This window comes from Pseudoliparis swirei, chromosome 19 (assembly GCF_029220125.1).
Source record: "Pseudoliparis swirei isolate HS2019 ecotype Mariana Trench chromosome 19, NWPU_hadal_v1, whole genome shotgun sequence".
In the NCBI taxonomy this organism is placed as follows: domain Eukaryota; kingdom Metazoa; phylum Chordata; class Actinopteri; order Perciformes; family Liparidae; genus Pseudoliparis; species Pseudoliparis swirei.
This window is the reverse complement of record NC_079406.1, coordinates 21,488,227-21,560,315: the sequence shown is the minus strand read 5'-3', so window position 1 is coordinate 21,560,315 and position 72,089 is coordinate 21,488,227. Positions and strand designations below refer to the sequence as shown.

Sequence of the window (72,089 nt, the reverse complement as noted above, 5' to 3'; positions counted from 1 at the left end):
GAGATCAATACCAATATTAAAACAAACATCTTTTCAAATTTTAACATTTACAGCACATGGCATTTGGCCAACATCTTGCAACAATAATCACGTTGATGTTTAGAGCAAATTGACTGTGATGCAAGAGAAATTCTTCACGAATTTCTACAGCAGGCAATTCAAACCGACCAGAACATCATTGGCGCCCACCCAACGAGCATCCGTGATTTTTGTGAGGAAAGCTGCCTGCGAGGAGCTCAAAGTGCATCAGAAGACAAAAGACAATACCCAGCCGGCCACAGCCTGTTCACCCTTGTTGGGAATACTTCTTTACTTTTATTAAGTCTGAGTACAGGACACTAAATGATGCTCATACTTCTTCCTCGCCCACCTTCATTTTGCCCAACCTTACCAAACAAGTATTGTACGCTGTATACAGTACTTGTTTGGTAAGTTTGGGCAAAATGTGGTCACCAACAGGCGGACCGCGGTGCCGGTTGGGACCCTTGACCGAAAACCGATAGATAATTGAGAATAATTAAATTTTCATGGATTGCATCTATTTAACCGGCGCCGTTTTTCTAGCCTTTATGTCTCTTGTTTAGCGGTCCAGGAAACACACCGACCGATTACACGCGTTGTAAATCATATCACTGATCCGCCTGTTCAGCAATATTAAAAGCAGTGATTTGAAGCGCCACTACGCGACAAAGCACAGATCTTTTGAGCAAACGTACCGACTCATTTCCGAAATGAAGACACAGACAAATAAACCTAACAGCCCAATTTGATCAGAATCCTGACGCATGCATTAACAGCCCAACAATTATATTAACAGAGAGGAGAAATGAGCTGAAACAATTATTTTAATAACCACAGATATAGTCCCTGCAAACACATTACTTGTTTTTGTTAACACAATATCTTGGCTCTTTTGATTGACATCGCTTGACGACCGAATAAACAGAATTTAAAGCTTCAGGAAAATTCTGTGAAATTATGTTTTCTAAAATTAAGTCCATTTATTTTAAGTCACATTTTTCTGTTTTTCCACCCCCCCCTCCCCCCACTCACCCACAACCACTAACCGCCTGTCAGACCACAAGACATGTAACCACGATTTAGACCAAAGCACACGACACAGTTCGTTGGATATCAAGCAGAGGTGAACAGCTGGCAACCAACAACCCAAAGCACCTTTGTGCCAGAACAACTCACAGGCGGCAGAAGGCGCCAGCATGGCGGCCTTGTTGACAAACACACGATTCACAATTAACAATCTAGCAAAGTAGCTCAGGACTTACCTGTATCAGATGGAGTTGTGGTGGATCTTTGTCGGACAGGTAAGAAATGATGCTGTTCTCGCACTCTCAGACAACTCAGGAAAACTCCACATTTTGCAGTAAAGGTGTACAGTTTGAGGCCAACAGCGAAAGTTAATGTGGCCAACTTCCGCAACTACAGCGGTGGTGGGTGAGTGACAGAGGCAACCTGAAGGGGCGGTGGGCAGGTGCCAGGTGAGCTTGATTGTCTCACACAGTAGGACACTTGCGGTGATGAACTCAGTCATTGTAAAAGTATTTTTGTAAAGTTTCCAGTCATCTATTTAGACATGCATGACAATGCGGAGAAGGAGGCTCCCTTCAACAACGATATGAATACAAAGAAAATAGCGCAAGTTAAAAAATTATTTTCTAAAATATATAAATTAAATGTGATATCAATAACATATAAATATGAATATATATTGGTTTTTTATTGTACAATAATTGCAAAATACCTAAACTGAATGTAAACAGCCAATTCCATTATCCAGACCGCTTCTCCTATTGAGGGGCGCTGAAGCCGATCCCAGCTGACATTGGGCGAAGGCATGCCGGGTTGACCCTGGACAGGTCGCCATGTCTTTGGATTGTGGGAGGAAACCCACACTGCCACGGGGAGGACGTGCCAACTCTCCACAGAAGGACCGACTGGGACCGGGGATCGAAGACGGGCCATCTTGCTGCGAGGTGAGAGTGCTCGCGTACAGTAAACATGATTGCAGTAAATGTATATGCATAACAAGTAATAACTATATTTAGTGTTGAAAAAGATGTATAAAAGTGGCTTGAAAAGTTAGTAAAAGTAATATACTTAATGTAACAAAGGTAAAAGCAATCGTCAGGCAAACTAATGTAATTGGATTATAAAGATGAGGTTTATTATACTTAATATAAAGTATTTTATCTGCTGGAAAGCATTTCACCCCGAAGAGCTTCATAATATATATTAAACAATATGTTCTTATTATATTTTGTGTAATTAATCTGAATATGCAAAGTAACTAAAGTTATAGAATACATGTAATGGACTGAAGTAAAAGTATGGAAAAGAAATATTCAGATACCTCAAAGTTGTACTTAGATACTTTCCTCCACTGTTTAACTAATATGAAACAAGGAAAAGAATGTATACACAATGTATAAACTATGAAACTATTAAGATAAATGTGGATAGACCCATATACAAATCTGCCTTGAATGCAAAACTTTCATTACAGATAAATATAATAAGCAATAACATATGTTCAGGCTAATTGTCAATTTGGTATGTTTTGGATGGTCTTAGATGACCTCATGACATCATTAGTTGAGATGTAGAGGGACAAAACAAACAGCGAATTATTTTTATTTGGCCCACATTAGTTATTCTCTTCACTGGCTGATTTGTACATTTCATAACTGGTATTACGCAACTCCATCTTTACAGCAGAATATCCCATCAAATGTAACCTCATGTTTGCACCAACCATGAAAGCCACGAGCGCCAGTGGAGGGACGGAAAAAAGAATACAAGGACCCAATCAGATCTGAGTCCAAAGGCCTTCGTTGAACAGAGAGTCTGACCTCTTGATATCACGTGAAGTGTCACTGAAGATTACCTGAGGACGCCTATAAGCCAGATCCATTTCCTCCTTGGGAATACAGATAGTAACCAAAACAGCTGTGCTCTCAATTCCCGGACTACAATACGATTTAATACGCCAAAAAAATATTTGTTATGTCCTAAATAATACATAGTATGTCAATCATGCAGTATGCAAGCCAGGATGCGTTTCTGCCTATTCTGACCCACAATCGTAAGCGCAGCACATATTCAGAGGGTCAGAGTTCAAGGTACCATGTTATGAGGAAGTAGGATGTCCCAATTGAATATACTTAATGCAACAGTATGTACTTTGTGAAGGCAGCTGCATTATGTACTAAAAGTCTCCCAAAAAAAGAAGCCATTTGGAAGGCGGCTCATGTTTTTATTTCAGACAGATGGTGTTTCATTCAAGTTTTATAGAATATTTCACTCCAAAAATGTGCCATTGCATCACACAACAAAGAACAGATATAGAGGCAATAGAGAAGAAAAGACAGCAGACCAGCACAAGTTATATTGATTTATAATGGTAGACAGGTTTATTAGCTGTGGGTCCAACTTCCTGCAGCTGCCCAGTCTGTGTTTGGAAGAACAGCATTGGGCAGAAGGTGTTATTATTATAGTAGTATCAAACACGGGGGCTTTAATCTTCATTTTAAATAAAACAAATATCGTTAAATAAAAACACATAGCAGTCAGTATTCACTTGGCTCACCAGGGGGCCATATTAGATCTTTAGGGGAGCCACTTCAAGTGTGTGATAATTCCTCCAAGCTGTTATTTCCACTGTTTGTCACACAGTAATTCAGTGTGTTGTGGCTGCTGTTGGCCGAGCATCTCGTGAGTGAAATAAAAAGCATTTATAATCATATGGTGTTGATGTTTTCCAAATTTTTTCCACGCAGATGGGTTTCTTATAGCCACTTGAACATCTGACTCTTCTGTGCAACATCTGGTCTGGGTTCAACCCGACAGGTCTGCTCAAGCCCTCAGGAATTTACTGTGGGAATTAAAACACCTGTACACACTTTTACAAGAGCCTTATATTGCCCTTTAAACTCATGCACAAATGTTTCCTTTTGAGTGGACTAGAGGTGTCCTTCCCATGATTTATTTACGGTAAAGCACTTGTCAATTTCAATTTGATTATTACAATTAATGACAAGTTATTTTCAGTATTGTCCTGCCAAAATAAACAAGGTGTTATACAATTTCAAGTTATTTTAGTTGAGTACAAACCTCGATCCTGATATTTTTAATTAAGACAGCACATTCTCTCGGGTCAAATATTTGTATTTTAATCAACACATAATGTACTTAGATCTGGATATGAAATATAATATGCTTCCACTGCTTTCAGTAGCACCAAATACCCAGATGCAAGACTTGCTTTTAACTTTACTTTTTCTGTTTTTTTTCTTCCTTTTCAAATGGATTTTCCAAAACTGCCGCTATTCTTCTTTTCATACGGATCAAAACGTACTTTTAAAAAGAAAATACTGGCTGATTCAGACCTCTTAGTAAACCTTGGTCTGACTTTGAGAAGAGAGGGAAAGCATAAATCCAGCAAAAGAGAAAGGAGAGAAGATGAGAAAAAAGAAAAAAAATCTAAAAGGCGCACTCACATTCACAAACAGACATGTCGTGTAGATAGTGGTCAGGCTGATTGCATTGAAAAACAATATTTCAGTGTCAGACTCAGAAGTTTCTCCACTAATCTCCTGAGTTGGGGTTCTTTGAGTGGGAAACTAAATATCTGTGTCTGAGAGCTGTCACACAGCGGCGCATCACAGGATGATCAAAATGCTCTTCGGCAAGCTTTCTTGTTGTTGGAGAGATGGGGCTCTTTTGAGAGAAAAAAAGGGGGGGGGGGAGAGAGTTGGGAGCAGGGTTAATCCCATACTGTCATTATCCTCACTTCTTAGCCACAGTCTGCGAGCTTCCCCGTAATGAAGGCCGTTTCCAAGGATTTGCACCTGGCACAGACGCCAAATTCTGCAGTAATTACCGACACGGAGAGATTCTGCTCACCTTTAGCCTTCATGGCGGGGTTAGACATAATCCCTCGTCGTTCTGCAGAACTGTAAACCTGCAGAAAATGCTGCATCCTCAGCGCTTCGGCTGCGAACTGAAAATGATGTTGAAGACGTCTGGACTCGTTGTAGGCTATGTCCTATTTGTTTAATTGTCAATTCGCCTGGGGAGATGAAATCATAAATGCAGACACTGTGTCTACATAAAGTCCACCTGAGCGAAGACAGGGATACGATCGTTGCATGAATGCTACGATTATGTATTTGTTTTCTAAATGCTTGTCAAAGATAAACACGTTAGATCACATGTAGGCTATGTTGACCACGTCAAACGTTTCTGTTTCCCGGTAAAATGTGTGAAAAGAGTTCACTGCACGTTAGCAGTTCCCAGAAGCCCTGATGAATCATTGGGAATCGTTCCCGGTTCCCGGTTCCCGGTTCCCGTGTCGCGCCGCTGTTGCTTTCCCACGACTTCACGTCACCGTGGATGACAGGGCATGACGATCGAGCCCCAAACCTCCTCCCCTTCCCGCTTCATCTGACAAGAAGAAAAAAGACGGGGGAGAAGCTGGGTAACACACATTGTGACACACCGACTGAGGCATAATGCGAACAGTGGGAGGGAGTCATTGAACGTCACACAGCACAGCTCTTTTGTTTTGTTAGTTGCGTCAGTCAAGACGTTGTTTCATCAGTTTGCGTTCAACTAGTTTGGCAGCTTTCTGGAAAAGGACAATGTGATCTTAATAACTTAATCCTTTGACCAACTGATATATTTAATCTGTTAATCGTATTCCTGTGAACTCCTCCCAACCAGCAGTCTGACTGGTGCTTCAGTCTTGAAGACAGCTCTGACTCCTTCTGTGGAGCCACAGTGGAGACTGCCAGGCCCCTTGGCAGCTAATTGTGATTATGCAACCACAACAATGCTTTATTTTTATTTTTTTAAGTGTGTGTTAAGGACACAACATGCATATCAAGCATATCTGCAATGGGTTTATTGCCAAAGTATTTTGACATTTGCAGGTTGAACACAATAAGGATATGACCATATTGTGGTTGTATTGTTTTACATGTTTTCATTCATTAAGGTATGTGGTTCTCTTGTCTTGCAATAAATTAGTGGACACAGAGTGGCTGGCGTGGTGAGCACAGGTGTTCCTGAGCAAGAAACACGGTCTTGAGCAGCTGCAGGTTGTCGTTTCCCAAACAAAGAGACACACGGTTATCTGATCACAAACCCAGAACAAAAGATCTTTCATCCATGGTTTAAAAAAAAGGCGAATTAAATAATATTGATTTAAAAATCTGTTATTACCGTTACAAGTCTGGGAACAGTCACTTCGGAGTTGAACCAATCTCGCCACATGTATTGATGATAACACGACTTGTGTAAATGAACCACAATGTGTTGAGAACAGAAGCCATGTTTGTCATTCTCAATTGTTGCACGATGGTTTCCATGAACTCATTGGGCTAATTCAAAGAAGATGTTATATTCCTGGTATAGAACAGCCACTTTATGTACATCGTTAGGCCTATTTTATGGGGGCTTCATGCCCCCCCCCCCTAAATAATTTGGCTTTTTAAAAAAAAATGTTTTTGTTGTTGTTGACATAATTAAATTAAAAACAACAACAATTAAATGTTTTTCACATGAACACATTATTCAGGCTCTAATATGCTACATATGCGTGCGTTCTGGTTTGTATGTTTTCTCTCCCTTCAAATTACAATCCAATAGCCTATCATCATATGTAACAATATAATCCCAGGCACTAGGTCTAGGACGTTGGGGAGCCCAGCCCCCCCCCCCCCCCCCTTCATTGAGTCCTACAAACGGCCCTGTTCAACAGTAATTCCGAATTAAACAATCTATACAAAGATTGATCAACTTTTGACCTGCTCGACTGACTTTTTCGGGAAATACAGCCTCAGTTTAAAGACCTTTTAAACACGTGGCTGACTGATATGAAAGTTCAACTTGACCTTGAGTTGTTAGACTAAACTCAACTAAAGTTCCATTTGCTCACTTTTTCAGGAGCTTTCAACAGTAACACAATCTTCGTCAGCTAATGGACGTTGCTCAGTTTTCATGGAGACAGAAGTGTTGTGTTTGTTACTAAACAACAAAATTAAATATATTGTAAATTATAATAATTAAATGTAAATAATTCTAAAATCTGAATACATAATGTCCTTTGTGAAATATGTCAGGGAGGAACGAGGCGTTTTCTTGTCACTAATTCTTTCATTATTTTCTGGGGACTGAAACTGGCTCCACCTGTAACTCCCTCTCTTCTTATAAATGTTTCTGTTACAATTGAAAACATGTTCTATAAATCTATTTGAGAAACTGTATGCAACAAAGACAATCATTTAATTTGTAGATGTTTGCTTCTGCAGCTTTCTCTGTGTCGTCTTGACAGTTAGCGATGCGCCATCAGATCATTTTGAGTTGCTATTATTATTTGTGTAATTTGCCATCGTCTTGTATAACCAGCATGCACAATTGCAGTACTGATCCATACGGTGAACCCACTCAAACCAAGTACAGTATATGATAAAAGCTGTTATTGTGACCTGCTGTGTGACACTGGTAGGTGTGTGTTGGGTGATGATTCACAGTGCTTATAATTAAACTCCGGAAACAGGCGATAGAAAATAATAGTCATCGAGTGGAGGAATAACTGTTGTCCCTCCTCAGGTGTTTAGCATGACAAAGAAGCGTAATGTATTGAATATTCATGAAAACAATATAAAATAACCGAATGATTATCACAAGAAATTCTAATTTACGGCTCAAGAAAATTAATTTGGAGAATAATAGCTGAACAATAATATCGTTTGTAGCCTGAAGGTGTAGCAACGCTGTGAATAGAAAACTAATAATAAGAAAGTAGATGGAGAGCAAGAATATGAAGTGGAAAAGCAGTTTAATGTTACACCAGTAAAGCTTGCAGGATTTTAAAAGCTTTTAGTGTCCATGAAAAAATATTTATCAGTGATCTCTTTCTAAATAGAAATATTTGATGCACAAGGTCCTCAATGCGTGTCTCTATTTCTGTGTAAATGTGGTAGACGGCAATAAATTTTGCCTAAATATGATCACAGCTTGGTTTTAATTAGAGGAAGTTGGATATGAATAAGCGATTAACAGCTGTTTAGAATATCCTCTGTAAAGCATTCGAGGAATGCATTAAACTTCTGATTGTGCTAGTCGGCAAAACGTACATTGAACACGCATTTTCAGGTCCTACTGTATTTTTACAGACAGATAACAGCCGTGACACACACAGAGCTGGCATATCGTTTATGGGCCCATAACAATCTGCGTACCCATTTGGATCCTGTTAAGCCTGCCAGAGCCAGATAAAACCTGTTTTTAATACACAGTTTGACACAAACGGCAAAGAAAAATGCCAAGCATGCTGATCACTGCTAGATTTGTCTGTTTGCGTCAGACACTTAATTTGTCTGTAAAGTCATAAAAGTGATTAGTGAGAAGTAGTTTCCAGCACTTCAAAGATGAACTGGCAGTAAATGTGACACCCGTTAAAGCACAGATAAGCTATTTTTGTTTTGCCTCCTGTTTGGAGCTGAGAGGGAAGGAAGTCGCTGAGTTGGCGCTGAGGGTATTTATGGTCTGTGAATATGTACTATTGTCATGTTAATGCAGTCGGACGCTTGTGATGATCCTCAAAGCGGGGTTACATTGTGTGAGCCGGCTCCACGACTTCGCAGAATTTACATTTCTCCGAGAGACACGTGGGCAGAATGTGAGGATTACTAAACCGCATCTACAAAATCGATGTGGGGGTGAAACTCTTGGCCGTATCAGCATTTATACCCTGTGAACAGCAGCCGTAAAGAACATGCGTTTGCAGTCTCTCTACAGGAAAGGTTGTACTTAGGAAGTGAGGTTGACCTTTTTGCTGGAGCACCAAACCTCCGGCTTCTTGTGCACATTGGGCGTACAATGTGTACTGGCCTTTACTTGAATGACCTACACAGCAGAATGTTTTCACAAACATGGGTAAAATCTGAGAGACATCCATATTACATTGGGACACCCTGTGAAGCTTAATGTCAGCATTGGAAGTCGACGATAACTGACTATACACCCAGTTGCAGCTCTCATTTTGTATTCACATGAACATGTCATGAAGGCATGCGTTGGGCCACACCACACACTGGTATCTGACTTTAGTGATGTGCCACTTACTCATCGATACTGTGAAGTCACTCAAACGTTCTCACGCTGACTGTACACACACACAATGTGAATCACAGGAAATTGCGAAAAACAAGACTTTGTACCCATCAGTAAACATGCACTTTCTCTTGGAGCGATATTTGGGAGCCTGCTCGCTCCGGAAGCATTTGAACATCTCTACTTGCAAAAATGCAGCTCAACAGGTGGTGAGATTGTGCAACTTGGACCCTGCGACTACCCACAGATGCACTTGTACTTTGGACAAAGGGGGAGAAGAATGCAAGGGATGAACAACTGGTCTGTCTCTTACATTGATTTCCCCTGAAAGCAGAGGGAAGGGAGGAATCCTGGAGGCTCCCCTGAAAAGCCTTTTTAAACCCAAATCCTGAGAAGGCTCTCTATGGGCTACACATTTGTACAAAGACCAAGTCAGAATGCTTGATTTGAATATTTCGGGCTTCTTGGTTAAATATTCTGAGATACGGTCACAAGAGCTCTCTTTGCAGGATTGCAGTAATTTTCTGCTGTTCTAAAAAAAATACAAAAAATACAAAAACAACAACATAATGACATCTCAGTGTTTTTCTTTTCCTTCTGTCTCTGGTCCCATTTTCTACAGCGCACCCCGCACTCCTCCCCTCGTATCGCCCCCGACCTTATCTCCGGCAAATACCATAACATCACAACAGCGCCAGTCACAGGAGGGGGCGTGGCCCTGCAGACGTCACGTATAGGCGTAGGCTTCAACGTCCGACAGACCAAAAGCACCGGGAGGATAGTCGGGCTCGGAAAGCACAAAGGAGGCGCTCCGGTGAAGTTGTGTTCCGCCGCGTCCGAGGCGACTCTTGTGTGCGCGCGGAAGAGACCCGGAGGGACGGCGCAGCGCGGGATCCTTTTGGAGGAGTCGGAGCGCAGAGCCGCGCGAGATGACATCGGTGTCGAGTCGAGAGGCTTTCAGTTAAAAAAAGGAGGAAAAAAAGGTGAGCTCAAAAAGGTGAGATCAAGCGGCAGACTGAGACTGACATGTTCAACATACACAAGAGCATGACAGGAGAAGACAGAAACATGCGCACTCGTTATCATTTAGTTTATGTCGTCCTTTTTTTTATCTGCCATAGTTGCCACACCTGCGTCTTCCCTGGAGCCCGTGCATATCTCCGTGCTCGGATTCAGTCTTGAACACGTATTATTAACTAAAGTAACTATTTACGTTATTACATCACGTAAAAAAATATATATGTTATGTAATATTTGTATAAAGCAGTCCTTCAGAGATAAACCAAGATGAACTTACTGTACATTTTATTTCATATGAAATACACCGTTTTTCCAGGTGATCTGTGTTTTTATGCTATACATGTATATTGTTATAGTTAAATAAACTACACCGAAACATGTTTGTTTTTCAGGATTATTACTGTATGATACAAAAACAATATAGTTTAAAACGTTGATTATTTATTGTTTTTGACTTGGATACTACTGGGTGGAGTTTAAAGTTTAATCACTTCAATAGATGTTATCATGCATGCTCCTTTGTCCATTTGAGTCATACGACTGTGTTGTTTATACGTGTGGGATGGATTGTGTATTTTCCAGAGGTGTTTTTGTATCTCCTAATCACAGCGCTTTTCCTCCCTTGCAGTTATTGCTGCTGGCAGAGAAGAGGCATTTTTACTTGGGCTTTTCAATTGGACCATTGTGCTCAGGCAGCTGCTTTTCCAATGTGGGATACAGTTTTGGTGCTTTCGCCAGGCTGAAATCCTCCAGGGTCAGGACCTCCCTCATGGCAGCCGTACTCCTCGGGCTGCTGCTCTTTGCGATGCAGTCTCCCCCCGTCCCCTCCAGGCCCACGGCCGACGAGGGGCCACCTCCACCTCCCACCTTGTTGCCCACCGACAACAGGACCGCCGGCCACCCGAACGGCACCTTCCAACAGCTTCCTCAAATCCTAATTATTGGCGTGAGGAAGGGGGGCACGCGGGCTCTGATAGAGATGCTCAGTCTGCACAGTTCAGTGGCGGCGGCTCAGAACGAGGTGCACTTCTTCGACTGGGAGAGTCACTTCCAGAAGGGCTTGCCTTGGTACCTCAGCCAGATGCCCTACGCCTTGCCAGACCAGCTGACGGTGGAGAAGACGCCAGCCTACTTCACCTCCAGCAAAGTCCCCAAGCGCATCCATCAGGTGAACCCTGACATCAAGCTGCTGCTCATCCTCAGAGACCCCACGGAGCGGGTGCTGTCGGACTACACCCAGGTCTTTTACAACCGGCTGCAGAAGCACAAGCGCTACCAGCCCATCGAGTCCGTTCTCGTGAAGGACGGCGAGATCAACCTGGGATACAAGGCGCTCAATCGCAGCCTGTACTGCGTCCATATGCAGAACTGGCTGCAGTACTTCCCACTGGAGAGCATCCACGTGGTGGATGGGGATGAGTTGATCAGGGACCCTTTCCCCGAGATGATAAAGGTGGAGAGATTCTTAAAACTGGAGCCTCAGATAAACGCTTCCAATTTTTACTTCAATAAAACAAAAGGATTCTACTGTTTGAGAGACCACGGGCGAGAACGGTGTTTACACGATTCAAAGGGCAGGGCTCACCCTCATGTGGCGCCGGCCATCCTGCAAAAACTCTACCAGTTCTTTCAGGAACCCAACAAGAAGTTCTTTGAGCTGGTGGGCCGAACGTTCAACTGGAAATGAACGATCGGTTTTCCCAACTAACGGTGTAGATGAAGAGACGAAGCTAATGTACATTTAAACCAAGTCTATTTTTGTACTCGGCCGTTTGTTACAGGAGTATGATCGAGCCAAATATCAGGGCGGATACAGTTCATGACGCGCTCTGCTGGTGCATGTTTTTTTATTTTCATTCTCAAACGAGCCTTTCCTCTGTGTACTCTGACAAACACTCACTACTGCTCAAAGACGTGAAATGACATTCAGACTTTAGACCGTGCCAGTTGATGTCTTGCAGAAAGATAAGTACCAGGCAGTTTCATATTGTCACACCCTCATGTTTCGCTTCACATAATATGACATTATTAGGGTCCAACTGCATCAAGCGCTCTGAAAGACCTTTACCTGCTGCTACGGTTTATTTTCCCTGTCACTTTCAAGCACAAGCCCTGTTTTTTCTTTTTGTTACTCAAATGTTTCTTTGTGTAAGTATTAGATATAAAAAAATGCTCTGCGCACATCATATATTAGCAGATCATTGCGGTGTACTGTAAATACTTTTTTCAAAAAGTGAATTGACACCATAATAAAGATGTATTTTATTTTTAGAATGTCTGATGTTTTCTTCTTCTACTTCTTTTTTGTTTATCTATTTGTATTCATCCATTATGTATAGACCGGCTGTTGCAGTTTGGCTTTGTCTTTAGATCTTAACAAGCAAGCGGGATGACTTGAGTCATGATTTCCGCTCGGTTAACAGGCATGAGCTTGCGTCTGTGTCCGGGCTGCACCCATCTCCCTGTGGATGACTGACTGCATTCACATTTATTGACGGGTTGGTTCTGCTGTCACAGAAATCGATTCTTGAGTTTCCTCTCTCCTCCTCCAACCACAGACGTGTGCTTTAACTGCCAGGGTTTAGTAAACATATTCAGAGTAACCTTTGCAATGATGAATTAGGATAAGAGAATCGAGAGCGGGCAGAGAGGTAGAGTCAGATTCAACCACAATCTGAACCGTGAGAAATCAAAAGAAGAAGTTGTTTATGCCCAAGGGCGCAGCCTTCTTACTCAGTTATTTTTTTGGAGAGGCATGGGATTATTTATTCAAATCTTATTGCTACTTTGAAAACATCAGCAGCACCGTCTCAAAGACATTAAGCTAAAAAAGAAAAAACTACAGAGTAGCTGTTTCATATTAGAATGTGGCCTAGATTAACTCTGGGGCTTACTGGGACTCTGCAGACAGGACGTTAACCTCATTGACCCTTAAAATGCTGACCAAAGCAATATTTCTTTTTCTGTTATTCTTTTTCCCCTTAGAAAGCAGGAATGCTTTCCCCTGATCTGCCCGCAGTTAGAATGTGTTTTTAATAGTGATGGTGTTGAGTAAGACTATCAGCTGCTATCAGCAGAACAGGTTTGGCTGCAGGCGGAGTAAAGAGAGGCCGATCTGTGCTGTACGGTTATCAGCGAGCCGCTCGCACCATTTGATATGTGCAGCGATAGCACACAACTGGCATGTTCTGCTTTCAGTGGAGCTTTGAAGGTGTCAGGGCTCCCGATTAGAGCCGTCACATCTGGAGGAACTCGAGGAATCTCAGTTTTCTTTTCTTCAGATCAACAAAACAGCCAGCAGCGTTCAAGTCGTTTCTCCAGGTCGAACTGACGCAATTTCCAGATAAACCTATTTCAACCTCCACACAACAAACCGCAAGATTGTTTTCTGAAGAGAGAGAGGAAGACTACTTTGGAATAATGTTACGCTTTAGCACTAGTGCTTGAAAGTAACTAAGTATATTTTTACGGTATTTAAAAGGGTTTTGAGCTATTTGTATTTTACTTTATGTTTCTATATTACATCACAGACCAAAATCAATCAGCTTATCATGTTTCTATTATATATGAGTTTTTAGAAGATCCATCAAAGAGACATTTGTGCTCTAAATGTCTATCCCCAAAAGGTAAAATTGTCCAATAATTCACGAAACAAGCTCACATATGAGAAAAGTCCAAAATATGAAAGAAAATTGGTCCAGCAGAACTTTTATAACTTCAGTTTGAGGAACAGATTGATGCTTTTAAAGGCTGCACACACAATTAAACACAGACTGGATGTTAATCTCTAAAAAGATATCACTGCAACAACCTTTTTATCTTTCGTCGCACAGATTGCAGGTTACCGGTAGAAATGAGTAACGAGAAACCAACAGGCGTTCACTGCGCTGACTGGCTGCGTTCAAATGTCACGAGCCAATTCTATATGTAATGAATTCATTTACTTTTGATAATTTAAGTACACATTACCATAACTTCACTTAACTTTAAGTAGGACTTTGAATACATTACATTGACTTGTATTGGTACACTTTAACCTAAGTAAAGGACATGGACACAGGTCTTACAGTCCCAGCTTTTTTGTTTGAAACTTTTTACCAACAAGGAAGAACAAAACAGAAAGAAATGCATTTAAACCAAATAACACAAAACTGCAGAGTCGGGTTGTTTTGTCCCGATGACTGGTCAAATATTGTTGATCCATTGTTAATAGAAAAATATTGATTATATAAAGCTTTGAAATATGTACTGGGGAATAATGTCAAGCTTAAGCGTGTGCAGGTCTTTCCAAATGAAGCGTAAATCCTTTCTGCTGAATTTTCTTTCAGCAAGGACTCTTCTTCTCTGCTCTCTCGGTTTCAATCTCTGGTTTTCTGTCCGGCTCTCTGTGCTGTTCTTACACACACGTCAACATCAGAGCCGCATCTATTAAGAGTTCATGAACGCCCCATTACTCTAGTCAGCTGTGAGGCCCTCGAAAGTTACAGTCGCAGATTTCCCTTAACATCACCTAATTAATCTCAGCCGCATAATTAATTTGCCTCCTCGTCCCACACGCAGTAAGAGCTGTAAACCGAGGCTGCGACCAGAATTAATGGCCTTGCCTTCCTCCCCTCCCCCCCCCCCCACACACACACACACTTCTGTCCTCCTTCTTAGCTGTAGCACTATGTGCTGAGGAACTTTCTGGCCTAATTTGGAGCCAGACTGCCCCCCGTCCACCTCCCCAACCTGCTGCCAGGCCTCACCAGCACTTCCTGAAGGCCCCTGCTTCCCTTCAAACCACAATCAGCCAATCACAGGGTTTTTCAAAGGATGATGTGATCCGATGGAGCACAGGCACTTCTGCAGTCACCAGGGCTGCAACTCGCTTTAATTGGAATGGATTGTTTGTCCACTCAATGTGTGAAGCCCGGCAGAAATAACACATGCATCCACTCTTATTGAATTGAATTGAACTCTCTTCCTTTTCAATGCAAACACTGAAACACACAAATGGGTTTGCAAACACACACACACGCAGTGTTTGCTTGTTAGCCGAGCCTTTATATTTGAGTCACAGAGGTAGCCGTCTAAATTTAGATAAGATATGCAACTGGTTATATTTTAATAAGCCCATACAGCTACTGCTATTCTGAGGGTATTTGTTGAATCCTCAAGGATTCTTCTCAATTGCACAATAAAGACACATTTAACTTAACTTTCACTAACTTGCGTCTCAAGTTGTAGAAAGTAATATTGATACACACTAATGTTCCTTTTTTAATTTTTTCAGACAAATTAGTTTGATTGTGTTTTACAAAAATAAAATATATACTGTATATATATGTAATTTCAAGATACTTGGATTAACATGTTTTATTAACGCTTTCATTTGGTCAGAAGAGTTTTTGAAAAAGAGAGATTTTGGAAAAAACTTCACATCAACCGTCAGGTTTTTTTAAAGATTACAAGATAATTATTTTTAAGAAATTCATGGGGTTATTTTGTCGGCCCTGCAGCAGTAAGCAGGGTTTATAAAAGGAAAACAAACTGGACATCGCCTACAGTGTGTCGACGTTTCCACATTTGTTGAATTGATTAATTACTTTTTCATGGTAAATAATCTCCTTTGTCCTTACATGCTTTCAGTCAAGTATGTCTGGTGGGCATCTGGTTTATCACACCACCAATGCACTGAATGCCACTCAGGTGTCACCCACAGCGATAAAAGAGGAAGCAGACAAGGAGAACAGATCACACCATCATACTGCATTTTGCAGGAAACTTTTCATTCAGTGTTAACATGGAACTCCAACTCAGAGATAACGCAGCTGCTTGACGATGCAGGTAACCTTGAAACAAGGACATAGCAAACCTGTTCATCTTATCTGCAGCTCTGACACGCATCTTTGATTAAACCAGACAAAAGTTTAATCTATCATTAAATCAAAGTGCTCCCATTAAAAGGCAAACTGAATGAATTGATTAGACACCATGGTGACCGGCTGACTTGTTTAGGAACGTGAATCTTGAATTCTTGAATTTAATTATGTTTATTTGTTGAACTGTGTAAACAAATACAATGTTATATTTTATATTTTCCTAATCACATGACATATAATAATGTTGCATTCTTATAGGAGACCTTGCTGTTATGAACCACACTATGTTCCTATATCCTAAATATACATTTAATTGCTCTTGTATAGTTCTAGTTTTACTTTTCTTTGTATGCTAGTTGTAGATCATATACCTATTATATTACTTATCTCTTCATCTGTAGACTACTTATGTCGTTATGCGGCTGCATCACCTGAATATAATCAGTAAAGGTTTATCTTATCAGACAAAGAAGAAAGGATCTTCGAAGGCAGCTAAGTTTAATGGCCGGTCACCGAGTGGACCGCTAAGAGGAAAATTGACAATTCGCGGAGCCTTGTCTCCCGACTGTTGCCATGCCAACTCATTTTTCCATTCTTCCGGCCTTCTTACTTCCCAACCGCTGATAACACTAATTACACTGACGTTTGCTCCTTGAGTTTCCTGAAACTTTACCTCGAAAGCATTTCGTCCGACATCCGTACGGCCCATTCTCGTGAACGTCCACATGGACTCAAAGGTCACAAAAATAGTTTTTGAGTCATAACAGTGACTTCTTTTAAATCTCTTCTTAAAACCCATTTTCATAAAATAGCTTCTGAGTGATGTCATCCTTTTATGCAGTTCTTTGGTTCCCCCAATTTAATTTGTCTTTTGTTTTTTATTTTAGATTTGCATCTTACCATTCTATTTGTTTTGCCTTGATTCTCTGTAGAGCACTTTGTAAACTCTGTTTTTAAAGGTGCTTTATAAATAAAGTTATTAATATTATTATTATAACTAGCAAATGAATGTGCTAATTATGACAATTTCACACACACGTCTCATAGGATAGAATGCTGAAGGAGTAATTCTAGTTGTTGGTGTTTATAACCTGACTAAACTAATATCAGTAATGTTATGCTACTAGTCCACTGGCCTCCAGTAGCCTACAGTCGGTCGTTAGCATGTTAGCCAGACATGCTAACGACTGCAGCTTAGTACAGTATACACACACAGTTAACTCCATTCCTAACACTCCTGTTTTTGTATTTCTGGAGTTAAAAAGGCTAAGAACAAAAACACACAACTCTCCAAATGTATCCATGATCTGTGTGGACTCTTTTTTGTGCAGGTTTTAAATGACTTACTGGAAATATCTACAGCTTTTGTTCTTGAGTATCATCTGCTAAATTACCTCAAGAGTGTTTCCATTGAAAAGAAAAAATCTTTAAGAAACACCCTGGTCCTTCAGCTCGTCAAGAAATAAAACAGACTTGGACAAACAGGCAGCGGATGATGACACTGTGAATACATTGGGTCATCGGAATTAAATACCACAGTATATGACTCAAAGTTATTATTCTTTCTTGGCCGATCGCACAAATCATCAATTTCCCTCGCTGCTTATTATATCTATGAGCCTTTTCATTTTGCTGCTTGACATTGCAACAAATAATGTTTTCACGATATTAGATCAGAAAAATGTGTTTTTACCTCTGAGTGAGCTGCTTCCTCGATCTTGTTTACCCTCTCAGAGCTAATGGAACTTAAACACATTCATTAGACGGGAGGGCCCGAGCTGTACTGTATGATGCATGAACACATATTTCCCATCATTCCTCCATCTCTGCCCAGCTCTACATGTGCTGCTGCTGTGTGAGCTGTGCTCTGTTATCAGTCATTTCCTGGCATGGTCTCCCCTGGCAGAGGAGTAAGCCTCCATGGCCAATGATAACTCCCACTGCTAACAGACACCTCTGCTTGGGTGAAGCATGACTGGGCCCACAGATAGCTCTCACTCCCTCTGTGAGTGTTTGCGTGTGTGTGTGTGTGTGTGTGTGTGTGTGTGTGTGTGTGTGTGTGTGTGTGTGTGTGTGACGTGCACGCTGGGTTCATGACTTACTTGTTGTTTTTCTGTACTTATGTGTGTGCACACATGGAATTCTGCATGTGCCCAAGCACATGCATGTGTGTTGGATTAAGTCTTTTCAAAAGCAGCATATGGATTTTTGATACAGAGCAGAATTCTCAAAACATCGGGCATCAGACCCAGACTCACCCCAAAGAGTGAAACCCAAGAATAGCTCTGAATGGGGATGTTTTTATTTTTTTAAACGGTCTCATTTGACTTCACTGATGAGCTTATTTGGTTTCTTCCAACGCTCAAGTTATAGTGCCGTGTTACTCTGCTCGTAAGAGAACATTGTCTCTTTTGCCAAAAAGACATAAAACATTGGCTTTCCAGGCACGCAACAACTGTTCTCCGTGTATAATCGGCATATGGCTCAAATTAAAGTTGAACGTTGTGAGATCACTGGAGGATCACATCACAACGTAACAGAACTTTGTGTGAGTCTGTGTGTGTTGTATTGATTGAAACGAGTCGAGCTGCTGCATATTGAACCCATGTGTTGGCTCGTCCTCTGGTATAGAGGTTTCATGCTGTTCCAGGTCAATGGAAAATTAAACACATATTAATCATTTTCTAATTAAGTTACTATGGTGGGTATGTGATATAATATTTAGCTTGTTGGTATCAGAGCCTCTGTATGAGATCACTGCTACCATTTCTGGTTGAAAAAGTCAAGCCCATAATGTAGCAAACCAACCTTAAAATTATTTAAAATAACTACAAAGAGACATCAAAAGGGCCACAAAATGACATAGAATTCCAAAGACGCCCTCAATTGCCTCAAAAAATGCAAAATGATTCCAAAAGGACCACAACGTGGCCACAAAGACACATTGGGGTTGAGGGGGCATTTGGCTGTACGCTATTTAGAGTTACAAACATCAGCTATTAATTGTGTTTATTTGTCATTGATGTATTACTCTGAACAAATATTGTAACTAGCAATAATATGCAGTGTATAATTGCTAAGCCAGGGCTTTAAATGTGAGCCTTATTGTGTGAATCTCATTTCCGAATCAAAAGTGTGTTAACCCACGATGGAGTTTTAGTGATCACATGTAATCTGCTCACACTCCAGTAACAGTAATCACAGGAACTGCACAAGTCAAACCACACGGATTTCTATTCTGTTTGTTTGTTTGTTTGTTTTTCACAAACGCATCTCATATCCCCAAATGTCAACCCAAAGAAAATAGAAACATGTGCTTTCTGCGTAAAGACAAAATTACATTCAATCAGTGTGCTCAGGGAGGGAAATGTCCCTCTGCCTTTTGCCAAGTGCTGCAAATAAAGAGAAGAAAATCAATCGGCTGTTCCATGATTGACCAAATCCCTTCACCCGCGAGTCTTAAAATCCAATGACCTGCACGGCTGATATATTGCTGTTCACCTGGAGAATGATAATGCGATCTGTCCACTAATTGAAACACGGCCATTTAAAGTCCCTCCTCATCCTGTTTTGTTCTCTTTTGTTTGGTTAGCAGCGAAGAAGTCAGAGCCACGAATTCACATGTATCTTGTTTTTGTTTGTCTGACATTTTGTTGGTTTTATACCGAAGAGTATTTTACCGGTAAACAAATGTGAGACGCATAACATTGAGCTGTTATATTCAGCATGGGGCTGCTGACAGGAAAACATTTTCAAGGGAATACTTTCTTTTCGGTAGCTGAAATATTTAAGCAACTCTTGAATGGATTGCTTTGCAATTTTGCACAGACATGTCGTATCCCCAGAGGATGAATCGTAATGACTGTAGTGATCCCGATGTCAACATTTCAACTTGTTCAATACTTTTGATTTTGACAAAAATACCTCAGCAGTATAGTTCATACATTAACACATTATAACTCAGATTTTAAATGATAGAACTGTGCTGAAATGTCAGACTGTATAACATATCGTCTCAATATTCAGACAAGATAAAGTGTGTTTTTATCTATTTTTAAAAATGTTCCTCATTCAAACGCTTATTATGAACTTCTTGGTTTCAACATACTCACACAAACGATGTAATACTGTCAAGCACATCTCTTTGCATTTCCCTGCTCACAATTCATTCTGATTTAAGTCGCAAAGATCTTTATTGCGACACCAACCGTAGGCCATAATAACTACAACTGCATAAATCTGACATTTTTTATTTTCTTACATTTTACATCCTCACAGAGCCGCCAGTGTGGCTGTAGAATCTCAGTCTTGTTTCGGGACAAGACTGCAGAGTGTGCACATCAAACAAACTGGAAGCCCGGGATAAACCTCCCGGGCTTCCAGTCAAGTATTGAATAACATGAAGATGTATTTTAGATCAAAACGTTGCTCTGTTAAATTCAATTGTTGCAGTTGATACAGAAAGTTGTATTTTCCTAGATGACCCACATGTGGATGATGCTGTGTCGAAAAACAAGCACAAACCTCGATTCAATTGAAAGAAGAAGCTACGAAACATAAGAATATGATGGTGAGACATAATTGATCACACATCAAACTCCTGTGTGGCTCTTAGCTTCAGGCCTGACAGTTTTTCTCACCACTGCAGACATGAAACAACGACATTATCTTTTGTTGTGCCTGTTGTGCGTCTGACATTTTGACCCGGCATGCTTTTCCCCGTGAGATTCAGAATAGCAAATCAACCAGAGAGATTCAATCAGATATTTCCAACCGCTGACCTTGGTCACAGAACATAAAGGTTAACGGCATGAATACAGAATGTCTCCCAGAGCGAGAGAGACGTAACGCTGCATCGGAACAGAATCTTCCTCTTTCTATCGTTCCCTGTGAAGTCGGAGGGGGGAATATACAGCCGAAACCTTGGTTCGCCATCCCACAATCCCGCAGATCAAACGCTCTCCCCAACAATCCTGAGGAGCCTGGCAGAACACTTTCTCACGTCTGTTGATGTTTGCAGCTGCTCCCCCACAAGAAGAAGTTTGAGCATTAAAAGCCCCCCCGAGAGAGGTGAAACGAGGAAAGAGGGAGCAAGGACATTGATCTGGTTGCGTAACGCGGTGCAGTTTGCCATAGGTCAATGAAATCCCATCAGCTCTTTCCCCTTTTGGTCAATATCCATTTGAAGAGGCTCTGCAGACATTGTCTCCCCTTAGCCCTCAGCCGCTTGCATTCATCTTCAGCCAGATGCTCTCAGTGAGTGGACAGAAGCAGATTGCAGCAGGAAGGATAAAGGAAATAAAAAACACTTGATGAGCACCGACCGCACCACAGAAATGAAACAACAGTGTGTAATTTCTGCTGCACTCTTCTCGGTTTAGAATCATCTCTAATGTTGACGTCTGTATTCAGAAATACCACCATGATCATTTTGATTTCTTAAAGAATAAGTATGCAACAAAGCCCTTTGCCCATGTTGAGGCTGTAAACTGCAGAGGTCACTCACTACTTTGCATTTGTTGATGTATTGTTGCTCCCTCTAGTGGTTTATTGAGTCCCCTTGGACTTAAAGTTAAGCATATATCATTACTTTTCATTTAGCTGATGTTTTTATCCAAAGCGACTTGGAGTCATACACCGTTGACACGGTGACGGGGAGCAATTCAGGGTTAAGCGTCTTGCTCAAGGACACTTCAATGAGGGCAAGCCTGGAATCGAACCACCGATGCTCTGAATGATAGACGGACCTGCTAACCACTGACCCACAGTCGGCCATATCAATGATAATAAAATGACCTTCTTCTAAAAAGTCTTCAGATCATTTACTTTATAAAAGTAAAACAAATACTCAATGTATAGTAGACCATATTAGTGGAGTATTATTACTGATGCTCTGAGTTGGGCAATATGACCAAAGTATTTATACATTGAATATATTTGGTTGCATTTGACCATTGCAACCATTGTTTGAAATTACTACAATAACTGATTTATTTCCATCGATGTGATGACATAATGTACATGTGTTCTTTTTTTTTGTATAGCAACAACAAAATGACGTTTTTTGTTGATTTATCTGCCTATGGTTTCCCACAATTGTAAATTGACAGCATCGCGACATATATATATATATATATATATATATATATATATATTAATATATATATACATATATATATACATCAATATTGATGTCATTTAAATTGTATGAAAATTATATTCATTTGATCCTTTTTAACCTCTCAATACTGATGTAAAAACATTTGTATCATGTTTTCTGCTAAAATGTGATTTTCTCAGCAAAATCTTAATCTTCAAAGTAACTCTAAAAATCTATGAGAGAAAAAGGTCTAACATTTACCTCTAAAAATGAGGAACTATGGGACTAAAGAAGACCGCAAAAGTGTACGTAGGATTTGAGTAAATATAGTTACTTTCTTCCACTGGTGATTTTCAGTTAGTTCGGTAGCTTCCGGTCAATCTGTCAAACTGAGAGCAATAAATCAAACATAATCAGTGTTTGGTTAATTGGATAATTCATACTATCAAGCAAAGGGAAGTAGCAAAGTTGGTTTCAGCCAGCAGGATACGGTTCGATTCAGCAGCCTCTATTTTGAAGGTGGTTCTCATAGTTCAACGCGGAGTCAATGAGACTGTTTTGCATATTACCTTGGCAACTGAAGTTTTTATCATTAGGCCGTTGTTTCCGAATTTCCTTAATAGCAGTTTCATTCTAATCCAGACATTTGGTATGGAAATGCAACTCCTCCCATCTTTGACAAAATGAGGCTCTCAGCAGAGAGGATTTTGTTTCTGACTCAAAAACAAGACCTGCATTTACATATCAAGAAGCTGGAGAAAAGATATTCAAAGCATCTTCCCAGAAGACGTCTGACAATAGATGGCTGGTTTTATAGTTGTTATCTTAATACGATATATTGCTGTGATTATTTTTGTTTGGGGGTGCTTTTGGTGTGTCATAATTTCAGCTTCTTATGTTCATGGCACGAAGTGTAATTATTTGTCTTCCTCATTTCCAGACATACAGAAAAAGCACCACTCAAACACAACCTCATCTCGCAGAGAGCCGGTTGCAGCGCTCTGCCATGTGGCTGCATGCAAAAGACGTTTACACTTCCTCCTCTGCAGGTTGAATTAAACTCAGTGTCGTATTTACGTTAAAGCTGCCAAAGAAGGTCACTGTGTGTATTTCTTTTTATTTCTTTTTATTTTTTTAGGCGCAGACGACAAGAAGTGGAGCTGTGGTGCTGCTGGTGTGTGATAGCAGTGTGTGGGGGGGCTCCAGGGGCTGCATTAGCCGCTGTCTGGCGTCTGAGAGGGAGAAGAGGAAGTGGGAGAGAGGCTTAATGTCGGTCTACTTCTATTTCCCTCTTAATTTCACACACTGTTGAGTCAGCCTATTGACTGACTGCTTATGGTGATGCTGGCGGTCCACCAACACTGCAGAGGAGGCAGTACATATAACTCCTCACTGCTCCATTTCACCATGTAGGCCCTCCACTTATTTAATAAGGCCCGTTCTCATCCATCCGTGTGTGTGTGTGTGTGTGTGTGTGTGTGTGTGTGTGTGTGTGTGTGTGTGTGTGTGTGTGTGTGTGTGTGTAACCTGCCTCCTACATGGGAGTGTGTGGTGCACTTATAAAGTTGTTGCTGTGGAAATTCCTCCCAAGGCTGCGTTGTGACATCTTTGTGTGAGAGACGAGAAGAGAGTGATCCTACATGCACTCCGACGGCTCTTAGCACCTTTATGTCCCATTTCTCATTCTAATCAATACTCGCTCTTCCTCAAGGTCCCAACACTTTTTAGATTTCACACAGGAAGTGACTCCTGTGGAGAAACCAGAAGACAGAAGATAAAAGAAACTACCCTCTGAAAAATCTCGTTATCTAAAAAATAATATGCTTCAACGTCTCCGGTCTAAACCAGTCGAGGTAGTCGGATTATAAGTTCCCAGAAGGCTGCCGTGCGTTATTACTGAAAGGGAAATTCTTATTCTTATAATTGTGCCCATTCTGGTTCAAGCTTGCTCTGTACTCCCCATTGTAAAGTAATGGGAAACACAACTCCAGGAAAATGACTCTCCAAATGACAAACGCATGTTTCTGTGCCCAGCCACAGACATTCAGAAAGTGTCCCTCTGGGTTAGCTTCATGCTCAGAGACCCAACACCTTTCTACTCACTCAGCTGCACTAAACGTGGCCATCAAAGGGAAATCACTCCCGATTTATATTTAATGTATTATTTCGGGAAGAAATTATGCCGTAGTCCCGTTTGAATTCCACAGATGATGTTTGTCAATGTAAAATGTAATTCTGCAAGTCAATCAAGTTGAATTTTGTGGTGTTTTTATAAAAACTTCTATTTACCAGTCGGGAAGAGAAAGAGTAACGATAATACATCACTTAAGTGTGTAATCTTTCTATTTATGCAGTAGAGCCCTCCGCAGCTATAGCTACATTAGCTAATCCAGGGAGCTAATTGATGTATTTACTTTTTGTCTGACTCCTTTTAAATTATTCATGAGACTGAAGTTTATAATGGAAAGCTTTAGGAGGCTTGAGTTGATTCCCCAGAAAAAAAATGTTTTGCAAGACCTGCATTCCTGAATCTCTACATTATGAAAATAAGACCCGGGGTAAAGCATAGTCTCCATAGATATCAACAAAACAGAAATTACACACAATCCAGGTCGGCACAGAGCCATAATGTTGTTTAAATGGGTTTCTTCGAATGCTGTGAATCTTATCTCCTCCAATCTGCAAGCTAATCTTTTCTCAAATCCCAGGAAAGTTGCTTTGGACAATTCTTGGGAAGAAGATTCAATAAAACGCGTCAGACAGTAAATCAGCTCTGGCTGCAGTGAATACCGAAATTGGTCTTCTTTTCTAGGTCACAGGAATGAATAAAGTAAATCACCAGCTCGTAATCTGGTTGCTGTCACCTTGTTCCAGCTTCTTATCGGCGGCGACAGTGCCGGAGCCATTTTGTTTGCAGGGTGTAAATAACGTTACTTTGGTCATGAAGCGAGATAAGGTGTTTCGTGAAATGTGAGCCACCGTAACAAATTTGGACAGGTAGCTGATATTCCTTGGAGTTAATTTGGTTGGAGGGAGGAGAACATAGGAAATGAGATACGGCAAATGTGTGAGCTGTGAGCAAAATGGGGCTCTGCATTTCCCCTGATGATGCCGAGGGGGCATTGTGTGAACAGCAGGGCATCATTACCTTTTTTTTCACATCATAGAATGTGTAATTTAACCAGACGATTATCAGCAGAGACTTGAAGAAAGGAGAAGAGAGTGGGGTTTCCCCGTGTTTGGAGGTGCAGTTCCCTTCGCTCCCAGTGCTTGTCCTCTCCGCTCCCTTCACAATGAACCGCTGGTGGTACAGTTTCTGTGAAGGAAGCTTCTAGCAATAGGCTTCTCGAACAGGAGAGAGAGCCACGTCTGCCACCGTGATTTGTTATTCAGTAAACCGCATCTCTGGAGAAATGGATTTACTGGTGTGCCCTCTGCAGGGGAATAAAGGTCGGCCCCTACCTTGGTGATGCCATTTGCCGCGCGATGCAATTGTTAATACGCAGCTTTGAGAAAAAGCGGGCGGAAAAACATTCATACCCATTTGGAATTCCAGTGATGGAGAGGGATGAAAAGAGAGAGGTGGAGGGATTAGGAGGGCAGAGGCAGAGCCGGGCTTGTGGGTTCTTTCTCTCTGAGCGCTGCTCCACTCTTTCTTACCGATGCTTCGACAACCTTCCGCTGTTTGGGGGAGAAATGTCACGACTTTAGCGGCAGGCGACCTGCACACATTCGCAGCTTGGAGGAGAATGTCACCTTTGACCCTGAGAATATGTGAGGCCTCACACACCGTGTTTACATGCATTCGAATAACTGGCTTAGTCGGACTGAAATCCAATTATCCGTTTCATGTAAACACCTTTGTTCGACTATGTGCGGTCCGACTACGATCCGGTTAACACCCCTGGATAACTCGATCCGATCCGGTTGATAATTCGACTATCGCGGCATGTAACGGTGAATTGGATTAGGAACTGGACTTTGCGTCTTTGTGCATGCTTGAGATCCCTCCTCCCCCCTCCCTCCCTCCCATGTCGTGACCCGGAAGTCGAAAGAGTCGAAAGAGACGATAATGTCACTCTTAACATCATGCAAGAATAGTAGAGGGATGTAGCTTCGCCTTGCTCTCTGTTCGCCATCTTTCTCGAAATGTTGATGTTGTTGTTGTTGGTTGTTGTTGGTGGTGGTGAAGAGGTCAAGCGGAAATGGCTGTATCACCACGAGTTGTAATGAAAACAGCGCCACCTATGGTATCGGATATGACATGCTTTCGGCCAATGATTCGAATTACTCACTGCCATGTACTCTCAGAAAATTAGAATATTGTGATAAATTTTTTTTTTTTTCTGTAAAAATAAAAAAAATTAAAAAAATAAAAAAAATAAAAGGCACAATATGATTTTGATTTTTAATGAATCCAGAATGCATGACATTTTTTTTTTTTTTTGCATTACAGAAAATAAGAACTTTTATCTAATAATCAGTACTGAACAATCCTCTATTGGGATAACAGCAGATCCCCCAAAAGATAGCATAGTCCGACTAAAGCAAGATTCGAATTATACCATCATGTAAACGCACTGACTGTGAGAGGGAAGATGTGTTTGGTTTTTCACCTTGCTTTGAACTTTATCTGCATGTACAGCACATATGGCGTGCTGCATGTTATGACTGAGATATTTCTGAGGCTTTAGTTACACATTGTGGAAGATAATTTGCTTTCTCGACGAGTGTTTGACGAGAAGGTCGATACCACTTTCACATGCAGCCAGTTAGCTTATCTTCACATAGAGACAAGATGGGGAAACATCAAGCCTGACTTGTCCAAACATAAAAATAAATCGACATGTCAGCAACAGCTCAATATGTGGGACTTTAGGAAGTAACACGCCCCTCACAATAAATATGATGATCTAAAACTAAAGCAAAATGGCGGCATTTGTTCCCAAAACAAAGGGGGGGGAAGTCCAGATGGCTTAATGCTAATCCATATTCCCAATGAGCTACCTGTTCATGGAAGTTTTACTGTTGAACAGAGACACAGGCTAGCTGCTTCATCACGCTTCCAGTCGTTTTGCTAAGCAAAGCTAACAGTCTGACAGGTTTTTTTTACAACATTTACTGAGTACTGACCTGCGAGTAATTTCAATCTTACCATCTAATTATAATGTGGAAGAAGAATATTTTCCAAAATGTTAAAGTATTCCCTGAACTAAAGTTTCTTCCCTCTAATTCAAGCAGAAACAGAAATAAGAGCTCCCCCAAGTCTCGGTTTGATGTCATCATTTCATCGCCTTGCTCAGATCTGTTGATAATATGTCGGACAGAGTTTCGCTTGGAAAACTTCACGATGCCGTCATCTGCAGAAACGTGTGCTTCTTCAGCTTGTCATGTGCAGATGAATCCCTTGTAGCACTGCCATTGTTTTTATATGATTGCTGCACTGTTGCTGCTCTTTCTCCTATTAATCCAGGAGCGATGGAGTGTGCAGGAAGTTCACGTTTCTCAAATCGTCTTTCACGCAAAGAAACATCAATTTCTTTTGAACCTTTGAAGTATAAAAGTATTCTTATTTATTCTTATCTGTTATCTGTTTTTAGATGTGACACAGATTCATTTTTAAGTGACTGCCTATGCTGCACAGTAACCACCTCCTCACTCTCCCTTTCTGCTTCGGTCCATAGATTGTCCCTCCCTCCCCTCCTCCTCTCTTCACTGAAGTATTTCCCTCGAGGAGAGGTTGGCTTAAAGCTACACCCAGATCGATCTCATTGTTTGCTGCCCTCAAGACGTTACCTATCCTCAATGACAGGAAGTTGTATTCCCTCCATGCCGTATCACACGTGACCAAAAGAGCTGGGAGACATGCAGAAATCAAGCTGGATGGTTTGAAAAGTTGGGCCTGATTTGGACCCTGATACTGTTAGTGCAATATCATATTATGCTCCATCAGTTTATTTTATTTGACCATATTACTTCAAAGGATTTGTGCTAATATCCTTATAGTTATATATTCTAAACATATATGTATGGATAACAGAAGGAAACTGGAAAAAATATGTTTTTTTTGCTAGACTAAGCTGCTGGTTGAGTTATCTAATATTACTCTTCTCATCGAACTGATTTCATATTCTATTATCCTAAATTACTGGGAACCATGTAGTTATGCAGTAAGATAAACACAGAAATTGATTTTGATTAAGTCTGAAGATGTAGTCCTTATTGTGAAACAGAAATGTTTCGTCACTGACTTTGAGAAAGAAAGAGAGATGAAGAGAGAAAAGCCTTTTCAGGAAACACTTGAGGCTTGTTGAACTTTCTCTGCTACTCGGTGCAACATTTATCAGAAAATGTTTATATAAACAATTCTGGAATTTTTGGAAAGCATGCAGAAACGTAGGTCATGATTAATGTCCCTCTTTTTGTTTGTGTTAGTCATCTCAAATATCTGCTTCTTTTGTATGCACAGTGTGTGTCTCTGAGTGTATCCAGGTGTACCACTTTCACTCATGTTGGAAAAAGGTCATGGCTAAAACCGATCTGAGAGGAACGTGTCATTGAGTCACTGAAATATTTGTTTCCAGGTCAACTTCTCCAGCATAAAAGAAAATACTCCTTTCATACAATGCCCACAGCGACTGTTTGAAATAAGACGTGTGATCAGTGACCTGGTAATATAATCAGACAGGTCAGTCGCAGCTTTTTTACCTCCTCAGCTTGTAAATTGAACCACAAGAGAAGAGAAGAGGTGAACAAAATAACTGAAACATTGCAACCTTTTCCAATTTAAAAGCACTAGACCTGAAATACCAAACCTGCCTCAAATGCAGTTGTTCTGTGTGTGTGTGTGTGTGTGTGTGTGTGTGTGTGTGTGTGTGTGTGTGTGTGTGTGTGTGTGTGTGTGTGTGTGTGTGTGTGTGTGTGTGTGTGTGTGTGTGTGTGTGTGTGTGTGTGTGTGTGTGTGTGTGTGTGTGTTTGTTTGTTACTCAGGGGAAGGAAAGCCTCCTCTGGCCACAGCAGACAAGTTCAAAGATGTTCTCTATACTTAAAGGTGAAGGAGTCTCTCAGCTGCTCCTTTTCAAAGACGATAAACTCAAAGTTTGGGGACCAAACTCTTTATAAAACGTTTTATTTTTCGGTGCTGATCACCTGGGAACATAGGTCTTATCACACTGAGACAGCGTTCTTGTTTTCTTATCAAACTGAGACAGCAATTAAAGAACAAAAAGAGTATTACTTTAACCACAGACATGGTGCACTTTACTCTGTCTTCACTCATGCACCTGTGTGTTTTACAAAATAATCTGGAGATCTTTCAGTTGTTAAAAGATAAAATAACACTTTTGTTATATTTTTCTTTATATCGCATAGCACCTTTTTTATAATCAGATAATTACACCTCAAACTCTAACAATAAAATGATGCTGAATACATTTATTGAGTAAACCAAAGAAATTAAGGATTTGTGATTGCTGGCACCACCAAGTGGTGACTACAAAAAAGAAACCTTTACATTACTACACCAGGGGAGTAAGTAAACACAACTAAAGTGTGAGTGTAATACTGTGAGTTAAAGAAGCCGACATCCAGATTTAAACAGACAGATATTTTGAACAAATTCATGAGAAGTTGTCTGCTGTATGCATGGTTTTACATTTCCTGAGGCTGCCCCTGTAAACTACAACAACCCACAATCAATCTGACTACAAACAACATTTAGAGCACAAAGAAATGTAGATAAACAAGCAGGAGGAGATGTATTTGATCACAGCCCCGTTCACAGCATCCACCTTCACCACATGTTACAAAAGAAACACACAGCTCCTATAATCGAATGCAGCCCCTTTCATAATGCTGCTCCACTTTTAGGAACATGTTCATTTGAACTAAATAAAGCTGAGTTTCATTAAACAGGAACATTATGTTGCTGCCAGTTCCTCAGAAAAATAAATCTGGAAATAAAATATTTAAACATTCTAAAAAAGGAGACTTTATTCATTAGTTAGCTAGTTAATTTATTTATTGAACATGTGTTGTTCAGCAGCTGAAAATAGACCCCCCCCCCCAAAAGGAAGTATACACGTGTGAGCTTTCAGTCTTTAGTGGGACCCATCTTGTCTGTGAGAAACCACAGACAAGGTGGAGAAGTTGATTTCTTTTTGACCATTTTAATATTATAGAATAATGTCAGACTCATCCTTTAAACAGGAAGTCTCGCTGAAATTACCATCTTTACAGGAGACACACTGCAAACTGTACAAAAACATAAGATCAAGAAGCACAATTCAAACATAACTAACAAACACAGTGGAACACATTGATGAAACCGTTAGAAGTGGCATTGAAAAGGTCTGAATATCCTGTTTTTGAACTGATTTCTACATATTGGTAGTTTTACTGTTGGTATTTATGTCTCCTCAGACAGTTTTACTTCTTTTCCCTCTTAAAGGGTCTTTTGGGAGTTTTCCTGTATCTGAATCAGAAGGGTGTGACAACATTCATCCTTAGACAATTGATTGGATGACGGTTGTCACACGTTGAACAGATTGTGAGCTTAGATTGTGATATTTGATTATATGAACAAAACAAACTTCTTCATTGGAGATTTGGTCCATCCGAGGCTGAAACGGTCATATGGGGTACAGGAATAGGTTTTAAAAGCCTCATCAGGCCCTGCTGGTTCTATTACTATCTCGTCATATCAACAATATTTCAACCATGTGAGCATTTTCAATTTACTGTCATACATTATTTGCATGGACGGCACATCTCCAGTTAGAAACTGTGTTAAGTATCTTTCACTAATTGCAGCCGCGGATCTGAGCGTCTGCATGACGGTTTTCACTCTTGTGCCGGGATCAACTCATTAAAGCCACCGCACGGTCAATTAGCTTCCATTCTCTGCCCCGTCGTGTCCTTTAAACCACTTGAACCTGGGCAGAACACGTTGAGATCATCGGATTATGTGAATGGAGTGGCTGTCTCGCTCAGACACTGTAGGCAATGAGGATGAAATAGGCTGCACCTGCTTGAAGTTAATGGGGATGGATTGTGTCCGGGGTGATGTAGAGCCACATTTACTGGAGGCCGCAGCCGGAGCGAGGACCTGAACTGTGAGCCTGCTGAACTACATCAGCAACGGGGAGACTGATGCCCGCTCTCCCAACAGGCTATTACACATGTGACCGGACCAGAGGTGGCCGGAAAGTAAGGGCCAGGATTCAACGGTCGAGAGGTTGCAGTAATTAGACTTGACCAGGCTGCTGCTCATCCATTATTCCTGGTCCCGGTGTTGTTCATTTGGAATTGCAATAGAAATGCCTCGCTCCCACTTAGTCTAGCGTGTGTGTGTGTGTGTATGTGTATGCATGCATACACTATTTGAGTATCTCTTATTAAAAGTCAAGAGCAGAGCCCAAAGAGTTTTTGCCCTTTAATGGCCTAATTGTGATTGTTCAGAGGGTTAAAGTAATGTGACAGCTCTAGTTTCTGCAAAGTTTTCTGAAGTTGGCGCTCATCTTGGCTTTTTATGTCCCTGAGTCTGCAGCTCGTTCTCGTTCCCAGAGCGTTAAATACCGTCGCTTTATCACACCCTGGCGCCAGATATTGGCAGGCCTTTACCGTCTGTATGAGAGGCGTCAGGCTTTCAACTCACGGTAAACCCATCCGTGTCATTTTTCGACGCTCAGGTGAAAATGTTGTGAGAGAAGGATGTCGTGGTATGAAGTCCAGATGAAACGCACACAGGGTTCTAACCAGGAGTATTTTAGACCGATCCACCCTGATTGTTATCTCTCTACCAAAGTCAGTATTGTTCATTCTTATTGTTTGCTTCCTTAATTAAAATCGAACTAATTTAGCTGAGCCTCAGTATCACCATTAGCGTGCACACCATCTTCTCCTCGCTGCGTTCCATGCTTCCCCTCATTATCTGCCCACTCCAGCTTCATCTCTGCTCTCCCCATTCCTCTTTTATTCATCAGTTTCATGTCCTCATCTTTTGTGTAATAAGACTCTTCTTACACCACCTGTGTCCACTGCTTTGGTCAGACCCGTGTTCATAACAGACCCACTGACACAGACACCTTCTTATCTAATTTTATTATAATTTTACATATATAAATGTATGTCTTAGGAACAAAGCAAGTATCCTGAAAAATGGAAATATATCGCTTTTATTAGAAGAACAGAAGAATGTAATGTCTGATGTTTGGCTCTTACCTATTCGATAAGCAGCAGGTGCTTTGTAATGTAATGTGCTGTGCGTTTGAATGTGAAGCATATTAGCTTTACTTGTTTTATTTGAACAGAAAACACACGCTGATGGTATCTGTGTTTCTCACCACAGGCAGATGGAGCCTCGATGAGAGCTGTAGGCCAGTGATGCACCATTAAAAGGAAATGAATGCACGGGGTATGATAGGAAATCAGTTTTAGTAAGTTGTGCTTTTTGCTGCATGATGCGCGTGTCAAAATATGTGTTTCGGAAATGATATCAAGATGTTTCTTGTGAAGATGTTGCCGACTCAGTTTCTTGAATTAAAGATATTATTATTATCTATTCCAGATGGTAAATCTGAATAAAAGAATTCTAAACTATCTGCAACTGATTATTGTGATTATCTTTGTGACCTAACAACCAACTTTATAATTCATAACATTTTGATTGTAAAATGTTCCTTCCCAACATAAGTCAACACATAATGATGGAACATCTCTGAGTGGCGTCATTTAGATTTTAAAAAATTAGAAACACATTTAATATTTTATTGTTGTGAGGGTTTTTTGGGAGTTGTTCCTGATCCGATGTGAGGTCCTGGGACAGGGATGTCCTATGTGTACGGATTAAAAACCCTCTGAGGCAAATATGTAATTTGTGATAATGGGCTATACAAAATAAACTGAATTGAATTGAATTGAGCCTGCAGAGCGACTCTAGTGGCTGCAGACTCGTCGTGTTCCTGGAGATGACATTCATTGAAAACTGATTTGTTGCGCTGAAAGCAAACACATTCTTGCTGCCCAAATATTGAATCTCATCTCCCTCAGTATGTGATTTGTTTTGTGGATGCACACCGGGTAATAATAATAATAATAATAATAATAACCCGACAGTATACTCCTCCAGATTGGCTTTACTCGCTTGTATATTGGGCTGCTAATGAGTAGAATGTGTATTCTGAATGGGGTGAAGCGCAGCGCCGAGCCTGCTAACGATCCGCTCTCAGCTCGTCATTAGCTCTGGCTCCTCTCACTCAGACACACATCTTCCTGAGACTCCACGCCACAGCGGGGGGGAATGACTGGGATAAATAAGGAATAATCAAGGAATCGTTCTGGCTGCGAGTTGACCTGAATATGGAGCTCCTTGCCGTCACGGAGACCGTGCTGGCACACTGCCGCCATTATAATAAAGGGACTGAGTGAGAGGGAGAGCGACAGTACCATCACACTAATGCTCGGGGAGGAGGAGGAGAAGGAGGAGGAGGAGAAGGAGGAGGAGGAGGAGGCTCTTTTGTGGTTCAGTTCATGCGGAGACTTGTTTCAGTGAAAGTTTAGCATGCTGTGAAGGGTACCCGCTATATTCTATGAAGGCTACCCGCGGTCTATATTCGGAGCGGCATTATCATCGAGGAAAACAAAGATGCATTTTAGATTGAATAAACCCATGAATAAAACTGCGCGCCAAGAGGCAGTTGTGGTTGTTTGCGGAGGAATGGTTCTCGAAAATAACACATCCTCCTCCTCCTCCTCCTCCTCCACATTCACAGCTGACTGACTCGCTAATGCAGCTAACATGAAAAACATCTGGTTCAGGGAAACAAAGAACAATGTAGGGGAGAATAAAACAGGCTTTGAACTGCAGCACAAAAGCAGAGGTACTAGGGGAATTATAATGAGTCATTTGATGATTAAAAAACGGTCAAATTGTACATTTCTGGAACTGAAAGTGTCATAAAGAGAGCTATAAGGCCTCCTCTGCCAATACAGCATATGTTGTTCTGTTTCTGTTAAACATCCACATGCTCATTTCAAGCTGGTGGAAGTTCACAGAGCCATGACACATTGCTGCAGTATCAGATCACGTATCTTCCTCCATGAGGGTAATATTTCATTTACAGGACATTCGTTTTCTGGTCAACTTTAGCGGCTAGCCACCGCCGGTCTCTGTCCATCCGTCATCTGCTGACCTTCAGCTCGGTGCCCTGGCGGCTGCCCGGGGCACGGGGAGAGTGACTGATGCCGCCTCAGCCGCCACCTCCCCGCACCAAAGGCCCCTGATATCCGTCCAGTATTATTCGACCATAGCGTCTACAGATTCCTATCACTTGCGCCCTGCTTTAATTATTCACGCTGCTGAATCACACCCCACCAGAGATAGACAGACTGGCCAGACTGCTTGCCCTCTCCCTCTCTCTGATCTTATCTATCGGGCTGTGGGACGCTATCTCCTCTTTCTCTTTTATACGGGAGATTAGAAAAGACAACGGCTAACCAAGAATAGGCTACCGCCTTTAATTAAGCCAAGACAAGTGACAAGAGTGAGTACGTTTGGGTTCAGAAGTGTCTTTTAATTGAGTGTTTTATATATATATATGTATATAACCGTTACGACACATAATTCGTGATGGCAATGCTAAGATGTCCTAATTGGTAGTAAACATAGAGCACAGCTGAAGGTGATGGAGATGCTGTTCATTTTAGTTTGGTCCTAGTTGGTCAATCAAACTGATGGTGGCGCTTAATGAAATGTCAGAGAATGACTAAAGTTATAACAATCCATCCTGAGGGGAACTTGAATGTCTGTATAAAATATCATGGCGATCCATCAAGTAGTTTGGTGAGATATTTCACATAAAACCACAAAAGTCAACACGCTGGTGGCGTTGAAGTAAAAGTAAAGAGATCTCAGAAGTTGATCAGATTCACATTCTGGGGACCACGAATGTTGGTACTAAATGTTGTGCCACTCTATAACCGGCATTGCCATCCACAGAGCTACGTTACCTAAATCATTCAAATCAGGTGTATCTTACTAAAGGTTACTCCTCATTTTTTCTTTTTTCTACGAAAGCCAGCAACACATGTCATTGACCGTGTTTACATGCATTCGAATAACTGGCTTAGTCGGACTGAAATCGAATTATCCGTTTCATGTCAACACCTTTGTTCGACTATGTGCGGTCCGACTACGATCCGATTAACACCCCTGGATAACTCGATCCGATCCGGTTGATAATTCGACTATCGCGGCATGTAACGGTGAATTGGATTAGAAACTGGACTTTGCGTCTTTGCGCATGCTTGAGATCCCGCCGCCCTCCTCCCCCCTCCCTCCCATGTCGTGACCCGGAAGTCGAAAGAGTCGAAAGAGACGATAATGTCACTATTAACATCATGCAAGAATAGTAGAGGGATGTAGCTTCGCCTTGCTCTCTGTTCGCCATCTTTCTCGAAATGTTGATGTTGTTGTTGTTGGTTGTTGTTGGTAGTGGTGAAGAGGTCAAGCGGAAATGGCTGTATCACCACGAGTTGTAATGAAAACAGCGCCACCTATCGTATCGGATATGACATGCTTTCGGCCAATGATTCAAATTACTCACTGCCATGTATATTGGGATAACAGCAGATCCCCCAAAAGATAGCAGAGTCCGACTAAAGCAAGATTCGAATTATACCATCATGTAAACGCACTGAGTGTCTGCCTTTGACATGCATACAGTCTTTAGAAATGTCTTAGCAGGAATCTACTTGAGCTGGATGTAGTCAACAAAACTACACAGTTCGGTTGAGTTAGGCGTTTGGGTTAAAATAACAACAGAAGTCCCTTAACTCCACTGAGCATTTTACTTCTACACCAACAGCAGTCTCCTGGCTGAAAGATCATTGGCTGTTGGACCCATCCACCTTTCTCATGCCCTGTGTGAGCTCTTTGGTCTTTATACCTCCATCTAACGAATAACATAAGAAATAATTGTGTGGGATATCTACAATTTATCACTCATTATTTTTGTAGATTTAGCTACGAATGCTGGATTAGAGCAGCCTGAGCTACGCTGCCAACATGGCTGACAAAAGTCATATAAGATATTATCATTGATATTTGAGTGCATATTGGATGTATCTCTCATACGTGAATGTATCTCTTGAAATCTTGGTCAAAGTGCAAACATCTGTGAAGGCCAAACACTTGAATACAAATCAGGATATTGATACGAGTGCTCTCAAAGGGACCCCATGTCTCTCCTCATTAGGCTGAAGGGTCCTCTATATGTTGCACACAAGCACACATATGAACCTTTTAAATATGAATCACACATCACATATTCAAGATCTATGACGTCAATCTGGTGAGACGAAAATTATTAAGTCAGCCGACCAACAATTAAACAGTCACAAAGTGTGGATGAAAATAATCCATACAAAAATCCTACAAAAGGTAATTAGTTAAGTAAGTCGGCCCGCATTTACGATCACTTTGTGGCTCCTATGTGTACATGAGGGCCTCCTGATTCTGAGTACCTCTGCAGCTGTTCTTGATCTTGTTTTTAATGTGGCTTATTACAACCACAAGCATCCTTCCTGCGGTGCCGGAAATTCAACATCATGACTCTAACTGCAGTAAGATGCCTGTGAATGCATGAAGGACTTGGGTTGTATTAACCAATGAAACACACCCTCACATGCGCACACACACACACACACTACACACCCTGAGGCTGGGACCACGGATCCTATTTCTTAGTGACAGGTCCAGGACACAGGAGGGGAGGTCGGTTCATTCTTTTGGCTGCTGTGAGGAGGACGATGGAGGAGGAGAGGGGGGGGGGGGGGGGTTGAGGACACAGGATGAGCTGCCAGATTGCGATGGGGCTGTCGCTGGGGGCCAAGGTGTAGAGATGTTGGGGGAGTTGGCGTTTGCGGCTCAAAAGATAAGCATCAGTGAGAATATGAGAGGCGAGATGGTAATCGTTCACAGGAAGTCAGGCTATACCGTTGCAGAAGAAACCACAGGAGAGAGGCTGACCTTGTGCGCCTGTGCTCAGCTGCGTCGCTCTTTGGAGGAGGCCGGGCCTCCAACCCGCTTCAGACAGGAAGAGTTTATGTGTTGATCAAAGAGAAGTCGCCCTCAGCTTATGTGTGATCGCTGCACCACGCCAGGGTCAATAACCAAGATGTATCGTAGTTTGAGAGCCGTTGCACAGCATTTATCGGCGTTCTGTCATTGTTAGTGCACAGCGAGAACAACATCGATGTGGATAATTTATCAATGTTGTCGATTTTGTTTTCAATGAGACTTAAAACTGCTTTAAAACAATTATCTTCACTCAATCTAACCCTCTGCGGAGCTGAATTGATCATGTACCCTTCTTTAATTACAGATAATAATTTGACCCATCGTTGCTGAAATTAATTGCCGTCCACAAATATCCCGTTAAAATATTATTTTGCCTCCATAATCATTTTTAGGGAAACATTCAACTTGAGTTTTGTCTCCATAACAATTTTTAGGGAAAAAAAGTAAACTTGAGTTTTGTTTAGTAGCTCTTCCATCAGTTCTATTGGTTATTAGACTATTCATAATAAGGTTAATTGTGGGATTCTTCCAACAGGTCAGATTTTTATGTGCAGATGAGTGAGACTAATTTGGAGAGAAACAAGTAGTTATGCTTCTACTATGAGGGATTTTCAGCAACAGTACAGGTGCACTCACTTCTGCTCAAACCTCCACATTATACTTGTTTACCACGTGATCATCTGAATGCTCGTGTGTGTGTTGCCCTATTTACAGCTATGACGCGCTTTCCGAGACATCAGAATCATATAGGTGACCACAATGTTATCATCACGAATGGAGACAAAAATATGAACCATGTCACCACAGATAAGAGATTTCCTTTAACTCTAAAATGTTTGGCCTGAGCGACCCAAAAAAGTTATTCTCTTCCTTTAGTGTTAGAAAGTGAGTGCACATACAGATTTTAAGGCGAATGTAAGCGATATAATTTTTTGGACAAGCAGGCAGGTCTTAAATAAGTCTGAGTAATGCTCAACCTTAAATATATTTCATACTGTCAGTGTCCCTTGTTCACGGACCAGTAAACCCCAGCTTAATGGCCGGTGTTAAAATATTCTCATCATGATTCAGCAGATTTCTTTGCCTCATTTAAGCTGTTAAATAACAACTATTAATAACTGGAGTTAAAAGCCTCTCACTGTCTGAAATAGAGTTAATGTGTTAACCAGCATTTCAAATCCATGTTGTAACTGGACATTAAAGCAACACTATGTAACTTTTGTACCTTAAAATAACAGCTTGAAAAAAATTGTGCCGCTACAATGACTTTTAAAATGACGATTTGCGTCTCCGCTATTGCCATCGGGGGTCTGTGGGGAAATAACTCCGCTATGTAAGATTCTGGAGCCGCCCGGTATATCCGGCGGATGTACTCGACCTGCTTTCTGGCAGTGATTACGCAATGTCATAAAGTGCCACTCCACGCTCGCAGCTACAGTATAAGGGTAGCTTTTTTATGTAGCTTTTTGGTGTTGTCAACAATATTGTATTCGATCACACGTACTCCACATTTTTAGTCCCCCAAAACAAAAGGAAATGACTGCACGCGCACCCCCCCCCCCAAAAAAAAGCCGGCAAACAGCTGACCGACCAGGCGGAAACATGGCGGCGCGCGTTCAATCCCGCGCTACTTCACCCTAGTCCGGTGGTGCTGGGCCAGTTCACAGTGTTCCTGCGCAGTCTTCTATTAGTGATCCCGCCCGTTGGTATGAATCCAAAATAGAAACAGTCGCCGGATTGCTGCCGTTCTGAGTCCGCCGCCTGTCAGCGCGCTCCAAACTAAAAACTCGTCACCTCCCCCTCGTCACCTTTTATAACCCGTGACACGTACAAATAATAATAATAATAATATTATAATACAGGACAACACATGATCCCAACTCAATACAAGTGTATGCGAGGCTGCATCTATCGTAACTGGGTATTTACGACACTGAAGTAAACGTTAAACACCTAAAAACCTGAAGGGGGCGCTAAAAGGGAAAAACTACATAGTGGGGCTTTAATGTAAAGTTTTGAAAGTATAACATAAGTGGCAGGAGACTTTCTATTAAGTGTTGACGCTATTCACTGAACATTTTACACAAAGGCAAAATATCACTTTGAAAGGGCATGAATAGAATATTGTAATTTGGGTTCACCTTCTTGTTTGATATAAAAATAAAGCCAGATGATGATCTGACGGAAAAAGTAAATGTCACCCTGCTTCCTTTCGCACTTGGCAGAGCAAATGTTGAAATGTCACCATGTTCCTGTTCAAATTAAGAGAAATAACTGTCGCACTGGAAGCTTCATTTAACACTGATGCACTGAACAAATGCTCTAGGCCTGCTTTTTTAGATGTATGTTGCGTGAATACAATCTCAAACTGCACAACGAAAGCGAGCAAAGAGGTTTATGCAGAAATAAATGAAACATAAAAAATAAAAAACATAACACCAATACCACAAGCAATTATCTGAATGCCGAACACAGATGCAGAAGAAGTGGAAGCCCTCCACAAAGCAACCTTTGACAGTGTCAAACAAAAGTGAAGACTTTAGTTTATAGGCCAGTTGTTCACCACACAGGAAGTCCTGTTGGTTTACTGCAGTGGGCTGCTTAGCTCTGACACTCAGTGGAAGCAGCCCAGATGTTTTCTGTAGGTCTGTGCGAGATACATGAACACTGTAAACCAAATAGGCAGAAACTAGCTGGACACCCACAAAGACAGGTGTGCTTGTTGTAGGCTACAAGTCTTCTAAAAAAGTAAGTAACAGCTGTATTTGTAAGTGTGTAGAAAAGCAAGTTAAAGTTGGTCTGTTGTAAAAAAAATGAAAATGATGGAAAATGATAAGTAATGAACTTTAACGATGAGACAAGCTTTGAAATGTGGTATTTGCTGCTCGAGCTGCAAATCCTGTTTTGATTAAAATTCTTTATTTGCTCTAAAATCTTAAGCGATTTATGTCGTTGTCATCTCATTTTATAAGGAATTGGGGGGGGGGGGGGGATTAGGTGTTTTGTCGCATTTGGTCACAACCTTTTTATTAAAAAAGGTGCAAACTCGATTGTCATGGACGCACCTTACAATGATTATATATTTAAACTATCTTGTGTTCACTCTGAATAATATCTTCACAGCACAAATGATCTTGTCGTGAATGTGAAAAACGTCATGCTGTAAAGCAAAATTAACTTTGTCTGACTCAGTTAGGGGCACAAATACCAAACAAATTGTTTTTAAGAACTCTATAAAGTTCATCTTTACTGCCACAAAACACGTGTCAACACAACGAGAATGGTATCAACAATACTTGGGTCGCATTTTATGACAGACAATCCACGGTATGTCCTAGTTTGGTCGCTGTTGATATGGTTTCTGTCCTCAGACTGAGCTCTCGCTCGCTCGCTGCAGTTGATACTTTCTTGATGTCCGTAGAAAAGCCAGGTCACAAATCCTTAAGCCGTATGGTGGTTTGAGTTGCCACAAATCCTCTGCACCCAATTTCCATGGGCCAGAAGTTTATACTCCAGACTAACTGCTCAACCTCAGATGCTGGCTGCAAGTATATAATCTCCTTTTTTTCCTTTTTTTTTCATACGTCTCATCCAACACCACTTCCCATGGCTCAGTAAGCTCTGCAAAGTAGACAGACTGCCCTGCTGAGTGTTGGACCACACTGCCAAATCCAACCCTGACTATGTCCCTTGTGGGACTGAGATTTGGTAGGATGTAATGTCTCCTGGCATTATCACAAATCCCTGAGCCTCGCTTAAATGTCACTTCTATTTTGGTATCGGTTCCCTTCCTGCTTCCTGTTTTGTTTTTCCTTCACAGCCAAAAGGATTCAAAGATAAAGAAAAGCTGTCCATCAAAGAGTGATTGATTGGTGCTGATCCGTGTTTCTCTTCCCCTTCTTGATAATCTCCCTGGAAACATGATTTAAAAATGTATAGTGTGTCTTAAATTGCTCATAAATGAAGGATATGTGACAAAGACCCACAAATACATGTCAGCCCTCTTTCCGCCATCCAGATTGCGATCACATCGACATCACTCCTGCTGATACTGTGTTTGCACCATTCAAAAAGTACACAATTAGTATTCCTACTGTGCTTTGTCACAACTACGTGAGCCGCTTTCACAGTTTTGTAGATGTCAAAAGTAAAAAAAGTTTTAATTGTTTGGATCTGCAGGTCGATAATTGAATCGTCTGAATAGACAAAACAGTTTTTGGATTCGTCCCTTCAATGATATTCGGTTGGTTTAACATTCATATTTGAAAAAGAAAATGGTGAAACCAGCGCTGCTGATTAATATTGAGACACCATGAATACCAAGATGCCACCTGGTTAAATGAAATGCAACATGTAATACTGTTGCTCAGTGTGCATCTTAGTGCTGTCATTTCTATGTATCAATACTAGTGGTATTAGTGATAGCTTTAACTGAATGTGATGTGTAATATGATACACACTTTTCTTTGCTATATGCTGATGGTACCAGACATTATCTCTTGGAAAAGCAATATAACATTATGTAGTGTAAATGTTATATTAATTCTCTGTTCTGATCTGTTTATGTATCTTTTGCTGAAATACAAGACAGTGGCTGCACGGCTCTGTCCCTCCAAACATTAATTAGCAATCTTTAGCTATTTTTTTAAACCTCACTGGACTGTTAGACTGTGGAAACTTCTGTTATTTTCACCTTCAATTGTCTTTTTTTCTGTCACAAAGTCTCACTTCAAATACTGAGTGATAAATATAAACACAAACCATACAATTTAGACAAAATGCAAATAATCACGTTAAATCAAACAAACCAATCTGTATGTCTGAATAAGATATAATTATATTATTATTAGGGCTGTGAAACGATTAAAAATTTTAATCGGGTTAATCACAGGTTTTTGTGGATTAATCATGATTAATCACATATTACCGATATTCTCGGTATATTTTGTGAGAACATAGAGATTTATGACAAAAGACGGATATATACATTTATACATTCTTCTATACAATGGTGCTGCAACTCAGCAGTTATTTAGCAGTTTTCTTCCATATGGAACATTAATACATCTTCATCCTAAACAGAATATTTAACCCTCCTGTTACCTTTCGGGTCAATTTGACCCCATTCAATGTTTAATGTCGGTGTTCTTTGGGGTCAATTTGACCCCAGGCTGTTTTTCACTGTGTCAAACATATAAGAAATATCAACTTTTGTATTTATTTAAAGGGCTATTTAGGTAGTCAACAAACAAACATAAAGTACCTCACACTTAAACTTGGGAAGCAATATTAATTCTAATAATTTTCTGGAGGTTTTAATTGCTGGGGTCAAATTGACCCGAGGGTAAAATATGTTAGTAAATGTAAAGGTAACAGGAGGGTTAAACAGAACATTTTTCTCTTGTTTGTCAACCATTAACTCCACCATGATACAATCTAAAGGCCTCTAGTCTTCCTCTAGCAGCTGCTGAGGCAAACTGACTGTGTGGGTTTTCTTCATGAACTGGGCCGTGATGAAAGGGACGGCGGGGACACCGCTGCAAAGCTGAAACCTCACCGGCCCGGACACAGATTGACAAGTGACTTTTTTTTTGCTCGGTCCCGATGCGCGCGCACGGAGCTCTGTAGCGCGCGAGACGGAGATCGATAAGTGTTAACGCAACGCGAAGAGACAGAAATGACATGCTGCTGTGGAGATACGATCAACAACAGACGTTTAATTTAATAAAAGAACAAAGACGTGCTATAGAGAACATGTCAGGGGGCGGGCCAATCTTTTTAATGTCATGCGATCTACCGACACTACGCCGCGATCGACTGGCAGGTCGCGATCGACGTGTTGAGACCCTGATCTACAGGAAGTAAAAGTCGTAACAAGGTTTCCGGAGGTGAACCTGCGGAAGGATCATTACCGATGAACAGACCGTCTGCATGAGAGCGGACAGAGTTCAGATTGAAGTGGTGTATTGGAAGCTCATTTTGCAAGTGACTTTTTTTTCGTCCCGACGACCAACAACAGACGGATTGGAAGCTCATTCTGCACATGCGTTAAATGCGTTTAAAAAAATAACTAGTTAAACCTGTAATTGAATTAACTGAGTTAACGCGTTATTTTTCACAGCACTAATTATTATTAGAGTAAAATTCATATTTTTATTGTTCACATATTTTTTAATAAATAGTGGAATAAAAGTATGTTAATATTATTATTATTACTATTATTATATTAATTAAGTTATTTATCAATTCAAAATCTATTTAAATTGTTTTTATTGTTTACCTCAATTCAAATTTCACTGCAGATCTACTTAATATAAAGACATACAACATGATATGATAAAGAATAATAAAATATATCAGATTTTTTTAATGTTTCCACGTTAAGAGGCATCTGTCCTTAAATCTGTAGAAATGTTCTTCGCAGTTTATTTCCAGTGAATGTTAAAACTGTAACTCAGATGAATAAAGCCACTCTGTTTAGTAGCATATAAAGATGTATATCTGCATGTGTAACTCTTGAGGAGGAAAAGGGCAGATTCTTTAACGGAACCACCAAACTAATGATGTTTTCCCTTTTTGTTCCAGGCCCTCGGTCGCTGTAGAGAGAGAGAGGGAACAGCCATGCGTCTGCTGTGATAATGGTGAGTTATGGCGCCCGACTGGTATCACAGCGTTTCCCCGATGGTTCCACATGAACGTTCCCAGTGGGAGCTTTGAGAGTCTGCAGCCCCCCTGTGTAATTACCTTTTAGCATAGAAACAAGGAAAGAGTGAGAATCTGCTCTGTCATTGTTAGTGCACAGGAAAAACAACACCCATGTGCATAAGGAGTAATAGCTTTTGTGTTGTATTATTTCTCCTTATGCTATTAGATTGTGAACAAATATTTCAATTTATTTAGTCTCACTGGTTAGTACAATTATCATCCCTCAACTTCATGTTCAAAAGATTAATAACATCTAATGTAATTGCAGGGAGTCGTTTAAATACATCAGCCAAAAGAAGAGAAAACTCTTAAAGTTCTCACTCCACTCCACATAAATGTTTTTTTTGTGGTTATGAATGCTTTACGTGCATATTTACTGTGAACAGTGACATTAATGAAACACTGTAACAGAATGTATTAACTGTTTTTGTTGTTTATGCTCTGGTGCTTTTTATGATGTATTTCGATGTGAAAAAAGCTCAGGATGCTTTTTCCGAAATGCAGCTCAGAGAAACGGCACAAGGTACATAGATATTCCTTGATATCATGTTTCTAGCATCCTCTCATTGACTTTCCAAAATCCCATGAACTCTCCTCATGTCATGCACTTTCACTGTGCCGGTCTAGAACAAGGATTGCGATAAGCAAAGTCATAACCGCTGTCATGCTAATTGACAGAGCCTGTGTGGGTGTTAACCGAAGAATGTTCCCGACCAGTAGCTGTCATCCGCTTGCAGGATGAGGACTGCTTTCCCCTCTGGTTGATTAGATCTCTGTAGCCACCTGAAGACTCCAAGTGTTCCTGTTCCTTCTGCAGCCTCCAGATAGAGGAAACAATTAGACATGTTCAGCAAACTGGGCAAGGATGTGCTCAATGAGAGTAAACAAGGGCTGAGGAATATTTGGATTAAATTGTTAAAAAAAGAAGAAGAAAAATATGCTCCTGCTGGCAAGCTATACATTGCCTTTGATGGAATTTAAACATTAAAAACATGTATCATAATAAATTCAACAGATATAAGTGCGCCTGTGGTTACAGGACGTGTAGTCTGAGTCAGCGGATGTAGACTGGGTATAAAACCTGCCATTGGCCACAAATTCCACGTGATATTCTCTTCTCTCTTTGGCGAGGTCGCTGACGCTGCATCGTATGCTTAGTGCCTCCCAAGACGATGGGAAAATTACAAACAAGTTGGAGAGTTTTCCCTCCATCTATCCATGATAATGTGTGCAGCCAGACCTTGCTTTAGCGCTGACATAGAGCTGTGAAGATCGGTCTGGCTCTGCAGGACGACTTCTCTATAACAGCAACGTCCCGGTCACGATTCTGGCCTTTTGTTGCATGTCATACTCCCTTAATTTCTACACTGTCCTCTGTCAGATAAAGGTGAAATGCCCCGCGTCCAACCACCTCTTGCAACATAAGAACCTGAACTTGTGCTTTATCTAGAAAAGACATTTGTGCACATACACAGGTAATCGTGAGGTTATTGTAATACACTTTCGGGGTTCATCATTACTCATGAATACAAAGGAACCTGATCTTCTGAAGAGAGGCGTTTCCTGCCTTTTAGCGACATATTCCTGGAAGACACTGCACCTGCCCGGAGAAAGACACATACCGTGTCACAGACCGGCTATGAATGTGTGCGCGTTAGTGTCTGGCTGTAGAGAGTGAGGCTTGAAAAAAGGAAATCCCTCAGCGGGTTGTGCAACACCTCATTATAGCTTCCTGTGCTTATCAGTGCTGGATACACGTCAAGGATCCAACACTGTCTACTCACAATGTGTAACTGTGTGATGGTTGATGTAATGAGCAAGACACAAATGTGAGCACGTTTATCGCTTTCAATTTTTAAAACCAGATTAGTACACGTGTTTCCAATAAATTATTGGAAGCAGAATGAGATTGTTATCAAAGGCAGTCTTTGTTGTATTAAATCTGGGTGACACGCACACAATTTCTAAGAGCTCAGTGTTACAAGACGAAGATAAAGCTTATCTATCGTAGACTTGTATCTCCAATTTCAAGAAACTGCCATTTCCTCTCCACAGGATCACAACAGGAGAGGCAGGAAACGAAATGAAAGACACGGCAACTTTCACAACGTGGAGGAGCCTGAGTACGATGTGGTGGATGACCAGGAGCAAGTGGTTCATGTGCGCATACTTGCTGCGAGGCGCATAAATGATGAGAGAGAGTATGCAGGTAGAGAGGAAAACAATTACTTATCATCCACATTCACGCGGCTCTCATTATGTGTTGTTTTCAGTTCTTATTTACTTGGATCTAAAGTTTTGTTGTGTGTCGTTGAACAGTAAACCAAAAAGAAAATGTCGTCTTCGTGGCTCAGTGGGTTGAGTAATTCTGTCCGTCTGTAGGAGTGAACCTGACCTTTAATATGTGTCACCGCACGTCTTATTCTAATTATTCTTGTCTGCCTAAAATGTATAAAAAATATGGCACATAAATAGTTCAAACGTTTATCCAAAAACCTAAGAATTAACTCTAAGTTTAAGTGTTTGCATTGCGATACAATGAGAGAGAGATTATTCACATTCCTGCAAAGAACAGTGCTGGTGAACATAATTAGAATGAAGCTGAATAAAGTGCAGGCACAAAATAACAGCTACAATGCCACTGTTTATCTGAGAAAAAGAGAGAGAGAGAGAGAGAGAGAGAGCTCATGCTGAGTGATCATGATCTGCCAGTGGGTCTCCGGGGCCATCTGTTGGCTGAGGCAGACTGCGGGAGATTACAATTATCCAGCAACCGAAAAGGGTGATGCGGGAAGCATGTTGTGTGAATAGACTCCTTTTACTCTCCTGCATGGATGTGGCCCACAGCCAGGGGCCTCGCAGCTGGACCTCTGCAACTTCACACTGAACGTGGCTTTTAAATGTGTTCACGCTCGGAGTGTTCTCCCTCTGTACTCGATACAGTCTGCTGCTGCGGTGCGCCACTGGGACCGGCCGCCACCGAGTTATAAGAATGATACAAACTCATTTGAACAGTGAACACTGGAACTGTTGAAACTACTGTCATTCCTGTCACTGATAAGAGTGAGAGCATCTGAACTTCTGTTACTTTCAAGACAGGGATCTCCCGAGGTCATCAACGGCTCAAAGCCTCTCATCACTCTGCACTGTAAGTTTTTCCGTTTTGATTTCTTCAGATTCATTCTCCATCACAACTACACTGCTGTAACTGTCTGCTTATTCTTCATGTGCTCTCCTCTTCATCAGGGTAAAGCCAACATCCTGCCAAGACAAATCCCACTTGTTTCAGGTGAAGTGACATTAAAAGCTCCATCGTCTGAATATTGATGAGATGCAGACATTCTAGTGAAGTTTCACTTGGCCTGGCATGAGTACAGTGTAGCTTAGTGCGGCTAATATTAGCTGATGTGAGCAACTTTATGACTTGCTACTCAGCGAAAGCTACATAGGGTCACTTAACCTGCATTATTAAAGATTTAATATTAAATCAAATGGCTCTCTCGGATGTGATCGGTCAGTCATATTACTGACGACACTGAAAACAGACACACAACAACCTCTGCAGAGCTTTTCCATCTCTTTTAGTTTAGTTTACTTTTAGTTTGTAATACCTTTATTCATGAATGTTTAGAATAAAAATCACCAAAATGGGGAATTGAAGTTGTATTACACATGTGAGCCTATATGTGTGCTCCACTGGTTAGCTTGCGACCGCTGCTCTGCACTGCTCTCATACGGCGGTTGCAGCTGACAACATCCTCCAAACAGACAGCGTCGTTGCAGAGGCGCCCTCTACTGAACTGTTAGCTCTGTCAGCACTTTTGATGGATCAGTATTTGCCATTGTTATCGCTGTGAGCACGTTAGCTCTGAGCATATTAGCTGTGAGCACTTTAGCTCTGAGCATGTTAGCTGGGAGCACGTTAGCTCTGAGCACGTTAGCTGGCAATATAAATGCTCCTTATTTTGAATATAGCACATTTAACCAACAATGTTTCAGATTTTGATCTTGTTAGTGTTGATTTTGGAGGATCAGGAACACACCACCCGGACGGCACTGACTGAAAGAAACAGCGGTAGACTTCTACTTTACATCTATAAGCGTTTTATTCAGAAATAAGGATACAAGTAGACATCATGCATGGACCCCCCTCAGCCTGGTACCTATTGTATTCAGACCAGAGAGAGGCGCCTTAGCAGAGGGCGCGACGGTTTAAATAATCATCAAGACCAGTTCTGATTGGTCCAGCGAAGAGAGGGCGGTGTCTTCTCATTGGTTCTACGTCTCTCTGCCTCCATTGCTGTCGCTCATTCATTGGTTCTTCGTGGCCCGCCAATGAGAGCATATGTTGTGAAAAAGTGTGGGAAGAGAAAGACTTGTTGCTTTCTTTGACTGAGCTCGGGAGTTTTCTAAGATAGTCTTATCTCTTCCGAAGTGGGATGCGCTGCGTCCAGAAGGTCGTTTATCAAAAGGGCCTCTTCACGTGTGCATGTGTGTGTGTGTGTGTGTGTGAGTCAGAGAGGCCTGTGGTTGGATCCGGATATTAATTGCCAAAGCTGGACCGTTCCTTATCTTATCTGCGCTCATTAAATGTCTCTGTGGCTCTCCTGTTCATGTGAGCATGAGTGTTGCTTTGTTCTATTCAAATCTAGGGTGAGCGTTGGTGCATAAAGTTCTTTTGTGTGTCACTGTTATCTTCTTTGATCAGTTCAGGCGCCGGACTGCCCTGCTAAAGTTTCTAACTCTCATCCAGTGATTTTCCACTTTACACATAACATTTATGCAAACAATACTAGGCTATGCTAAGCTACAATATATATTCTTTACATTAGATTGACGAGCATGTGATACTTCAGCTGATGGCTTTCATGTCAGTGGTGGCAGTTTACTTAAGTGTCACATTTCCCTCTGAGATTGAGTACCAGGACCTTTAAAAGTGTACTTCAGAGCACTTCATAAGTACTTGTACACTAAACATAATTTATTTCTGCCTGCCCATGGTTTTTAGCCACCGGACCTGCAGTAAACAGAGATCTGAAGCCAGGCAGAAGAAAGATCAGATTAGGTAAGCCAACTCAGTTCACTTTACATGCATTGCCTCAGGCCTCAGAAGCATCTCACACGTTCACATGTTGCTCTTACAGAAAAGAGGTTTTCACCTGTGATCCCAGGAGAGCAGGTAAGCTCCTCACCATGCAGTACTTATTGTTGAGTCAGTTTCTGTGTCAACAAACACTGTTAATTGGAACTCGTGAAATAGGTGATCATGTTGTTTTTCTCTTTCTAATATCACAGCGCTCTCGCAGGTAATTTGCTCAACTGCTCTTCAAGTCATTCATTGTTGTGTTTAAATGAGATGTTAAATACATGTTTAAATGTGAATGGACTTGCAGCTAAAACGTGTGTACTTCCAGGCCATCTCCATCATCTCCAATAGAGATAGAGAAGCACTTGCCTGGGCTGACTATACGCGAATCCTGCTGGAGAGAGTGAGAACTGGTTTTATTTAGCTGTAGTTGACTTTGACCTTGTGTGACCTCTTTCCTCTGTGAGTGGCGGAAAATGAAACAAAGCCGTCTGAGTTTACAGTTTGCAGAGTGTGACAGTGCCGCCATCTGCTGGTTGGAAACAAAATCGCAGAAAATAAACTTTCATTGATCAAGCATATTGTGATGTCATATTTAATAATAATATAGAAAATAATGCTTTTTTTTCATTTCAGTGGACAGAGACCAACTAAAAAAGTAAGGATTCAAACTTGCCATGTCAGATTTCAGCGGTTCGATCATGCTATTTTCATTTAAATTGTATTTATTTTATTTTATTCTACACAATTAAACTTGTAAGCTGACTAGAAAAGACTCCTTAACTCCTTTGTTTTAATTTAATTGTAAAACCTATTTTTCTTTCTCATACTTCAAATAGGCTGAATTCAGTTCACTTACCAAAGGTAAGAGCTAAATAAGTGTGAATGTAATATTGTTTTGGTGAAAAAGGTCTTGACACTGGTAAACGTGTTGTATGTGGTTTTAGGTCTACAGCGTGCTGAAAGTGTTTCATCCCTTCATACCAATCTCAAACATTGTCTGGATTTTGAAACTCATAATATAAAAACAAGGTGTGTGTTTCATCTCTCAGGCATTTCAGAACAATTGTGTTGTGTTACATCATGTTTGATTTGCTCTTTCTTCCTGAATTTAGGACACAACAAAGTCTAGGTAAGTAATGATTTAGATCCTCAGCATTATTACAGAGTTATTAATTAAATGAGTGAACACTAACATCTACTTAAAGATAGGGTGCGATCAAAGCGTCATCACGAGTGGCCTCAAACTAAAGAAGACTTTGACCAACATGACTTTGTTCCAAAGGGAAAACCTCAACAGGTATACTCACTGCTATTTAATACAGTAACAACATATGATGCTACTTACTGAACTCTGAAGTGTTCAGTCGTAGAAATTAACTAAGTATATTTACTCAAGCACTTATAAGGACACTTTTGAGGTACTTTACTTTGTATTTTATGATACATTATACTTCAACTCCACTACATTTTGAAGACAAATTTACTTTTTACTGCACTGAACTTGACTGAGAGCTTCACTGATTTGAAGTTGATTTTGCATTTCAGATTTTTATTAATACAAAATATGAGTCAACTATTAAAATGATATATTGTATGTTGTATAATTCATCTTTAGCAGGTGCAACATTAAAGCAATGTACGTAATAATACATTACTAAATCTGTTGACATCATAGATTTTACATTATGTATATGAAGTGGGCCATTCTGTATTCTTTTTGTGCTTTAAGTATATTTTGATGCAAATATTTTTATTGAGATTGAGTAAGACGATAAAATGCAGGTCTTTGTAACAGCGTATTTTTAAACGTGATACTTTTACTCCGGTAAAAGATCTGAGTGCTTGTGTTTGGCAGACCTCCAGTGAAGAAGACTGGTATGTTGGGGCTTGTTCTCGAGCCGATGCCGAGCACGCCTTACACCTGGTGAACAAGGTACTGCATCTCCTCTTTGTTTCAACAATACGCTTATTGAATATACTTATTTTCCACAAGAACAACGATAATACAAGTTCATGTTACAGGAGGCTCATTGTAAAATAATGGAGGAAATAAATCAAGTCTGAAATAATTCAGTGTCTCCTCGAATATGAAATGATACATGAAAGATCTGAATATATCTGCAGCTAAAAATAATATATTTCTCACACCCCTTTAGAACGGAGCCTTTTTAGTGCGAGACTGCTCCACCAACACCAACAGGGAGCCCTTGGTGTTGGCCGTGTATCACGAGAAGAAGGTTTACAATATCAAAATCCGGTTCGTCGAGAGCTCCGGCAAGTTCGCCCTGGGAACGGGACAGAGATCCAATGAAGTGAGAGGACCAATGTTTCAGAAAGACGCTTCAACAATTATATTTAGTGAAAGCTCACATGTGATTTCTCCTCAGATGTTTGACTCCGTGGCAGACATCATCAAGATTCACACCATCTTCCCAATAATACTCATCAGCGGGAGAAGCATGCCCGGAAGCAAATGCCCTGAAAACTGTGTGTTGACGTGTCCCATAACGAAAAAGGAAGTTGTCCAACTGCTGCAATAACATGTGAATCATGCCAGTGAAGATAATCTGCTCAATGGTAAAAAGAAAATTTTAACAAATGTTTTAGCTCATATCTTAGTGGACCTAAAGATGTCTTGACTGTTAATGAAACAAACTGGATTGGTAGAATATATTTATTGTTTGTATAGTAATAAAGCAAACCGAGAGCGTTTACATATTCTAATGTTCCTCTAATATTTACAAGCTTTTGTGTAACCACGTCCATTGTGTTCATACTTTCCCTAAATGTCTATTAAGACTCTATTAGGCCAAAGTCTTTAATTGGACCTGATTCAGACCCAGATGAAAACAATGAGCTCATATCTGCTGCTCGTGACGAATGGCTGGATGGGTCGGCTGTCAAGCTCCACCGAACACAATGCTTCAACATTCTTTCGTGAGCTCTTTGCACTTTAGTGCTGCAGTTATGTATTTCAGAGAGAATAATCTTCAAAACAGCTTACCACCAATGCCATCTGGTTGGAAGCCCAAACATCCACTGAAGTTCATGATGAGCGTGTTGGGAAGAAGATGAGTATAACAACTGTGAAAAGTGTTTGCCATCAAATTTAAAAAGTATGTACCTTTACAATTATTTCCATTATCAATTAATCTGATGATTTTGCTATTTTTGGTTTCATTCATGTGCCAACTGTCAAAAAACACAACGAAAATCCCGTTCGAGACGAGCAACAAAACTCATCTGAGAAGCTGGACGAAGGAACTATATTCACCCTTTTTTATTGTTATGACCCCTTTTCGGTCTGGGGGATAAGTGGAGGGACGATCACGTGGCAGTCAAAGAATGTGAAAAGAGGTCAAAAGTAGGAGTAACGGTTTCAAATAACATTTATTCTCATGCGGTTAACACAAAAAACAAATAAAGTGGGAGAGGTTGGGACAGTTGTGGTTGTGCCAAACAAATAGAAATCAAGATAACTGTAATGAGGGGAGCTACAAGCAGAGTGCAGCGTAAGATATATAGATAGTGGATGTCTACGACGATGCGCACTACGTCCACTGCTATCATAATAATCATACATATCTCGACTGAATTATATCAGTAAAATGTCCTTTATTATGTAAAAGTGTTGAAATAAACGTTACATATGTAACTGCAAACTAGTAATGCGTATTTGATACCTTTTTTGCATTGAATCCCTGGAATGTTGGCTGAAATTGATCAGATGGCCCCACCAACAAACAAAAGAAATCCACCAGCCGCTACTGGGGAGCACCAACCAATAGTCTAATGTGTCTAGACACAAAGTAGCTATGTGAGTGCAAAAATGTACAGGGAACCCTAAACCTACCTCCTGTCCTCAACTCCACCACCAACCTGCACACCGAGCAGTGTCAACGACTCTTCTTCTTCTTTTTAGGCGGCTGGCATCCAAACTGGTGCATTACCGCCACCTACTGCCTTTCTTTGCGAAGTAGAAATATCTAGCACTTTATCCCCGCCAAAAAGAAAAGAAAAGAAATACAATTAAAATAAACTAAACTAAGAAGGGAGCCCTGTCAACTTCAGTGCCCTAAATTCTTTTATTCAACCCTGTCTCCTTCAGATACTGCAGCACCCTTCCTGCCCCCAAGGATAATGCATCCCTCAATCGCACCCCTCCGACTGCCAGCCTCCTCTTCAACCTGCCTCGCTCGTATCTAAATTTCTGGCAATGCCACATGAGTGTCAATGACTCTTCAGGCTGCCTCCCTTTTAAAACGGGGCCAGCTGATTGACCAGCTTGCCTTCTGGAACCCAGGTGCAGCCCGATTGTTCTGTACAGGTGGAACCTGATTGGCACCTGAAGGGGAAACAAGGAGGGAGGGGAGAACACACAACACTGACGCGTAACAATGACATTTAAAGTATTGATCGATTAACAATATAGTTGACCATTTTCTCTAATCTCCTCCATTACCCCGTGAGTCTCGGACCGCACGGAGGCAGCAACACTGATGGTTGTGGAAGGCCTGTTATTCACACAACAGTTAACAGCTGTATGGCGACCCACTGCGCACTCTCGCCTCCCGATCCTTTCCCTCGCCTCTGTTACTACTGCACCTTATTGGGGGGACACACACACACACACACACACACACACACACACACACACACACACACACACACACACACACACACACACACACACACACACACACACACACACACACACACACACACCAGCTGAGGCTGATTAGACCTCGTCTTGGCACCGCTCCCAAGTACTGAACTGAAGTGACGGAGCCATCTGAGAAGCCATCTTTGGAAACCGCTATCCAATTCAATTCAGTTAATTTGTATAGCCCATTTTCACAAATTAATTTGTTTCGCCCATTTTCACAAATTACAAATTAGTCTCAGAGTGCTTTACAATCTATACACGTAGACATCCCAGTCCCAAAACCTCACATCGGCTCAGGAAAAACTCCCAAATAACCCTTCAGGGGGGAAAAAGGGAAGAACCCTTCAGGAGAGCAACAGAGGAGGATCCCTCTCCAGGATGGATAGATGCAATAGATGTCATGTGACCAGAAGGAATCATTACACACAAACTAAAACGCAGTAAGAACACACTCAATGAATAGGACAGAGTGTATGAATAGTTGATAGGAGGCATATTTCACGATCCAGACCTCCACGATCCATCAGGCAGATGGAGATAGAGAGGAGTAGTGGGCGGAGCATCTGCAGCATCTGTCCGATGGACCTTATGAGACGTGAAGTCAGAAGGACTCCGGGGAGGAAGCAGAGTTAGTAATGTGCAATAGAGAGATGAAAATGCATCAATAAGGAGAGAAAAGAGGAGATAGGTGTTATGTGAAAGCAAATCTGACCGCGTGCATGGGCACCCAACACACACACACAGAGCTGCCACCCCCTCCCCACAGGTGGGGGTTCTATAATACTGTAGTTATTTTAACTAATAAAATATCTGAATGTTTTCTCCACCCGTGCTTCTCTCGACAAGCACTGTATGTGACGCAATTCTGTTGAACAAAAGGGAATAGACAATACCAACCATGATCATGTTTTAATAGAAAAAAAGAGGAGTTACATATTTGTTATTAGAAAAGCATGGAACACGATTTTAAACAAAAATAATAAACCAAAAACAGCTTTAATAGGGACGTCAAAAAACACAAATAAGAGGTGAATGGAAGGCAAAGAAACTTTCAGAGAACTGGCACGTCCTTAAACCCCTTTAAAATAATAATTATATATATTTATATAACAAACAATAAAATACGTCAGCACAACAGGACTGCTTTTGCTGAGGAGGCTGTGGAATGTCAACCCTTCCCTACACAGTATGAACAACAGCTATCACATTTGATATTTATAGGTATGTACACGATAAAATCTGCGAATGATTGAAACGTATATACACACACACACACGAAAAAATGGGCAGCCAAAACCTACTAATTGATAGGTCTAGCACTTCATACATCATGGTCACCGATTAAAAACACACATGTACTGCTGTCGCGAGAACAGTGACAGTTCTGTCAAGCATCAGGAAAGAAGATGTTTGTGTCCTTTCGATGGTTTTAACAGGTTCTCAGAATCACCACAGTCATTTAGTACGGACATCAGATCAAATAACAGCGTGTGGCTTTCAGAACCAGTAATAAACCAGTTTGGGACCAGCTCTGTGTTGGGATTCTGTTTAAGGGAGCTGCAAAGAGGCGTCACGTGACGATAGCGTTAACACTTGTTTCTGGGAGTGTTGCCTCAAATAAGTTCATCAAAAGAAATATCCGCGATGGATCACATGTAGAGTATTCATGAAAACAAACAAATGTGACAAGAATAACAAAAACGGAGACTTGAAAAAAGTGAATTAAAAAAACAGAACAATTCTTGAAGACTTAGTTTTTCTCATCCCTCTGGAGTCTGAGGAGTAGTCAAAGGTGTAGCCGAGACTCGCGGTGCATTCAGGCACTCATCGTAAACGGGTCAAGTTTGAAACATTAGGGCTTATCACCGAGAAAAGGCCAGCAACGTGGTAAATACTGGTAGAAACTAGGGCGCAATACAAGTTTACAGTACAACCGAGACATGTAACGTCATACAACACATGGAGGACAACTGGCAAACGTAATGTCCATTCTCTGCAACACCCAGTGATTTAAAAAGCATTCAAACTGAAAACAATAACAAACAGTAGTGTGTGTGTGTGTGTATGTGTGTGTGTGTGTGCCCAGCTTCCATTATTTACATCGTGTAGTGTGTCTTTTTTCCATTTCAATTGTCCAGTTCACTTTACCAGTGACTGTTGACCAAATAAATACAACGCAGCAACGCAATAACTCCCAACATCTTTAAAGTTGGCAAAGAGTGCCTGAATGCACCAGTGCACTACTGACCTACACTGAGTGCTGCACACGTCACACTGGCTGTCATCTCAGAGTGACCCGGATTTGTCGGACGTGCCTTATTGATCAGTTTTAAGGCAAGTGTAAAAATTACTTATTGGATGCAATATAATTGTCTAGACAACTTAATCACAGAAAGCAAAAAGGAAGAAGTGCTCTCCGACCATATGCGGCAGCCGGAAACACATTAGTTTTCTTTGCTTCAGACTGTTGTTCATTTGAGCATTTAAAAAACAAAAACAAAACAGGGATTCATACTTTAAAAGAAGACATTATTTCACTGTATATTATTTGTGCTAAATGTTGCATCAGGCTTCAATAGATGCCCGATACAAACCAAACATTTCCTCATGACTTATTTTTGATTTTTGTCCCTATCATTCAATTTGGATCCGTGCACGTTCAGCATCTTTATGACATTGTTTGTATTCCGAGTTGATACTCTCAAGGTGTACTGCCCCTAATTCAGCGTGTGTCTTAGAGGAGCCAGGTTAACAGTAACACATTTCTGATAACAAAAACAAAACAAACACAGTATGTCATCCTTTTTTTAAGTAAACAGCACATGCATTTATGCCCTCGACTCTAAGAGCTCTACTGGTTTCCCGAACATCTGTAAGAGTACTCAACATCTGCGTATCGGTGAGCGCAGTCGACTAAAGCAGATGTTCTGGGACTCAAAGCAATCAAACTGCATTGCACTTCGATAATCCACATTCCATGTCTATACAAACAACAAACGTGTAACGCAATGATGATCAAAATGTCCATTGTTTTTAAAATCTCACGCTCCTTCATATTTTGTCTTTCTTTAAGTCGACGTCTCCCCGTCATTGTAATACTAGTCGTTTTCTCATCAACGTACGCGTACGTGCAAGCGATACGTCCGCCGATACGAGTCATGGGAAGACGCCGACGGTGCACCCCATCACCTCATACTTCTGCCCCATCACTTTGCTCAGCCTCATTTTTAAGATTTGGCACTTTGGCGCTAGCACGGACTCCGGCGTGTCCGCGACAGCGTCCGGCCCCGCGCCCTGAATGGAGGCCCGGGGCTTCGGGTGATTGAGCACCACCACGGGCTGGTAGGGGCTCGGCCGCGTCACCAGCTGGTCCGACTTCAGCGGCATCGGGTAAATAACCGTGCAGTCGGTCAGACTGTCCATCGGTACCTGAATCTTGTATTTGGATATTCTAAGTTTCAGCCCCTTCTTGTTCTTTTTCCACAGGCCTACTTGTACCCGCTTCAGCGAGACGGTCAGAAACTTCGAGATGTCGTGCTCGCCTTTGGCTGTTTGCTGTTGCGGCTCGGCAGCGCCGTGTGCGGCGATTTGGGGAAAGGATTCCTCACCTGTTGACGATTTTAAAGCGGGAGTGCAACGGCTTTTCTTACTTTTCCTCCTCTTAGTCGTTGGTTTTTCATTCTTGATGTGGTTGTGCGTCGGCGCAGGAGGGTGCTGATTACCTTTATCCTCTGTGGCCGCCTCCCCGATCTGCTTCGTCAATAAAAGCTGGTCGATGATAGATCCATCTTTCGTGTCCGCCTGAGCGCAGGACGCCAGCTCCTCCTTCACCAGCTCCTCCTTCACCAGCTCCTCCTTCACCAGCTCCGCGCCGTTTGTGACCTCGCCGTGATCTTGAGTTGCGTTACCGGACAGTTTTGATAGTAATAACTCGTGGATGATAGATCCATCTTTTACGTCCGCCTGAGCGCAGGACACCAGCGCCTCCTTCGACGGCTCCGCGCCGTCCGTTACCTCGACGTGCTCTTGAGTTGTGCTCCCGGCCCGCTCTGCTAATAAAAGCTCGTGGATGATGGATGCATCTTTTGTGTCCGCCTGAGCGCAGGACGCCAGCGCTTCCTTCGCCAGGTTTGCCACCTTGATGTGATCTTGAGTTCTGCTACTGGGACCGTTACTTTCATCCATCACGATACCACGCAGCGCCATGACCAGCGGTTGCATGGCGCCTTGGACGTCCTCTGGTTGTTGGCTGAGCGAAAACACAGAGGAGATGACGGGAAAACCCTCGGGCTCCAGCGCCTCTCCGGCTCTCTCCCTGGACACGACTTCCTGGGTCCACGTCGACATCTTTGGACCTTTGCGGCTGGAAAGCAACATTTCTTTGACGGTCGAACACCGATTTATACTTCTGGGGTTTGAAAAAGACGGACTTGAAACTGTATCGCTGCAGACTAGAGTCGCTGGAGGCCTCAGTTGGGCGGATGCAGCCAAGAGGACACTCAAGGAAGGACAAGAAGAGTGTTGCTGATTCAAGCCCACCTGCTCCGTCTTTATTTCTGAAGTGTCGTCGCTCTTGAGGCTTATCTCGCCCGGTTCCAGCTTTACAGGCAGCGAAACATCTCGAGGAGTGACCTTGGCGTCACTCCCCCTCTTGGGTGGGAGTTTCTTGGAATGCTCTGGAATTAAATTCTTCCTCTCGTCCACGGCCCTCTGAGAAACACATGAGGCCATGCCGTCTGGCTGCGGGGCGCCGGTAAACCGTTGGCCAGCCCGGTTGCAGATGACAGAGGGCAGCGCCGCACTATGACTCACGGGCTCGCTCTGCGTATCTTTGACCGCAGCGCTTCCCTCTCGTACAGCATTCAGGGCGCTTTTGGGAACCTTGTTTGGAACGACCCTGTGACTTTCCAAGTTGATTATTTCCCGCGACGCTCTTTTAAATCCAGCTTTGTCTTTGTTCACTTGACTCGGGATGTTTTTAGAAATACTCACTGGACAAACAGCGGGGTGCTCCACAGTTATCGTCTTTGAATCAAACTGCTTCCTGTTAACCGTGCACATCCCCATGCTCATGGACTTCATCGCGTTCGGGTGACTCAACGAGGACAGGAAGGGCTTTCCCGGGGACGTGTTTTGAGAGACTGTGGACCTGGTCTCTTTGATCACGGACTCGTTCTCTTGTTGCGAGACGAGCCTCAGCTTCAGCTCCTTCGTCCCGTTGACGGTTTTCACCTCGACGAGCTCCACCAAGCAGCCGGCGGGGATCGTTACTTCTTCCGGAAGAGAAACCGTCAGAGCCCTGTTGTGCTGAATGAGTCCATTCAAAGGGGTCAGATGCTCTGCGTTGCCATTAGTGGCGTTCGACGCGTTTGTTTCCAGTGTTTTCACTCTCAGTTCATCTCGACCCTGCCTGACTGCAGGTGCAGTCGGGGCGGGTACATTCACCCGAATGGTTGGTCGGAGTGATGCTGGATCAGCAGTGTGCACACTTGATAAGGCACTGGAGACGGGAACATGGGGGTTTTGCTTAGCAGGTCCTTGACTTGTGTTTTTATTATGCAAGCGATCAATGTGCTTAACCAGGCACAACCTCCGCATGTAGCCCTGTCCACAGTGAGGACACTTGAAGGGATACTTGGAGCTGTGCTGCTTCAGGTGAGCGTTTAACTCGGCCTCGCTGAACGAGACTTTGTTGCAGTAGACGCAGTAAAACCTCGTCCCCCTGTGCTCCAGCATGTGCCTCTTCAACTCTGCGGCGTCCATGGAAGCAAATCCGCACTTCGGACAGTACTTCACGTTGGAAGTGCCCAAAACGCGATCCAACACCAAACTGGGATGCCCCCCGTTCAACATGCGCTGGTAGCTCACAGGATCCATGTTGAGCCCAGAGGTCCGCCGGTCATCTGGGCTGCGGGGGGGGGGGGTCACACAGCGCAGTCAGAGGAGCCGCCTCCCCACTGTGGAAATAAGATGAGAAAATACAGAATGAGTGAACTCCACTGACATTACAGCAAGGCCCCGTGTAGCCACTCCTCCACGCGTAAAGCGCGTTCGTTCCCGCCTGCAGCTGCCTGATCGCCAGGTAACGGGTCGCAAGCACAAGACACGAAGCGGGTCACAAAGACGTGATGCATTATTTCATCCCCTGTTGCTGTGTGGGGCTGTTTCCCCTTTGATCACACGGGGAAAGGCCCCATCTGACCACAACAAGAAGGAGGAGGGGGGGTTTGGTCGTAAAGACGACGGTCCGCTTTTAGACTGCTTGTGCTTGGAACAGTCACGGCTCACGCACGTACCTTATCGGGGGGTTGTGTTTTTATCCGTCGTGTGTCTTGAAATCAATAAATCCTCTCGGTGGACGAGATCTTAACCGTCGTCAACGAGACCAACCGAGCCGTTTTGCTTTAGCTCGGCGATAGCTATCCGAGGCTGGCTGGCACCACTCCAGGAAGCGGGTTGTTCTCGCCTTCAAAATAAAAGCGCGGGGTACAAATATTACTCCACAGTTCGTTCTTCGACGATACTCCCATATATGTTGTATTTGTGATTTTTACCAAACGACATTCTGTGTATGCTGTTCCGACATAAATATCCTCAAGGAAAATAAGTCATTTTAATATTGTTTATTGCATTTTAGAAATAAATGTAATTACCGTACCTGTTTTTATTAGATTATATATACTTTATTCATCCCCAGTTGAAAACGTCTCTGTAGCAGCTGCAGGCATGTTAACATATACAATACAATAAAAAATTAACTCAAAATAAAAAGTATATCCAAGTATATAGAGTGAAGCGGTGCAAGGGTTATTGATGTTGTTAAATTTGAGGAGGATTTGTCCAGAGGTGATTTATTGTACAGTATTGTCGTAGGCAGGAATGTTCTCCTGTATCTGTCCTTGTGAAGCAGAACTGAAGCAGTCTGTTGGAGAACGTTCTCCACTGTCCCTGCAGTAGGTGATGGAGAGGTTGGTTCCGGTTATCCAATATGGACAATATTTTCTTCAGTATCTTCCTATCCACCACCTGTTCTGGATAGTCCTGTTTGCAGCCAATGATGGAGCTGGCCTTCCTCTCCAGTTTAGTGAGTCTGTTGGTGTCTCCGGCTCCAATGTTGCTCCCCCAGCAGACGACGGAAAAATACAGAGAACAGTCCACAGCAGACTGGTAGAACATCTCTAATATCTCGCTGCACATATCGAAGGATCAAAGTTTCCTCAAGAAAAAGAGTTGACTCATCCCCTTCTTGTGCACAGCGTTGAGGTTGGCCTTCCAGTTCAGTCTGTTGTGAATGAAGACACCCATGAGCATTTGTTGTTGGTCGGAGTCCGGTCCGGACAAGACACCCAACTCCTCCTGCTAGGAATAGAAATACGTCTGGAATCCTGAAATAACAACTTTGTATGACTCCTCCATCTGTGCTTTTTCAAATAATAGAATCTGAAAATTCCATTAACATTCAATTAAGTGAATTCATCAGACTTTTCATCACTTTTCTAGAACAATCCAAATAAAGTTGTGCAGAAAAGCACAAATATTTGGCAAATAGCCTATTGTGGCTGCATTAACATGTTTGGCATTGAATATAAGATAATAACAATAAGTGCAACCTGTGAAATACGAAACAAAACAAGTTCAAATATTGTCTGAGTTTTACACTAACTATCTTTTCAAAACAAAAGCATGCCAAAAAAAATTTGTGTATATATATATGTGTGAGCCATCAAGTTGCATCAGTATCAGTTCAAATTCACCCAGATTCTCAAAGGAATCAATATTCCATTGATCGAGTCTCCTGACTCACATCTCAGCTTCAGTGAACCCTGATCTGGTCTGAGGAAGCTGCTGCTCTCTGCCTTGAAGATGAAGATATAATTTATTCAGCTCTCCAAATACGTCACTGAGATAGGCCAATTTCATCAGAAATGATTCATCAGCAAACTTAATAATTATAATTGAATTAATAAATTTGACTTAAAAGTATATTAAAGATAAAATAAATAATAAACTGAGTCCATCTCTGTCACAGTTTCTTCTTCTTCGATAAATTTGATTGGCGGATCGCAACCAACTTGACTTGGTGCATACCGCCACCTACTGTACCGGAGTGTGCAGATTCAGGGATAACTGTACTAACTAAATCTGTCACAGTTTAGCTCCACATCTTCCTTTTATTTGTTGTGTTCTTCCTGTCTGCCTGTTTCACTAACTATCATATCTTTCCAGATCCTGCTTCCTATCTGTCAGTCCAACTCCCTTCACCTGTTCTCTCACCTGCCTCTGATCACTCCCACCTCGTCAATCCCTCATTCCCTTCACCTGGTCCTCATGCCCGTCTCACCTGTTGCCCATTCACTCATTAGTCCCTGTCTACTTAGGTCCCCTCACTTGTACTTGTCTTTGGCCAGACTGTTTTGTGTTTTTCCGACCAAGCCCTCAGGCGTTGCACATTATGTTTATATATTTCTGTCTGTTCTGTTCCTTATGTTACTATAAGTAAAGGATCGTTATTTGCAGTTCTGTGTGTGTAAATGTTCCCAAAATGGTAGTATCATATGATATGGCAGGTTGTACAGGACAAGGGACATTTTATTCATTTTTATTCAGAAATAACAGTTTCTCAACAGTTCCATCTTTTTTTCTTTCTTTTTTTAAATTTACTTTATGAGAGAATGTGCAGAATATAGCGACAGGGATCAGCGAACAAGTTTTTGTTGTTGTTGTGTGTGTGTTGTTCTGTTTGCAGTAGTACTGCATAAAGTGACAGGAAGGTAGAGCAAACAGACAACGTAAAGTGAAAAATGAGAAGAAACAACTAATCAGTGTTGGGCAAGTTACTGAAAATTAGTAATTAGTTATAGTTACTAGTTACTTCTTTTAAAAGTAATTGAATTACTTTACTAGTTACTGTATATCAAAAGTAATTAGTTACTCGGGAAAGTAACTTTTAAGTTACTTTTGTCTGCTTTTTTAATGTAATGAACAGTACTGAACAGTCAAACACAATAAACATATGTTGTAGACCTATTTATTGCAATCAACAGGGCAACAGGCCTTCAAATCAAGCAGTTGTACAAAAGTCCCTTTTAATACTTAACACAAAATAACTGTGTCATTTAACAGTGTTTTTTTTACATTAGGCCCAATGACATAAAAGTGATTGGCCTACAGCAGAGGTACTCAACAGGCGGCCCGCGGACGCTTATTTTGTGGCCCCCGACATGCCTGTTTATTTTTATTTTTATTTATTATTTATTTTTAAATTCAATTTTTTTTTTAAATACATTTTTATTAATCCCCAAGGGGAAATTAGTTCTCTGCATTTAACCCATCCTTAGTTATTAAGGAGCAGTGGGCTGCGGTGAAGCGCCCGGGAAGCAACTGGGGGTTCAGTGCCTTGCAACTAATGGGGAGAGCGGGGATCGAACCGACAACCTTGCGGTTGAAGGACGGCCCTCTTACCCCACTGAGCTACAGCCGCCCCAAAATAAATGCATAATAATTATAATTAGCCAACCAAAATCGTGTGAAAATTATTGTAGTGCGCCTTTAATTTAAGTTCCCGCCTTTTTATCGCGCCAGCTCATCTGTTAAAATATTTTGCACCTTAATTAATGATGGCGACAAAGAAAAGGAAAGTGGATGACGAAAACAGGGTTTTCAACTCTGCATGGAAAAGTGAATTTGCTTTTGCGGAGATACACGGGAAACCAATGTGTCTCCTCTGTCAAAAAACAATATCTGTCTCAAAGCGAGCGAATTTACAACGCCATCACGAACAGCTTCACCCGGAGTTTAAAGATGCCTATCCACCTGGCAGCGACCTGAGGAGAAACAAAATACAAACGTTGCTCAGTGGGTTTCAAGCCCAGCAATCCATGTTCCGCAGCGACAACGTTACAGAGGCCTCGCTCAACATAGCCTGGAATATTGCGAAAGCCAAGAAGCCAGCTACAGAGGGAGAATTTCTGAAAATACATTTGCGGACTGTGCGGAATCACTGTTTTCGGAATTTAACAACAAGGACGACATCATCAGACAAATCTCAAAGCTGCAGTTGTCTGATTCTACCGTGACCAGGAGAGTGGAAGTCATTTCAGACGATCTTTTATCAAAGTTGCTAAAAGACATTGAAAGTGCCGAGTACTTTAGTCTAGCATTCGATGAATCCACCGACCGCACAGACATCGCGCAGCTTATAGTCTGGGTGCGCATTCTCAAAGGGGACACATTTGCCGAGGAAATGCTGGCTTTGCTACCGCTAACAGGGCAAACACGGGGAGAGGATATGTATTCTGCAATGATGAGCTTTTTCACGGACCAGGCAAAACATCAACTTAACAAAGCTGGTTTCTCTGACTACTGATGGGGCTCCTTCCATGGTAGGAAAGGAGAAAGGATTAATTGCTTTGCTCAGAAAAGATCCTGAAACGCCGGACTTCTTCTCATATCACTGCATTTTGCATCAAGAGCAATTGTGCAGCAAGCTGAGAGGTGGAGAGCTCAAAGTGACAATGGACTCTGTGACACGAACAGTCAATTTTATTCTTGCACACGCATTGAAACACAGACAGTTCCGTTCCTTGGTCCAAGAGTTTGAAAGTGCATACACTGACTTGGCGATGCATGCGGAGGTCAGGTGGCTTAGTCGCGGAAAGGTCCTCGATCGCTTCATGGAGCTGCTACCAGCTGTGCGCATATTTTTGGAAGAGAGGGGCCGACGTGATTTACTGGCACCCCTGGAAGATGACACATTCATGCACAACACCGCTTTTCTGACTGATATAACGCGTCACTTGAATTCACTCAATCTTAAGCTTCAAGGAAAACAAAGGTTCTGCCGATGATGATGAATGATGTGGCTGCATTTGAAACCAAACTGAGCCTGTTTGCGCAGCAGCTTGAGGTAGGAAATTTCACACACTTTCCTGTTCTACAGGCCCAAGTGTCACAACCAGGTTCATTTTCACCCACCCCTTACTGCGCCTACCTCATGGAATTGAAAGAGGAGTTTTCCTCCCGGTTCGCGGACGTTAAATCCTTGGAACCCGTGCTGGCATTCACAGAGAATCCCTTTGCTTGTGACGTACAGGCTACTTCAGTCTCAGTCACATCTGGGCAATTTGGAGTCGAAAGGGCTGCGTTTGAGGAACAACTCATAGAGCTGCAGCACAACATCCTCAAAGAAAGACACAAGGAGGAGAGCATTGACACATTCTGGATATCCTGTGTTCTGAGGAACACATACCCTGCATTAATCCTGTGTGCTCAGAAAATCCTGACCTGCTTTGGATCTACTTATGTGTGTGAAAGCTCCTTCTCTGCCATAGGAATAATAAAATCAAAGCAGCGTTCCCGTCTAACTGACAGACATTTGGCAGACTATCTCAGAGCAGCTACAACTGAGCAACAACCGGATCTGAAAGGACTTGTGAAAAGAATGCACACTCAGAGCTCTCACTAGGAATAAGTAAACAGTTGTTTGTTATATTGTTATTGTTATTAATATTTGTGAAATGCAGACTCAGAGCTCTCAATAGGAAAAGTAGCAATTGCAAACTTTATCAATGTCATCAATGCAAAGCTATTCACTCCAGTGTTAATAAAACATCAGCTTGACCAACACTTGTCATCCTTGGAAACGCAGTCGCTACACTACATTTGTTACCGAAATTGAGAATATTTGTTAAATATTCCATGATGCTTTGGAATGCATTAAAAATGACTAGCAAGACAGCATATTAAACAGCAGTAGTAAATACAGTGAATAAAATGGTACAAATATATGTTAATAATAATGTGTGGCCCTTTGCACCTGTTGTGGTTTAAATGTGGCCCTCTTGGCCTCCGAAGTTGAGTACCCCTGGCCTACAGTATAGTAGAGAAAACAAAGGTGCCTTGAGGTGCTGCATATAATTGAGGGGGGGGGGGGGTGCTAGTGAGGCGTGTACGTGCTGATCTGGAGTCAGTTTGGTAGGATTTGGGTATAAATATATTATTTCATTTAAAATATGTATTTTTATTTAAAGATATTCATGTAATTTGCATGCAAAATAGGTCTACCCGAACCAGCGGACAAAAAATTCAACCAGCGGCAAAAACCGCGGACCTGGCAACACTGGAACCGTTGTTGTTGATGTTCGAGCTGCTGAGCTGAGAGGAGCACGCTGTCTGTGTTGGTGGATGCCCAATAAAGGGAGGAATAATAACGTCGTCCCGTCTCCGTGTCATCAATGCCATAACGTCCGAGACGTTACAATATCATTGCGCCACCAAGGTCCTGCGATGTCAGATCAGAAGCAGCTAAAGTAGCCTAGCTTGTCTTCTTGTCTGCAAGTGTTCATTTTTCACAAAAGAGAGTAACGCGAGTAACGAACTCATTTACATTTCAGTAACTGTAACTGCGTTAGTTGATTTTAAAAAATACTTCGTTACACGATCGTTACCGCTAAAAGTAGTGGAATTACAGTTACTCCCAACACTGCAACTAATAAATAAAAATTATTATTTTTTAAACAATTGAAAATAAGGAAAAATAATGAATCATAATACGCCCACCCACACCCATGGCCTTTACATTTGTTCACAGATTTTTGTAATACATGGATTTGGTTGCAATAAATCAGACAGATGGCCAGAACCTAACGCGCCTCAATCATTGGGCAACACTGACAGGTCTTGGAAATAGGAAATGAAAGGCTGCCACTTCCTCGTGAAGTGGTCATTACAGCCTCGAAGTGTATATTGGATTTTTTCAAGACTCAGGAAAAATATTACATCCTTAAGCCAGGCAGATTGAGATGGTGGACCTGGAGACTTCCAAAGCAAGCAGTATTCTGCGACGAGCCAGAAGAGTCGTAAAAGCAATGATATAATTTTCTTTGGTACTATATAGGATGGGTTTGGCAGGGATTCCAAAGATTGCCAGAAGAGGGCACGGTTGTAGCTTGATCCCTAAAACTATAGAGCGTATTCACGTGACGTCAGAATCTCAATCGCGCCATTTTGGGGTACCACTTATTAAATGTCAGAAGAAGTTGACCTGGCTATCGTGTCCGCTGTTTGATTATGCGAGAGCCCAGCAGCCTCATGTCCTTCTGCATTACCAAAGAAAGATTTCAGCGGTTGGAATTGAATATTCGCAACGCTTTTTTACCTGATTTTACTCGCTCAACACTTTGTGGTTAATTCGCTAGTTACCAGCACATAGCCCGGTCACATTCCTGTAAAACAGTTTTCATTTCCGCTATCGACCATGGGACATTAACAACTATTTCTGCGTTATACTTGTTGTGGAAATACCACAAATGTCGGAACATCAAGCGCCCCGTGTCTGGGTTCATATATGATCCGTAGTCGCACAGCTCCGCCTCCAGGACGAGTGTCTGGATGAAGCCGCTTCCAGCTCCTTCAGGACCAGCAGTGACTGTTTGGCTCGCCGTGCTGAGTGCTGTTCCCATGTAGCCAGTGTTTTATTTTACCTTGAAATGAATCACAGAGTAAAGGCAGACATCGCCCGACGGAGTTGCCATGTTCATGGCTTCCTCCCAAGTTTCCATCCACAGTTCCTTTTGCCAGAGCTGCCAACTTTTCAAAAAACCTTGGAGTGAGATTTTGTCGGGGGTGACCAACATTTTGCCGCGCACGCAGCCACACACGTTGGTGGCTCAAATATCAGGAAATTTGAATTAATGTGGCGTTGTACCCATGTTGTCCCCATGTTAGGTCTGTTCTTTCTTTGGCTCTCTTCGAAGGCGGTCGCATTTTCTCTCCCTCTCCTCCCCATGACCTTCCCTTCCCTGCTTGGCTTCTCTCGTCATGTCTTGTCTTGTTTTATACTTGAGAGACTCTCTCCTCATCGCTCTTCGAACTAAAAACCATGGACCGATCAACTGATCATCTGATCAACTGGTCTCTCAACGCAATTGACACCGTCTTCTCGACGAGAAGCTTGGGTTCGGGGGAACCTGCCCGTCCTGCCGGGACGTTGCAGCTGGTTACACGATGGACGTGTCGTGTGCCTAGCAGCCCTTTCCGTGGAGGACGTAGATGACATCTACCTATTCGGAACTATGATTACAGGATTTCTGCTGTTTGGATTTGGCGTTGCCCTGGTTTATCGGAAAATTAAGGAAACGGTGACAGCCGTTAAAAGCCCCCTAAGGCTGCCCGACGAAATTGGATCGATTTGAAATGGGAGGAAAGTGGTGGAATAGTAGGTGCGCAAATTGGATGTAGCTGCTGGAAGACCAAACAATCCCAATCTTATCTGCTTTCGGCTCCCTCAACCAGAACGGGCCTTGGCCAAGGCCGTTACTGGAACAACAACTCCCCTGAAGATCGCTGAAGTGAGAACCTCTCTCATTCCCTTCCCCCTATCCACAGACACCTGTGGTTGTTTTCTCCCAGGACCTTTCAAGGCTATCTCCATGGCAACGACCATCTTGCGGACTGAGAACTCTGTCTGTTGTGGCCTGGGGGAGGACGACATACCAGAACACGCACACACGAACTTTCAATAATACTGATTTGCATTCACTACCCCCCTCCCCCCATCCCACGCCTTCGCCTGCTTTTTACCCCCAGTGTGACCGGACGGGGCTGTGGCTGGCGCTGCTGTGATGGCGCGGACCGGCTGGCTGCTTGTCGGTGCTGGTTACCTTCTGCCCCCAATGGATGGGCTTAGATCACCCAGTTGTTGGATTACCTCCCCTCCCCCCTTCCTACTCGTTGCAAGTCATGTCTAAAATGTATGTGCTTATGTGCTAAGGTGTTTTTTCCTGCTCCACACTGTACCCCTCTCGGGCATAGTCGGGGGGTTGGTGTTTTTTCTCGCCTTCTTCCCTCATGTTATGCTGTAATCTTTCATCCACCCTTTCTTGTAATTTCGATGCTTTTGTACCTGTACTCTGGCAAACGACAAATAAATATATCAATCAATCAATCAATCAATGTTGTACCCATGGTGTACCCATGTTGGACCCATGTTGGACCCATGGTGTACCCATGTTGTACCCATGTTGTACCCATGTTGTACCCTGCATTCTGGCCTCGCAAAGGTCTTTTACGAGGCATCTTTGCTACCTTAAAGAATTTTAATGTTTTTTAATAACTCTTCTCTCATTTACAAAAACATGCCTAATTCTATTGCACAAATGTCTTGTCTTTATGTTAAATTCTTTATAATACATCTTAATTGTTCAAAGTGCTGTTTGGAAAAATGTTGAGAGGGTCCTTTTCCTAGGCCTGCAAATAAAGTGATAAATGCTATGATGTGTTGAGCATGCAGGATACCAAGAGGTTAACAAGGTGCTCTCCTGCTGCTTGTTATGACAGCTGAGTTTACATCACCACACAAAATCACACGCACAAACACAACGAATTATTTCAAGATTTAAAGTTTAGGAGAGTGAGAACTTAATTGAACCACATGTCATTAACAGGGCTCTTAAGTTTTGAAGACTGGCAAGAGTGACATATCTATCCAGGATGCTTTATTTTCATTGGTTGCTGGATTAAATCTTACCCAGATATAAGATACGTTTTTTTCTGATTGGCTGTTGTGGAGCCCATTTCTTTTTTTTGATTGGCTGATAAGTGGCTCCTCACAGCAGAACTCCAGGGGAGCGCTTGATTCCTCCACGGTGAGGGCAGCGCGGCCAGCTCATGTTTGCGTGCTGCGGTACATTAAAACATTAAATAGCCGAGTTTTTTCAGCGTGAGAAATACGATGTGTGGCGGGAGTGCGTGACGTAAGACCGAAATGCGTGACTGTCACGCTCAATGCGTGACACTTGAGAGCCCTGCATTAACATACCGTAGTCTCTGCTCGTTGTGTCTGTTTGAAAATCTTCTTCTGTTGCTAACTTCGGGACTCTTTGGGGTAAATAGGATGTCTATGCAGCGAATAGGTTTATAGATTCCCTCCTTAGCGCCATCTATCGTCGCGGAGTTTGAAAAGAAACCAACACGCCTCGGCCCAAAATCAGAATTTATTTTGCCGTGAGAAATTGGTTGTGTGGCGTGAGAGCGTGTGAAAACATGCAAAAGCGTGTGTCACACGGCGAAACCGTGAGAGTTGGTAGCTCTGTTTTGCGCAAGTGAAACATTGATTTTCGCTCGGCGAAACAGCAAAAAGAGATTATTGACGAGAGTGTGTCAATGGAAACGTGCCCACACCCCGATGTATCAACAGAAACACATGAGAACAGTCGTAACGCTCATACGCCGAGTGAAGCCGAAATAGATGCATGACAAGTTGAAGTAATAGCCTGTCTTGTTGAGCTGATAAACCCATATTCTGAATCATTAGTCCCACATCCAACAGTGAGGCACAGTACCATAATCACAAGGCACACCGTTTTGAACTGAAATTGTGTCTCCTTCAGGATATAATGGTCATTTCTAAAGAAGAGCGGCATAAAATAAAGCAAAACAATGCCGTGCATGGACCCCAACATGGCCGCCAAAGGTTGTTGTGGTCACGTGAGTGAATACGCTCTATAGATGAGATATTAAAAACATAGCACCAGAACTGTCCAAGTTTAGGACACGCCCAAAACATGTGTGGTAAATCTGCTTGAGGATAGTCACAACGGTTACATCCTGCATCATGGTCTGGGAACATTTTAGCTAGTCTGCTATTACTAAAGTGCATCCTATGGACCACCTTGAACTGAATAAGACCAAGTCTGGCACAGGACGTAGATGTGTTCATCCTCAGTACACCCACCCACCAATTCTCTGTCAAGTTTGCATTCAACTCACTTTCCCATTTGGCTTTGATTGTAGAAAAGGTATCTATTGTCGTTATGATCTGGTTGTAAACTTTAGAGATCAGCCCCTTCTGAGTTGGATGCGTGTCTAGTAGGCTTTCCCAAAGTGTTTTGTAAAGGAGGTCAGGGTATGACTGGAAGTGTTTCCTTACAAAGTGGCGGACCTGAAAATATCACTTTATACATTGGACTGGAGAGAAATGCTTGGTTCAGAGAAATTAACAATACAACTTACTTCGACTTATTATATATATTATATATATATATATATCCTGTGTGAGTATATATAACTTATAATAGGATTAACAAATATTTATAATTTAGAAATACCTAAATATTGTTTCTAGAGCAGTAAAGTTTATAAATGCTAATAATCAATAATGAAGAGCAGACTGCTTTTGTTTTAGCTTGTTTGTATAAAAATGATTTCACTATGTTTATACATTCATTCTTGTTAAGCTTGTGTATTGATAACGTATTGGCTTTTTATTTGCAAATGTTTTATTGTGCATACAGTATCGTTGCAGTTGTCAAACCTGAAATTAATGCAAAAGCTATTTGCCATTAATACACTACACATTTTAATACAGATTACAGGAAGAGTATTTGTCGTTGAATACACCAACTAAAAGTAGTTGTAAAGCTATAGTAGTAGATCAGCCGGCATTGAGCATATGAGACAAAGTAGAGGGAAAGAGACCAGATAACAGAGACCATCAACAAATGCCGTGGAAGCCTCAATCTGATATGCTCTATTACAGACTGATTTTCCACCCAGCACTGATACTCACATCAATAACCGAGGATCCCTTTGATAAATAATTCACTGCCTTAGTACGCTGACAGGCTCACCACCCTATTGGAGGACAACAACAGAAGTAGTAGGCTACGATAAGTAAACCACATGCAGACCAAGAGCAAAGAAGGACATTTAAGACAGCGTATAATGACTTGAAAAGGAGTTTTCATTTGCAAATACACAAATATGATATGTGTTTGTGTTGCTTGTTGTCAGTTGGTTCAGACTATAACTACTGGGCACCATTACATTTTGTACAGACATGACTCCTAATACATTTTTCATATAAGGCCATCATCTGAAACAAACATTTTATTTGTCCATTACTTTGGTATTATGACCAAATATCCAAGCGGCAGCATCTGCTTCTCTAAATTAAAGCTAATGTGGAAGTGCATTACATTTGGATTTCCTTTAAAACCAAGAAAAATAGCCAACAATGTAGACCTACATACAGAACTTGAGTAAATGTGTTTATTTAATGTGAGTGGTTTCTTTTACTTATTTGCTGCTACTTTCCCATTTGCATCTATACATAAGAAAGAAAAATAAGATATAAGAGAGATTTAGACCAGTGGTTCTCAAACTGTGGGTCGCGACCCTCCAATGGGTCTCCGAGGTATTACAGGTGGGGCGCGGAGAACTTCACATATTCTAAAAGTATGTGTAAATATTTACGTTACATTTACGGCGTTAACAGATTACGCTTGCGCGATCGCAACGTCCAAGCTCCTTTGCGACTCACGTGTAGCTCAGCAGTGTGCACAACGTTTGGCAGGGGGGAAAAGAAGATCAACCGCAGGCGATGCAGATGAGGAGAGACCAGTCTGTGTTTTATGTCTGAAAACTCAGCGGAC

The 72,089-nt window shown here is 41.8% G+C and overlaps 3 protein-coding genes and 2 long non-coding RNA genes across 8 annotated transcripts; 3 read left to right on the top strand and 2 right to left on the bottom strand.

Annotated features, from left to right (window-relative positions):
* The first annotated feature begins 1,948 nt into the window (after positions 1-1,948).
* On the top strand, positions 1,949-3,758 carry LOC130210179 (uncharacterized). The gene is made up of 2 exons (XR_008834762.1): positions 1,949-1,991; positions 2,731-3,758. It is a non-coding gene; the product is annotated as an uncharacterized LOC130210179 (long non-coding RNA).
* LOC130210178 (uncharacterized) lies at positions 3,396-5,437 on the bottom strand. Its single transcript, XR_008834761.1, has 2 exons — positions 4,921-5,437; positions 3,396-4,734 (listed from the first exon to the last, which is right to left on the bottom strand). It is a non-coding gene; the product is annotated as an uncharacterized LOC130210178 (long non-coding RNA).
* Positions 5,438-9,557: 4,120 nt separating this feature from the next.
* Positions 9,558-12,433, top strand: hs3st1 (heparan sulfate (glucosamine) 3-O-sulfotransferase 1). Of its 2 annotated transcripts, none has more exons than XM_056440180.1 (2): positions 9,558-10,118; positions 10,784-12,433. In XM_056440180.1, exon 2 carries the CDS (start codon positions 10,925-10,927, stop codon positions 11,840-11,842), a length of 918 nt encoding a protein of 305 aa, XP_056296155.1. In that variant the 5' UTR covers positions 9,558-10,118; positions 10,784-10,924; the 3' UTR covers positions 11,843-12,433. The 2 variants fall into 2 exon arrangements, with proteins under 2 accessions (XP_056296155.1, XP_056296156.1); XM_056440181.1 differs by having other exon boundaries at positions 9,558-10,132.
* A 27,448-nt stretch (positions 12,434-39,881) lies between these two features.
* On the top strand, positions 39,882-52,804 carry LOC130209629 (cytokine-dependent hematopoietic cell linker). 3 transcript variants are annotated; one of them, XM_056439401.1, is made up of 17 exons: positions 39,882-39,946; positions 43,784-43,839; positions 45,959-46,112; positions 46,999-47,051; positions 47,150-47,192; positions 48,912-48,968; positions 49,048-49,082; positions 49,199-49,209; positions 49,318-49,392; positions 49,626-49,647; positions 49,829-49,853; positions 49,937-50,021; positions 50,105-50,121; positions 50,198-50,289; positions 50,848-50,925; positions 51,149-51,304; positions 51,380-52,804. In XM_056439401.1, exons 2-17 carry the CDS (start codon positions 43,837-43,839, stop codon positions 51,530-51,532), a joined length of 1,059 nt encoding a protein of 352 aa, XP_056295376.1. In that variant the 5' UTR covers positions 39,882-39,946; positions 43,784-43,836; the 3' UTR covers positions 51,533-52,804. The 3 variants fall into 3 exon arrangements, with proteins under 3 accessions (XP_056295376.1, XP_056295377.1, XP_056295375.1); XM_056439402.1 differs by lacking the exon at positions 39,882-39,946 and adding an exon at positions 40,891-40,906; XM_056439400.1 differs by lacking the exon at positions 39,882-39,946 and having other exon boundaries at positions 43,553-43,839.
* A 1,748-nt stretch (positions 52,805-54,552) lies between these two features.
* Positions 54,553-60,042, bottom strand: LOC130209499 (zinc finger protein 518B). Its single transcript, XM_056439201.1, has 2 exons — positions 59,955-60,042; positions 54,553-59,615 (listed from the first exon to the last, which is right to left on the bottom strand). The coding sequence occupies exon 2, from the start codon at positions 59,533-59,535 to the stop codon at positions 56,815-56,817; it is 2,721 nt and encodes a 906-aa protein (XP_056295176.1). The 5' UTR covers positions 59,536-59,615; positions 59,955-60,042; the 3' UTR covers positions 54,553-56,814.
* Positions 60,043-72,089: the final 12,047 nt, after the last annotated feature.

What these genes read in the sequence shown, in the direction of transcription:
- hs3st1 (XM_056440180.1), top strand. Translation starts at nt 10,925, where the DNA reads ATGGCAGCCGTACTCCTCGGGCTGCTGCTCTTTGCGATGCAGTCTCCC.
- LOC130209629 (XM_056439401.1), top strand. An exon ending in TGATGAGAGAGAGTATGCAG is followed by an intron (nt 46,113 to 46,998) that starts GTAGAGAGGAAA and finishes GTTACTTTCAAG; the next exon opens with ACAGGGATCTCCCGAGGTCA. An exon ending in GACAGAGACCAACTAAAAAA is followed by an intron (nt 49,648 to 49,828) that starts GTAAGGATTCAA and finishes TACTTCAAATAG; the next exon opens with GCTGAATTCAGTTCACTTAC.
- LOC130209499 (XM_056439201.1), bottom strand. Translation starts at nt 59,535, where the DNA reads ATGGATCCTGTGAGCTACCAGCGCATGTTGAACGGGGGGCATCCCAGT.